Genomic DNA, 72,089 nt, shown 5'->3' on the forward strand with positions numbered 1-72,089 from the left:
ACAAGGGGTGCAGCCCCCTTTTCCTTCTCCCTCTCCCCCTCTTTCCTTCTCTCCTACTCCAACAAGGAAAGGAGGAGTCCTACTCCCGGTGGGAGTAGGACTCCCCCCTTGGCGCGCCCTCCTCCTTGGCCGGCCACCTCCCCCCTTGCTCCTTTATATATGGGGGCAGGGGGCACCCCAAGACAACAATTGATCCCTTCAATCTCTTTGTCGTGTGCGGTGCCCCCCTCCACCATAATCCACCTCGATAATATCGTAGCGGTGCTTAGGCGAAGCCCTGCGTCGGTAGAACATCATCATCATCACCATGCCGTCGTGCTGAAGGAACTCTTCCTCAAAGCTCGCCTGGATCGGAGTTAGAGGGACGTCATCGAGCTGAACGTGTGCTGAACTCGGAGGTGCCGTGCGTTTGGTACTTGATCGGTCGGATCATGAAGACTTACGACTACATCAACCGCGTTGTGCCAACGCTTCCGCTTTCAGTCTACGTGGGTACGTGGACAACACTCTCCCCTCTTGTTGCTATGCATCACCATGATCTTGCGTGTGCGTAGGATTTTTTTTGAAATTACTACATTCCCCAATAGGTGGAGGGGAGTACGAGGGCAACAACATGCAACTCAAGCTTACAAATGGTACAAAAAGCCCAAGGATTAATTGTTCATCAAATTTTTAGACAAAACCCAGATTGAACATGGCAGTAACATCTAACCCAACCACCCTTTTTTACAGTCACAAACAAATGGATCTTTCTGATCCATAAAATCAACATCCTGTGTAAAAAAAATTATTTCAGGATGACTACACCTTGTTGTAAATAGAAGCCGAGCACGTTTAGAAGCCCATTTATCCATCTGAAACTTCTTTTTTTTGCTGTTTGCTACGTCTTGAGCTTGCGTTGGTTTTCCTTGAAGAGGAAAGGATGATGCAGCAACGTAGCGTAAGTATTTCCCTCAGTTTTTGAGAACCAAGTTATCAATCCAGTAGGAGGCTCCTCAACAAGTCCCACGAACCTACACAAACAAACAAAGAACTCGCAACCAACACGATAAAGGGGTTGTCAATCCCTTCACGGCAACTTGCGAAAGTGAGATCTGATAGAGATAAAATGATAAGGTAAATATATTTTTGGTATTTTATAATATAGATGCAGAAAGTAAATATGCAAATAAAAGTAGATTGGAAGCAAATATGATAAGAGATAGACCCGGGGGCCATAGGTTTCACTAGAGGCTTCTCTCGAGATAGCATAAGTATTACAGTGGGTGAACAAATTACTGTCGAGCAATTGATAGAAAAGCGAATAATTATGAGATTATCTAGGCATGATCATGTATATAGGCATCACGTCCGCAACAAGTAGACCGACTCCTGCCTGCATCTACTACTATTACTCCACACATCGACCGCTATCCAGCATGCATCTAGAGTATTAAGTTCATAAGAACAGAGTAACGCATTAAGCAAGATGACATGATGTAGAGGCATAAACTCAAGCAATATGATATAAACCCCATCTTTTTATCCTCGATGGCAACAATACAATATGTGTCTTGCAACCCTTTCTGTCACTAGGTAAGAACACCGCAAGATTGAACCCAAAGCTAAGCACTTCTCCCATGGCAAGAAAGATCAATCTAGTAGGCCAAACCAAACTGATAATTCGAAGAGACTTGCAAAGATAACTCAATCATACATAAAAGAATTCAGAGAAGATTCAAATATTATTCATAGATAAACTTGATCATAAACCCACAATTCATCGGATCTCGACAAACACACCGCAAAAAGAGATTACATCAAATAGATCTCCACAAGAGAGGGGGAGAACATTGTATTGAGATCCAAAAAGAGAGAAGAAGCCATCTAGCTAATAACTATGGACCCGTAGGTCTATGGTAAACTACTCACAACTCATCGGAAGGGCTATAGTGTTGATGTAGAAGCGCTCCATGGTTGATTCCCCCTCCGACAGAGTGCCGGCGAAGGCTCCAAGATGGGATCTCGCGGATACAGAAGGTTACGGTGGTGGAAATTGTGTTTCGTCTGCTCCCTAGATGTTTTTGGAGTACGTAGGCTTATATAGGAGGAGGAAGTACATCGGTGGACGCCCGTGGGGCCCACGAGATAGGGGGCGTGCCCTATAGGGGGGGGCGCCCTCCTATCTCGTGGAAGCTTCGGCTGCTTCTTGACTTGCACTCCAAGTCCTCTCGATCATGTTCATTCCAAAAATCACGCTCCCGAAGGTTTCATTCCGTTTGGACTCCGTTTGATATTCCTTTTCTTTGAAATACTGAAATAGGCAAAAAAAAACAGCAATACGAGCTGGGCCTTCGGTTAGTAGGTTAGTCCCAAAAATGATATAAATGTGTAAAATAAAGCCCATAAACATCCAAAACAGGTAATATAATAGCATGGAACAATAAAAAATTATAGATATGTTGGAGATGTATCAAGCATCCCCAAGCTTAATTCCTGCTCGTCCTCGAGTAGGTAAATGATAAAAAAAGAAATTTTTGATGTGGAATGCTACCTAGCATAATTCTCAATGTAATTTTCTTTAACGTGGCATGAATGTTCAGATCCAAATGATTCAAGATAAAAGCTTACAAAACATAAAAATAATAATACTTCGAAGCATACTAACAAATAATCATGTCCTATCAAAATAGCATAGCCAAAGAAAGCTTATCCCTACAAAATCATATAGTGAGGCCATGCTTCATTTCCATTACACAAAATACTCCCATCATGTACAACCCCGATGACGAGCCGAGCAATTGGTTCATACTTTTTAACGCGCTTCCGCTTTTTTCAACTCTTACGCAATACATGAGCACAAGCCATGGACATAGCACTATGGTGGTCTATTGTGGTGGTTGTAAGGACAAAAGGAGGGAGAAGATATCCTCACATCAACTAGGCGTATCAACGGGCTATGGAGATGTCCATTAATAGATATCAATGTGAGTGAGTAGGGATTGCCATGCAACGGATGCACTAGAGCTATAAATGTATGAAAGCTCAACAAAAGAAACTAAGTGGGTGTGCATCCAACTTGCTTGCTCACGAAGACCTAGGGCACTTTGAGGAAGCCCATCATTGGAATATACAAGCCAAGTTCTCTAATGAAAATTTTCCACTAGTATATGAAAGTGACAACATAGGAGACTCTCTATCATGAAGATCATGGTGCTATTTTTTGAAGCACAAGTGTGGAAAAAGAGATAGTAGCAATTGTCCCTTCTCTCTTTTTCTCTCATTTTTTTCCTTTTCTCCTTTTTTTCTTTCTCTTTTTTTTCTTTTCCCTTTTTTCCTTTTTTTTTCCTTTTTTTTTCTTTCCCCGTTTTTTTTCTTTTTGGTGGGCTTCTTTGGCCTCTTTTATTTTTGTAAAGTCCGAAGTCCCATCCCGACTTGTGGGGGATAGTCTTCATCATCCTTTCCTCACTAGGACAATGCTCTAATAATGAAGATCATCACACTTTTATGGATTTACAACTCAAGAATTACAACTCAAAACTAGAACAAGATATGACTCTATATGAATGCCTCCGGCGGTGTACCGGGATATGCAATGAATCAAGAGCGACATGTATGAAAATTATAAAGGTGGCCTTGCCACAAATACGATGTCAACTACATGATCATGCAACGAGCAATATGACAATGATGAAACGTGTCTTAATAAACAGAACGGTGGAAAGTTGCATGGCAATATATCTTGGAATGGCTATGGAAATGCCATAATAGATAGGTATGGTGGCTGTTTTGAGGAAGGTAAATAATGGGTACATGATACCGGCAAAAGTTGCGCGGTAAAAAGAAAAGCTAACAAAGTGGAAGGATGAGTGTGCATATATCCATGGACTCACATTAGTCATAAAAAACTCATATACTTATTGTAAAAAGTACTTAGCCCTCGAAGCAAAGTACTACTATGCATGCCCCAAGAGGGATAGATTGGTAGGAAAAATCCATCGCTCGTCCCCAACTGGCACTCATAAGGAAGACAATCAAAAGAGCACCTCATGCAACAAATTTGTCACACAACTTTTACTATACGTGCATGCTACGGGACTTGCCAACTTCAACAAAAGTATTTCTCAATTTCATAATTATCCACTAGCATGACCCTAACATTACTACCTTTATATCTCAAAACAATTATCAAGCAATAAATTGATCATAGCACCCAATTCTCTTCTATGATAGTTTTTATTATACCCAACTTGGATGCTCGTCATTCTAGGACCAAATTTGTAACCATAGAAAATACCATGTTGTTCTAAAAGACTCTCAAAATAATATAAGTGAAGCATGAGAGACTAACAATTTCTTAAAAATTAATCCACCGCCATGCTCTAAAAGATATAAGTGAAGCACTAGAGCAAAAACTATCAAGCTCAAAAGATATAAGTGAAGCACATAGCATTCTAGCAAATTTCAATCAAGTAGGCTTCTTCCAAAAGGTGTGTACAGCAAGGATGATTGTGGTAAACTAAAAAGCAAAGACTAATATAATACACGACGCTCCAAGCAAAACACATATCATGTGGCGAATAAAAATATAGCTCCAAGTAAAGTTACCAATGAATGAAGACGAAAGAGGGGATGCCTTCCCGGGGCATCCCCAAGCTTAGGCTTTTGGCTATCCTTGAATATCTTGGGGTGCCTTGGGCATCCCCAAGATTAGGCATTTGCCTCTCCTTATTCGATAGTTCATAAAAGCTTTACCCAAAGCTTGAAAACTTCACAACACAAAACTCATCAGGAAATCTTATAAGCTCCGTTAGTGAAAGAAAACAAAACCACCACATAAGGTACTATAATGAACTCATTCTTTATTTATTTTGATGTTAAACCTACTATATTCCAACTTCTCTATGGTTTATAAACTATTTTACTAGCCATAGATGCATCAAAATAAGCAAACAACACACGAAAAATAGAATCTGTCAAAAACAGAACAGTCTGTAGCAATCTGTAACTAACGCAAACTTCTGAAACTCTAAAAATCCTACCAAAATAGGACGTACTGGAAAATTTGTTTATTGATCAGCAGAAAAAATAATCAATGCAAAATCTCGTTCCTGTGGTTTATTGATTTTTTTCTCGTGAGCGCAAAGTTTCTATTTTTTAGCAGAATCAAATCAACTATCATCATAGTTTATCCTATAGGTTCTACTTGGCACAAACACTAATTAAAAGATAAAAACACATCTAAACAGAAAGTAGAAGCAAAAAAATTATTACTAAACATGAACAAAAACAAAAAAAACACAAAGAAAATTGGGTTGCCTCCCAACTAGCACTATCGTTTAACGCCCCTAGCTAGGCATAAAAGCGAAGATAGATCTAAGTAGTGCCATCTTTGGCACTTGATTCATAAGTAGCCCGCATGATAGATTCATAAGGTAATTTGACTTTCTTTCTTGGAAAGTGCTCCATGCCTTTCTTTAATGGAAATTGGAATCTAATATTCCCTTCCTTCATATCAATAATCGCACCAATCGTTCTAAGGAAAGGTCTACCAAGAATAATAGGGCAAGAAAGATTGCAATCTATATCAAGAACGATAAAATCAACGGGCACCAAATTTCTATTTGCAACAATTAGAACATCATTGATCCTTCCCATTGCCTTTTTAATGGTGGAATCCGCAAGGTGCAAATTTAAAGAGCAATCATCAAGATCATGGAAACCTAGAATATCACATAAAGTTTTCGGAATCGTGGAAACACTAGCACCCAAATCACACAAAGCAAAACACTCATGATCTTTAATTCTAATCTTTATAGTAGGTTCCCACTCATCATTAAGTTTTCTAGGTATAGAAACCTCCAAATTAAGTTTTTCATCATAAGATTGCAACAAGACATCAACGATATGTTTGGTAAAAGCTTTATTTTGACTATAATCATGAGGAGAATTAACAACGGATTGCAACAAGGAAATACAACCTTCTAAAGAACAATTATCATAATCAAATTCCTTGAAATCCGAGATAGTGGGTTCAATACTAATTAAATTCATGACCTCTCCAATCCCACTTTTACCAAATTTAGCATCAAGATCTAAATACTCCGAATTCTTGGGACACCTTCTAGGTAAAGTTGATGTCGGATTTCAGGTTCCGGCAGACCCTTAAGGTTCGAACTCTGGGGTGCGCGCGGAGATCACTCCCTCTACCTACTCGCGTCTCGTCGCCTCGCAAAGGATCTAATCTACACGAAGGACAACACAAGGGACACAAGGTTTATACTAGTTTGGGCCACCATTGTGGTGTAATACCCTACTCTAGTTTGTGGTGTGGTGGATTGCCTCAGGGGCTGATGATGAACCATACAAAGGAAGAACAGCCTCGCGAGGGGTGTTCTTGTGTGGGTGGTTCTGGCTAAGGTTCAACTGTTCGATCCCCCTCTCTTGAGAGTGGCTAGTCCTATTTATAGAGCAAGGCCCTGGTCCTCTTCCCAAATATTGAGCGGGAAGGGCGCCAACAATTGGCCATTTTGAAGGGGAACATCTAGTACACTTATCCTTACTAAAGTTGGTCCTCGCCTGCCAAAGGCTCTGATGATGACACCGGCTTGGACTCCATGATGACCTCCATCCTGCCGTTCTGCTGGTCTTGGTCTCGTTGCACCGAAATGGTTGCCTTTGCTTGATACCCTTGCCTGCGCTTGCCCCCTTTGCACCAAAGAGGAAACACGGACTCTGCATAGGCCGGAGCCCTCCTGACTTCAGTCGTCATGGCTTGCGTCATGGGCAACTCGGGAGGTACCCCGCCTTGATCTCTTCGCCTCCTCGTGAGCCAACCTGACGAGGCCGTGCCTGAGGAAGCTTCCTGTCGTCCGCCCTGTGAGGCTTGGCCCCTCGCGAGGGTCTTGAGCATGTGTCGATGAAGATGGGCCATACTGGGCCACTCCTTGAGCCACGTCGCAGGCCGCAGGCAGGCTAGTCTGGGTACCCCCGTTCCCAGAACGCCGACACTAGCCCCCGGGCCCAAGGCGCACCCAGACTTGGCTTAGCAGAGAAGAGAAGGGGTAAGTGCGAAGTGCCGCAGGCCCCAACAGCCTGCGGCCTTGGGCGCCGCGTGACGGTTGATTGGACGTGGGCGTCCCCGCTTCCCCATGACGCCAGACAGCAACCCCCTCCTGCGCGAGCCCATCTCCGCGCATCGGGCGCCGAGTCTCCACAGCGCCATGCCATCGATCTCCGCCGCCATCCAATGTGTGAGATGAAACACCGCTCCACCATCCCTCCAGCCAGCACTTGCTCCAAGACGATGCCCCTAGAAGGGAAAGCGATAGAACACCATCATCATCCGATCCAGAAGACCCAGATCTGGGGTTTCCCCCTGAGCATCCCAAACCTGATGGCGCAGACTGCCGACGATGCCTCAACCATCGGCATTAGCTCCACCAGACGAGCGTCGCCTACGTCGCCGCAGCCTCCAAGATGAAACTGACCAGAATGCATATGTCGACACCGAACTGCCGCCACTTCCACCGCCGCTTGAGCAGCCCCCGAGCACCGCCTTCAGGAAGGAGCACGCCACCGTGGTGTCGTCGTCGCTTGGAACAGGGGGTCTGAGGTTTTCACCTGAGCTCCTGGGAGGGGTGGAAGGAAGGAGGTCCTCTCCGAAGCCTCCAACGAGGGAAGCAACACCCAAAGGCACTGCCATCGGAGTGGCCGCCACGCCGGCCAAGAGATTCCCCCGGAACCCTTCCAGCCACCGGATCTGCAAGGCCAGCATCCAAGAACGGTGACCGAAGCCACCAAGGGCCGGATCCGCTGCAGATCGGAGTAGATCGGGGTCGAGGACGAACATCACCATGGCCACCAACATCCAGCGAGGATCCGCCGCTGCAGCCGAAGCCCACCACTTCCCCTCCATCCACATGGCCAGGGAAGTGGCCCACCTGTCCACGCCGGCGCCGCCCGCCGCCAAGCTACGCCGCGTGCCACCAGACATGGCCGCCGCCATGGATCCGAGCCGCAGGCGGGCCGCCAGCCGCGGTGCCCCGCGGGAGAGGAGAGCCGCGCCACGGGAGGAAGGCCAACCCCAGCAGATCGGCTCTGGGGAAACCCCCCCGCGCGCCACCGCGTCGCTCGAAGCAGCCTCGCACCGTGCACGCGGGCCCCTGCACAGCCGCGTCCAGGGCGCGCCGGAACCCCAGATCGGGTCCAACCCGCGCGCCGCCCACCTCGCGCCTCGCCGCGCCTCCATCTGCCGCTGCCTCGGAGACCAGGACCTGGCGCCCCGCCGCCGCCTTCCTTGGGGCCGGCCCGAGCTTCATCGGGGGCGTCCTCTGGCGGCGGCAGGATGGCTGGGGGGAAGGAAAAGAGGGTGGCGGCGCTAGGGTTTTTTACCCCCGAGTCGCCAGACAAGGCGACGCGAGGGTCGAGGGTCCTGCGAAGCGCTCCTGCCTCTCCTCGATAGTAAAAAGTAGAAGATAGACCCTTCGCAGAGGGAGGCAGAGGTTGTCATGCTCTTTTTGGTTGGATACACGAAATCTTAATGCAAAAGAACGTCACTTTATATTGCCCCTTGTGATAAAGAACTTTATTATGCAGTCCATCGCTTTTATTTCTTCCATCTCATAAGTTTGTATAAAGTTTATTTTCCTCACACTAATAGATCATACATATTTAGAGAACAATTTTTATTGCTTGCACCAATGACAACTTACTTGAAGGATCTTACTCAATCCATAGGTAGGTATAGTGGACTCTCATGGCGAAACTGGGTTAAGGGTATTTGGATGCACAAGTAGTATCTCTACTTGGTGTGGAATTTTTGGCTAGTATGAGGTGGAAGCAAGCGCCACATGTTAGCAGATCCATGACAATATAACTTCTATTCGGAAATACGCAAAGATAACTCATTATGTTGTCTTTCTTGCCGAACATCGACTTCTTAGCATATAATATTTTAATGAATGCTCACAATCATAAAAGATGTAGTCCAAGATAATATATTTATATGTGAACCTCTCTTTCTTTATTACTTCCTTTTAATTGCAATAATGACCAAAATTATGTTTATCAACCCACAACAAGTTTCAATCCTCATACTTCTTATATGTGAAGTCATCACTCTCCATAAGATTATTATATAATCTTTTATTTCTTTTATTCTTTTCCTTATTTTCCAAGATTAAGGCAAGAAAGCAAAACCCTTACTCAAAACTACTCTTTATTATAACTCTCAAACTCGATTACATAAATAGATCACGAAGCAAAACTAAAGAACTAGATCATCTAAAACTTTTATTTTACTAGATCAAAATATAACCAAATGGATCGGACTAAGGTAAACTATAAAGGTAAAGATGTGATGGTGATACGATACTGGGGCACCTCCCCCAAGCTTGGCAAGAGCCAAGGGGAGTGCACATACCCGAGTACTCAAGTCTCCTTCTTCGGAGGTGGTGGTGTTGATGTTGATGATGTGTCTGTCAGTTTCAATAAGATGCCCTTAAGATTCTGCAGTTCTTGGAGCACATGTTGGAGTACCTTTGCATTCTTCTGAATTTCCTCCAAAAGATGCTTATTTTCGGGCCACCAAGAACTTTTCCCTGCATTGCTTTCACTTGGATGGAATATATCCCAATTGGAGGGTATATGTGTACGAGGGGTGTTCTCCACTCCATAGTTATGAAACATATTATGAAAGTTGTTCCGATGTAACCGGTGTAAGGGTCTCCTAGGGGGAAGTCCTTCTTGTATACCTTAGCCTTCATGGTTGCTTATAGTCCCTACTTCTTGATGGGGATTTGGAACAGCGGAGATGCCAGCCAAAGTGCCTCCCTCCAAAGCCGGAGGGTGGACTTCAAGTGAATCCCCTTATTCTTCCTCCATCGCGACTTCCTCGGCCTCCGCCCTCCTGAGTTCCATCTGCATCAACCAAGCATCATCGTAAAAATTGTTGGAGGAGGAGGAAGACATGATGCATGGCCTTGAAAACTCTGCCAGAAAACAGCTCAAAAATAAAACAGGGGATATTGCCATGATACGGTGGTTAAAACATTTGGGAGATTATATAATGAACTTTTACCAACCAAAAGAAGTATTCTGCAAGAAAACGGAGTTCGGAGGGCACACGAGGTGTCCACAAGCCTAGGAGGCGCGCCCAGGGGGTAGGGCGCGCCCCCATGGCTTGTCGCCTCCTCGTGCGCTATTCAGACTACTTCTTATTTTTCTAATTTTTTAAATATTCCAAAACGGAGTAAAATTGCCTGTAGAAGACTTTTGGAGTCGGTTTACTTACCGTATCACATACCTACTCCTTTTCAGGGTTCTAGCGTGTTCTGGTAGGTTTCCTTTATGTACTCCTCCGGTGTTATGGTAGTAATAATATTGGTTTCAACATTTATGAGAGTACCTGAGATATAATGTTTGATTCTTTGCATGTTTACCACCTTTGGATTATTGCCTTCAACATTGTTGATCTTGATGGCACCGTAATGATAGTTTTCTCAATAGTGTAATGCCCTTCCCATTTAGAGAGTTTCCTGCAAAATCCTTAAATGAGGGTTGTATAGCATCACCTACATTGAATTCTCGCTTTTGTATCCTTTTGCCATGCCATCTTTTAACTTTTTATTTAAACAATTTGGCATTTTCATAGGCTTGGGTTCTCCATTCATCGAGTGAGCTAATGTCGAACAACCTCTTTTCACCGGCAAGGTTGAAATCATAATTAAGTTCTTTAATTGCCCAATAAGCTTTATGTTCTAGTTCCAGAGGTAAGTGACATTTTTTTCCATAAACCATTTTATATGGAGACATACCCATAGGGTTTTTATAAGCAGTTCTATAAGCCCACGGTGCATCATCAAATTTCTTAGATCAATTCTTCCTGGATCCATTAACAGTCTTTTGCAGGATCAATTTTTTCCCTATTACTCAATTCTACTTGACCACTAGACTTAGGGTGATATGGAGATGCAATCTATGGTTAACGTCATACTTAGCAAGCAATTTCTGGAAAGTATCGTGAATAAAGTGTGAACCACCATCAGCCATTAAATATCTAGGGACTCCAAACATCGGGAAAATAACTTCTTTAAGCATCTTAATGGAAGTGTTGTGATCAGCATTACTAGTTGAAATAGCTTCTACCCACTTAGTAACGTAATCGACAACAACCAAAATATGAGTATACCCATTGGAGGAAGGAAAAGGTCCCATATAATCAAAATTCCACACATCAAATGGTTCAATAACAAGTGAATAATTCATAGGCGTTTCCTGACGTCTACTAATGTCACCAATCCTTTGACATTCATCGCAAGACAAGAAAAACTTACGAGCATCCTTAAAAAGAGTAGGCCAATAAAAACCAGATTGTAATACCTTGTGTGAAGTTCTATCACTAGCATGGTGTCCTCCATAGGCCTTAGAGTGACACTTGCCTAGGACATGTTCCTGTTCTTGCTCAGGTATACAACATCTAATAACACCATCTAGTCCTTCTTTATAAAGGTGTGGGTCATCCCAGAAGTAATGTCTTAAATCATGTAAAAACTTTTTATTTTGTTGGTATGTAAAACTAGGTGGTATAAATTTAGCAAGAAAATATAATTAGCATAGTCTGCATACCATGGAGTACTACGAGAAGCATTTATGACAGCTAATTGTTCATCAGGAAAACTATCATCAATAGGTAGTGGGTCACCAAGAATATTTTCTAACCTAGACAAGTTGTCTGCTACGGGATTCTCAGCTCCTTTTCTATCAATAATATGTAAATCAAATTCTTGTAGCAAGAGAACCCACCTAATGAGTCTAGGTTTAGCATCTTTCTTTTCCATAAGATATTTAATAGCAACATGATCAATGTGAACAGTTTTTAGAATGAACAATATAAGATCTGAACTTGTCACAAGCAAATACAACTGCTAAAAATTCTTTCTCAGTAGTAGCATAGTTTCTTTGAGCATTGTCCAGAGTTTTACTAGCATAATGGATAACATTTTATTTCTTATCAGCTCTTTGTCCCATAACAAGACCAACAACATAATCACTAGCATTACACATAATTTCAAAGGGTAGGTTCCAATCAGGTGGTTGAACAATAGGTGCAGAGATTAAGACTTTCTTAAGTATTTCAAATGCTTCTACACAATCTTCATAAAAAACAAATGGAACATCTTTTTGCAAGAGATTAGTAAGAGGCTTAGAAATTTTGGAGAAGTCTTTAATACATCTCCTACAGAAACCAGCATGACCAAGGAAACTTCTTATACCTTTGATATGTTTGGAACACGTCATTTTTTCAATAGCGTCAACTTTAGCTTTATCAACTTCAATACCTCTTTTGGAGATTTTATGCCCCAAGACAATACCTTCATTAACCATAAAGTGGCACTTCTTCCAATTCAAGACAAGATTAGTTTCTTCACATCTTTGCAAAACTCGATCAAGGTTGTTTAAGCAATCACCAAAAGAAGTTCCGTAGATGGAGAAATCATCCATAAAAATCTCAACAATCTTTGGACGGATAATAGTCATAAAACATGCAAAAATTATAGATACGTTGGAGTCGTTTCGGAGATACATGTTTTCTGCACCAATGATAAGTTCGGTAACGTAAATAAAACTTCACATGTGCCCTTTTCATAAGTTCAGACTTTTGGTTGCGCTGGCTAGTGCATGAAGGTTAATATGGCATTGGAGCCTAAGGTCTTGAGTTCAAGTCCTGGCTTTCGCAATTTATCCAAAAATTGATGTTGCCCCCTCTGTGTCGGCGTATATGCCTCTTGAGCCATACCTGTGAGTCTAGTCACGCATTCACTTCCGCGTCACATGTGAGAGGGGGTCTTGAAGTGTATATATGGATTGCCTATCCCTTTTCATCAGTTTGCATTTTTTATTGTGTTGGCTAGTGCATGAAGCTTGAGAATATCATCCACCCTCTAGGCTTGGAGTTTGTAAACAATAGATATGTGTTACCAATCTCTCTTTTTTGATCATATGAATTGCACCATGATTGTGATCTTGGGCATTGATTATGTGTTGAATTATATGATGTATCTCTGGTTATGAGTTTCTTTATGGATTAAATCTTGTTCATGTTATATTGAAGATTGGGAATTTACGAGATCATACGGTGTATGTCTATTATAATCTATGGAGACGACTGAAGGGACATTGAGGTGACTATGGATTTAGATTGATAAAGATCATATGTGCTTTCAAGGATTTGGATGTATTTTGAATTTTGTATAAGAGTTTTTTATAAGGTTTTGTGCTACTTAATATATGGCATTTGATATTTTCATAGAAAAAGTTAGTTTTTTTGCGGGATAAGAAAAAGTTAGTTAATAGGTACATTGTCTTTTACTCAAAGAAAAAAATTGATGCAATAAGTGAGGTGCATTGTACCAGTAAGTTTGGTAACAAGGTAGTATGTTGGTGACAATTTCTTAAATCGAATACTTGTTGTCACAAGTAGGAGTACAATATTTAAAGTACAGTTTGCTCTTTCTTCTTTTATAATCGGGCCTACGAAATATGACCTCCGCATAAGGAACATTCCTCGTGGTATGTCAACTGGGAATAAACGAAGTATGCAAAAAACGGTTGCTGCTGCTGACGGGCTTCCAAATCGATGGGCATTACTCTATTGCTCCTGGTGATTAGTCAATGTGTGATTCCTTAGACATGGGGGGCACCGGTTATGGTGTGGTGATGCTGGCGCTCAGGTCAAACGCGGGCTGTTGCCATCGACCTGTTCAACCTTGCCGACTCTGGATCTCATCTATGCCCATCTCGCCACGGACAAATTATGACACATAGGACCCCTCGTCAGCCGGCCAATTCAAAGAAGAGCAGCGCTCAACCTCTTGTGATCCGGATTCATTACTTCGCAGAACTGAGCAATCACATTTTAATACCGATAGGAAGAGCAACTGGGCAAACACATGGTTACATGTAAACCTGGGAATGGTTATTCAAAAACCGGATGAAATGGTTCGGTTTTTACTTTGGATTTGATTAGTTCAAGTTTTATTGGGCCGAGCCTTTTTTAGTTTGGTTTTGGTTTGGGTATGTGGAGAAACTAGTTTGGGTATAGTTGGTTATGGGTTTAAATAGTTTGGTTATGAGCGGCTATAAACTATGGGTTTAAACCAGTTTCTGGGCATTGGTTATGTGCAATAACAAAAGACGCACCAACAATGAGTAGTTTTGATCCGCGTGCACGCTGCAATGCACTTTGTAATTCTGTGTTTTGGGAAAACACCACATGCAAATCAGACATGTCTGCTTGTGCTTTGGCTAAGGAATTGGGTTTAATACACTTATTAGTGAGCTTTTCGGTCGTGGCCATTGCCTTTTGCCTCTTGCTGTCTGCCGACTGTATCTCAAGGATAACTTTGTTCCCAAACTGTTGTAGATGCACTTATGTCTGTTCTATCTCATTTACTTCTTAACATGTCAATTTGTGTAATCAGATGTACATTGAGTCAAACCCATAGTTATGTATTGGGTTTAAATCCATGGTTATGTATTGGGTTTAAATTGGTTTGGGTGGAAAAAATAATGGTTTTAGTTTTGGTTGGGCTGAAAATGATATTAAACGGTTATGGTTCAAGTATGGTTTTGAGAATATGTATACGGGTATGGTTCAAATATGGTTTAAGTATGAAACCATTCTCAGATTTACTTACATGCGATGCGTGAATGATAAAACAGACAGAGCTCTTTCTTTTCTAAGAACATGGTGGAGAGCTTGAAAAAATACTGAAAATAAGGGAAAAGTCCTGCTCCGAGAAAGTCGGCGGCCCGCGCCGTGGGGCCCAGGGCCGGTGGGGGGCCTGCCACGAGATGTGAGATGTGAGATGTTGCTGATTAGACTTCCAACCTCCCCTAGTTTATGTGTCACTCGGCATCATGTCCGCAGCTGTGGGTTTGGCTCCGTTTCTTTCATTTTCGACGTATATTTGGTTCCGTTTCATCGCTGTCTGCGGACGTACGACGTCGTGGTCGATCCGGGCGGAGGTGGGAAGCGTGGGGGTTCGTATTGTGTACTCCTCCACTTGCGTTGTGCGCACCTCTTCTCGACCTAAACTCGAGCAGCAGTACTACCCGGTACTAGTACCTAACACAAGTGGAGTTACCGTATATGCCATACACCTACGCCACAAAGCAAGCAACTCGTATAAAAAAAAAGGCCGAGATGGATCAGTAGATGGCCTTTTACAGCCACCGGTGGTGGTTCGGGCTCGAACATCACTCTCATCACCGCCCTCTCTCTCTCTTCTCTGTGCCGTGCGTGTGGATGTGGGTGGCATCACACACAGTGTCCTCATAGGTTCGGTTGGCTCGCCCCGGACGGCAGCAACTGGAGCCGCTGAATTACTCTACTCTAGCCTCTAGGATTGGATTAGATCAGATCGAGGGGAACAATAATACAGACAGTTAGGCTTGGCTAAACAAATGGCCACCGACCAGGCGCCCGAATAATGAAATAAAATGGTGCCCAGAGAATTGAATGAAAGGGATGCAACGACGGAGCAGGTAGGGCCGCACCAGGGCAACCGGCGAGGTCGTACCTGCGCTGATCGCCTTTACTCGGTGCTTCTTTGCCCTATGCCCCGTCGGCCGATGAGGCGATGACCATGACCTTGTCCTAGTACAATACCCTGGACAACGACGACCATGACTTCCTTAGTCCTGAAGCAATGACGACGACGACGATGGCGAGAGGCAAGGGCTCGATTTCCAAGGGCGATTTGAGTGCATCGCTAGCCAGCCGATCCGACCCGATCCGGCCCGGCGTTGTTAAATGCACGGCCGTAGGCACTCGAGTCCTGGCGTGGTCCGCCTCAAATGCAGCGGCAGCGCGGCCGAAGACGAGGAGAGGTCTGACTGACCGACCGACAGGGTTGCATGGTGACTGACCCGTCAGTGGACATGCAGATGCAGGCGTGCGTGCCAGGGGCAGGTGCAGCCGCGGAAGGAAGGAGGAGACACGAAGCAAAGCGATCCTTCCGACCTGGACGTGGTGTCAGGATCAGGATCTACCGAGATCGTGCCTACAGACAGGCAGACGCTGCCCCTTGCCAGAGCACGGGCAGGCGCGCCACGCGCGGCAGCGTGCGACGCTCGCTCCCTCGGGAACAGGCGAGCAGCAGCGGCGACGGTGAACCAGCCAGCGGCGGACCATCCCGGCCCTGCTGCCGCGGCAGCGTGCGCCCGGCCGGTCCAGCCCGAGCCCGTGCCAAAGTGCCAACTCGCGAGCGTGGGGTTGTCCGCGAGCAATCCGTGGTTTGGCCGCACACGATTGGCGGCACATGGAGACTTTAGGCAGCGGACGTGTCATCGACTAGGAGACACACAGCACCCGCACTGATGCACCGCGGATAAAATACCTTCCCTCCCTAAAGACACCGTCACGTCGTCACCTGTTCCTTTATCTGTCTACTGGAGAACCAGATAAGGACAGCGATGCCACAGAGGCACAGGCCAAAACTCGTTGTACACACATAGATAGATGGATCCTCGATTTTTCTGGCTCCGGACTGCGACGTTCTAATAGTATTAACCTTACAAACATGGCACGCCTGGGACTGTACCTTCCAGAGTATATAGACTGGAAGGAGCTCTCCACCTGGAGCTGGAGCCACGCACGCTTCCGCATCTCCAACTGTTTGTACTAGTCGGTGGTCCCGCGACAGAGATCTGGGCACCGTCGCCTCGCCGCTCTCAGGGGCAGCCGGGCCAGTCTAGCGAGAGAATACCGGGATCTCCCGTGTTCCCATGTGCGAACACTTTCGGCACTTTCACCTGCAGCAGCAGTAGTAAATTTGCTGGCCCGGGTTAGCGACAGATAATAAGAGCATAAATGCTTCGACCGGACACGGCATACGGCCGGGGGGAAAGAGCTGTCAGGCGAGACGATGAGTGTGTGCTGAGGAAGAGACTGATGGTAGCGTACCAGGGAAAGTGGTGGAAACCGGGGTTGAATTCTGGCTCTGGAGAATCCCTCCACGCCAAACAAGCACTCGTAGCCACTAACGTAGCGGTGCTCACTGTTCGATATGTCCAACAGAAAAGAGAGACAAAGCATCACGACGTGAGATTCTCATTAACCAATCCCATGTAAAAAGGGGGATACGTTTTTTTTTTCTTCTTTGGGTGATTTGTTGCCTCTTCTCGCATATTCGAAGTGCACCCCATGAGTTTCCAAGGACCACTTAGCAGTCGTTCATGCGATTCTTGGTTTCCATTTCGAACAAGAGAGGATGACAAAAAAAAACGAGCAGATTGAAGATACAAACTACTTGTACTCACTTCAGTAGATAGGTGAAATTTCTGTTCTGATATTCTTCAATGGAAATGTCCTCTTCCTTCGAGTATCTGACATTGAGCAAAATGGGCGTCCACGTCTAAGCGCAAGAATTCAGATGTAAAACAACGGAAGCTCGCTAACGGTGTAAGCAAAGTTAACAAAAATCAGAACAAAGGACAGTATCAACCTTTGTGCAATGTGAAAATAGAACTAATGTTAATCAACTGATGGGTTAATGATTCTACATTGTTCTCCGGTGGCACTTGGTCCATACAGAGAGGACGCTGGGACAGAAACACTAACAATTCTTGTGTTATGTGCAGGGATATGGGATTAGGTAACACTCAAATAGACATAGAGTATTATTCAAGTAGCAAGTGAGTTATTTAAGTAGGAAAGAGACAAGATTAGAGTTAGAGACCAGATTGGTATCGTTTAAGTTACTATTTAAAGGTATGTAACTTCTTGTCTGTGTACGGCACTTTATGTGCCACATAGTTAGAACATGGTTGTAAACTCTTCTCGATAGAAGAACATGATTATAACTGGAGTCCAGCTAGGATCCAGCCAGATGCCAAGAATGTACATAAAGGACTACTGGCACAAAGCATCAGAGCATACAAGGTAATATAGCACGTGATGTACTCCCTCTGTAAACTAATATAAGAGCGTTTAGATTACTAAAATAGTGATCTAAACACTCTTATATTAGTTTACGGAGGGAGTAGTATATATGGTGGCATTCATAAGTATACTTTTGCTAAAAGAAGTGAAAGAGTAGTTGGTAAAAGAGAAACATTTTTATGTCGACCAGGGAATAGCAAAGAGATATCATGATTCAACATTTCACAATAAATTTTGTGCTTCTGTAGGTAGTAACGTACCTCCAAGGGTATTCATTTTCGCAGAAACGAGAAACCCCACTCATCGCGGTTAAGACATCAATGTGGACCATTTTTTCCTTCATAGAAGAATCTGGCAGAAGAGGAACGCAAAGTTGAATAGAAACTGGTGTCAATGAAGGTCACCAATTGTCAAAGCACCAATGCTAAAATAGTAGCATACAATATTAGATAGCTGCTCATTTTGTCATTTGGTACTTCTGATTCAGAGTAAAGTACAGGTAACCTATGTTTGTAGTTTCTGCATATATAACAGAATGATGATGGAACATATATTAAAAAGAATTTGGTAGAGCTCACCTGCTTCATGTAGAGCCTTCAGAGCATGGCCACCAGGATAATTGCTGTAGGAGGCCATGAAACTCACAGCAGAGTATCCAAGACTAAAAGATTTATATGTTAGTTTTTAGTAATATATACTATGTTACTTCAAATATCAACATGTTACAATCATTAGTCTACCTGACAAGAAAGGCACCAAGCATGAGAACATAAAGGAAATTCCAACCACTTTTCTTTCTGTTATTATATCTGAAAAAAAATGAAAAAACGCATAAAATGTCCACAAAAACACAAAACCAAGAATATAAGACGGAACAACATAATATGGAAGGTGACAAAAGGCAGGTATACAAAGGAAGCCATTGTTGCTATCATGCATTTGTCACACTGTTAAAATGGTACGAAGTAGATAACGTAGGTCATGCTCACAATCTGTTTGCGGCCAGAGAAGCAGACACATTAAGCATGGGAACTGCGGCAATTATGAAACGAAGCTCCTGGAATATAAATAGAGGATATTATATGCAAGATTAGCTTAATGTTCTACAGACATAAAAATAAAAGTAGTATCCAGACATTAAGAATAACCTTATGTGGAAGTTTCGAATAGAGTACAACAAATAAGGTGACTGGAAGCACGTATGGCACTATCCTCCTATCAAGAAGAGCACCAACCTGATATTAAAAAGGAAGGCCTGATAAGATAACTTGCCTGTTTGTGAGCATCACTAAATAACCAACAATGCCTTAACTACTCACTCAAAACGTACATCACAATAAAACCATTAGCTGATTCAAAAAATGGTAATATCTTACACATAAAGTTCATGTAGAAGTGGCATGTTAATTAACATTTTAGAGGCAACACATTAACTAACTATGACTATATTTATCTAATTGTAATTTAATTGTTATACATACTACAAACATGATGAAATGGACACAAAATAAACCAGTGGATCACATGTATTTGTTATAGCCAAGCTATCTTACCAAGCAAAGAGGATAGGCTACAAGCATGGAGCGCGGAAGTGCTGAGGTGAAGTACCAATGGATCGAATGTGTCTGAATAATATAATAGTTATGGAGAACAGAGGTAGGTCCTTCACGAATCACAACTGTCATTTGGATATTACAGAGGTCCTCCTATACGAATCAAGAAACAAGAAGAGGATAACTCCTGAAATCCAACAAATATTTGTATGCTTCCTCCTTTTATGCACATGCATACATAGGTAAAATGGAAGGTTCTGTGCATATCAAAAGTTTCCACAAAGTTAATGAAAAAGGACAACAAGCTTGTATAACTGGGAGGGAAAGAAAGAAATTTCTGGTTCATAAGACAAAGAATGATACGTTCCAAAGTGCACTGCAGAGTATTAGAGAACATTTTCGCATAGAGGCATTCTCAACATGTTTTTTTTTATCAAAAGAGAATAAACTGCAATTTCACAAAAACAAAAAAAGCATAAAGGATACACCCCATTCTGAACTCCGGTTCAGAACTGAATTAAACCAGAAAACTTCAAATTCTGGCCACAGGATTCTCTGCCACATTATCGAGTCAACCAGTACCGTGAAACCTGAAAGAGATTATCCAAAGCAAATCAAGGTTTCATACACAACATTCACGTGAAAATTAGTTTCAAAACGCACGGCAGTATAGAGAAACATACCAATGCATAAAAGAGCAGTGCTTATGCAACACTTTATGGCTTCCATTAGAGAAAAAGATCTGCTCTGTCATGGCATTGTCAAATTTAAATCTTAGTGTACCTCAGTCTGCAGCTCTGACTTCACACAAATAATTATTACAACAACAATATGTACATTATCCAAATGCAAATAAGTAAATAAGAACATGATTATGAAAGGTTATTATAGCTTTCAAAGAGTATCATTTCATAATAGTCTAGTGCGCCACACCTTCAACCTCACATGTTATCACCCTTGACACAAGTTTAACTAATTCACTACAGAAACACAAAGTTGATGTAACAAAAAGATCAACTGAACTGAACCTTGCAGCAATATGTCTGCATGAGAAAAGCTACTTGGAACTCAAGTCAAACAAGCAACCAAGTAATACGTAAAAATTGGTACTGCACTAAACTAGTATAATAGAGAGAAATACAATTGGCATGCAAGTGTTCAAAGAAAATAGAGTCTGATAAGCTATACACTCACCAGCAAAAGTGCAACCCCTATTGTACCAAGAAGTAGAATCATATCACATCTAAAAACAACGGCTGCAACAATCTGCAAGCAAAACGGAAAATTACACACAGTTTGATAGAAATGCAACATATGCTGCTGCGAAGTGAGTAAGAAGAAATATTTTTATTGAGTAAAATTTTACTGAACCCAGAGTAAGAACTAAAAATTATATCATAATGTCCAGAACTCCACATTTGCCGTACTTAATATTTTCATGCACATTATGTAAATTTCGAGACGTAGTTCTATATGATTAATTGGTAATTGACATTTTCTTCCTGTAATCTGTAAATAAATGTTAAAACAGCACATAGATAACAACGAATGAAGCTAAGGTGATGGCACCAAAGAAGGCATACCAGTGCCTGTAATGTGCGTAGATAATTTCCCTTGAACCAGAACGAGTATGCCAAGTTAACTGCATGACAGAAAGCACATGAGTTATGAATACTACAATCTCTTAAGTAGATTAATGGTATTGCGATATTAGAAAGCAGCAACGGTAATTTGCCCACCTAAAGCCAATGCTAATATATTTGGAAGAGGCCGAGTTGAGTAAAATAAAACGTGAAACTGGATAGCAGTTAGTACCACAAAGAATGCTTCAACATGGCGACCAAACTTTCTTTTGACCTGCTTGTCAAAAACGATTCAAGCAAATCATGATTTTGCCAAGGACAGGGGCAACAGCGCATGCTCATTATTATACAAGAGAAATCCAATGAAGAGTTATTCAAGATGGACATAGAACAGTTGAGGAAAAGCAATACAGGCCAAACAGACATCGTGGATACAGTGATTCATGACGATAAGTAGCACTTCAAAGTTTCTGAAGAAGTCTCGGATGGCAACTAAGTTCTGTTTTGCATGGTTAGAAGAAACTTAGCCTGTGGAATTTGAGCTGGTTCATAAGTACAGTTTGAAAATATATCTGCTCAAACCAAGCAAGAAAAGGTAGGATTTCAATCAAGACCAGCATACATATGCTCGCTGTACAAAAAGAGAACCATTCACTTCAGGTATTCTTCCACTAAAAGCGAGTCTTTTAATTTGGACCATGGTATTAAGGATCTACTGCAATGACAAATCCAAATTTGACAAGTGTGTATATGGGGCCTGCCATTTAGCCGGCAGCTTAAGTCTCGCCATGCTTACGGAATAGAGCTAAATCCAATGCTAGCTGCAGAATACTGGGACTAAGAATATCTTGCCCACTATGTCACGGCTTAATAAGGAGTTAAAAGGTAAGTTTGGGAAGAAAAGTTTAATTACGGAAGGACAAAATGAATTAGATCGATTCAATCTTTAATTGTGTGAAGGGGAGCCTTGGCGCAGTGGTAAAGCTGCTGCCTTGTGACCATGAGGTCATGGGTTCAAGTCCTGGAAACAGCCTCTTACAGAAATGTAGGGAAAGGCTGCGTACTATAGACCCAAAGTGGTCGGACCCTTCCCTGGACCCTGCGCAAGCGGGAGCTACATGCACCAGGTTGCCCTTTTTTTTTCAATCTTTAATTGTAACCACTTTGGTTGCTCGATTATAACTGTAACCACTTTATAGTTTAAACAGCCAAAGAACCAGGATTCTCTTCCCCATTCATATCACATTATCATCTCCGTGCTTTCTCGCAACACCATAAGCAAGAATCATTTTCCAATTTTGGTTCCTTACCCATGAGTTGGCTTGAACATCGACCAAAAAAACTCAAATTGACAACATTCAGTGGGACAGAAGGAAAAATGAAAAGAGAACATACCTCAACTCGGAAAAGTCTCAAAGTCGTCAGGATAGCATAGCCCAATACTAATCGGACTAAAAAGCAAACAGAAAAAAACATCAATCTGTCAAATCTATGTTAACCAGGAAGTCATAGCCAAACAACATAATCTTGAATCATGTTTTAAGCTCATGATAAATTGATAATCACCTGCTAGAAGACTATAAATCTTTGGAACATGGAATACACGCATTATGAGAACCGCAGGCGACGAGAGAATAGCTATTATCAATGCTCCTGAAAAACAGACAGCAGATCATATTAATGTCTCGTGCTTCTTTGTTGACACAAGCATGCACGGTAAATCGTGTTTACTAGTTTACTTCTATCTAGGTTTGATCAATTACTTCTCTGTTCTCACGTGCTAGGCTTGAACCAGGCATCAGTTGGTTGTTTATAAGAATACTGCATCATGCTGTGCAAATCAAGGATTTCATGGCCGCTTGATTATTACCTATAAATGTCCGAGGAACAACGCCAGGAAACTCTAAATGGTCATACTGCAGCAAATTGGAGAAAAAAAATATTACATAAATCGACAAACAAACATCTAAATGTAATTAACTAACAACATCATTGAGAAAAGAGAAACTGGAGGGAAATTAGCAGCTAAAGTTACCTTCTCGATGTGATGATTGTGGTACAGAATATCATGCATGGCCTAGAGAATAAATGACTCAAACGTTAGCTGAAGCAGTTGGAACTACTGACAGTACGAGTGCAAGCATAAGAAATACAGTTAATTAAAACTTAACAAATTGAAGGGGAGAAATCCAAGACTTGACTAATACCAAAATTGATATTCAAAGGGAAGCTCGTTCGATTTCACTGTATGATGAAAATTACTGAATAAAACATATTCTTTTTTTCCCTAGAATACAGAGTGTGTGTATCATGCATTAATAGGGAGAAAAAGGGCGAAGACAGCCCGTCCACGAATTACAAGGTTTTACAACGCGCTAGCGGTCCCACATACATCCACAAGATACTACTCTAGGTACCGCTCACATCGGTGTGCCTGGCCACTGCCGCGAAGAATCGATCGTAGTTGCCTCTAAATAATCCAGCCATTCTCCATGCTCTTCCCTCCGCCTCTATCTTCCGTAATACTACTATTGCCGACGGAGCAGCCCCATCTAAGACAACGGCGTTCCTATGCTTCCACAGCGTCCAGAAGACAAGCAATAACAGGTTCTGAACAGCAAAATGCTTGCAAATGAACTACCACGCCTAAGGGGAAAGTTGTGATGTAAATCCGTAGGCATTCCTACATGATGGCACCCAAATTATCATGAGGAAACACCCTTCCCATCATGTAAATTGCACATGTGACACTACAAGCTGGGCAGTTTGAACTATTCAAGCAGGGAGGAAGCCCAAACACGAACCTGCACATTGAAGCTCTCCTCCACCTTGGTGTAAGGCACCATGACGGCGTAGAACGCAGCGATCGATCCGAGCATCAGGTCCCACCCTGCAAGCGAGCTCCCGACGCATCAGATCCCCAAAGTCCTCCACAGCAGCAGAACCCTAAGTTCTAGTAGAAGCTTCGCGAGCCAGAAAGCAAGCAAGGGACGGAGAGCGCCGAAGCGAAGCGACTCACCGTACTCCCTCAGTAGCCTCGCCGCCGGCGTAGGGGCGGGCGGCGGTGGAGCCATCTCGGTGGCCGGCGAGTTGGGTTCGTACCTTTGGTGTTCCGGTCGAGTCAAACCGCTTCGCCGGTCCGGGGCCTTGGGTTAATCTTTTTCTTAGAGTGGTTTCGGGCTAACTAGTGGCCGTGGCTATCCCTATTGCAGCCCAGTAAATGCGAACGGCCCAGCAATGTCTTGACACTGGGCTGATATCATCTATTCTTAATAGCTACAACCCATTATCTATTTTTTTCTAGCCATGCAAGCTTGTCACATAAGCAATTCATACGTGCAAATCATAAATTATTATTTTCTGCATTACTCTATGCATGTAGCGCTGCCACATCATCAATTCATATATGTTATTCATAAGTTATTTGTTTGATTAGATTTTATATCGATAGTATATGCTACCACCCATCCTAGCCATGCAAGCTTGTCACATAAGCAAGCCATACATACAAATTATAAATTAATTTTTTCCCGCATTACTCTATGCATGTTGCGCTGCCACATCATCAATTCAGGCGTGTAAGTTATAAGTTATTTGTTTGGTTACATTTTATATTAATATTATATGTGTAGGGCGACTGCAACATATATATGTATGTCATCTTTCACATTTTTGTTAGAAATGGTATTATTTTATTTGGATTTCATTTTTATCCTTTTACATACTTCATATTTTCATCCTTTTTAAGCTTTCATTTGCTTTTCATTAGTTTTAGATTTTTTAAGCAACTATGTATGTATTTTTTAATAAGATTTTCGCAGCAACGCGTGGGGCACCATCTAGCATGTACAAAGAGCTTCCTATTCAATGAGAACAACTAAATTGAGGGTTGTGACTAAAAAAACGAAGGGTTTTGCTAAAAAAAATAGAACTAACTGAGATATCCTTGGGGGGGGGGGGGGGGGCAAGTGTCACTTTTGGTGTGAGAGATAGAAGCTCCCTGGAGATTTTGTTTCTCCATATTTCTGTACGCATTTTCAGGTTTTAGATTGGGTTTTTTCGGTTTCTTTGGCTTTTTGTTTTTTCGGGTTTTCCTTAGGTTTTGGACAAGAAAGCGTGGAAAAATGCACTGTTGTTCCTTTCGAAAAGGAAAAAAATTGTTTTTTTCTCTTGTGAGAGACATAGATTAGCTTCTCCCGGAAGGCGCGGATCTCTAGGAAAAAGAACAAACATGTTTTTTTCTATCGCGAGAGGCACATGTTTGCTTCTTGTGGAGGCACACTCTTGCTTCCGTGAGAGGCACACAGTTGTGCCTCTAAGACCGCGAGAGGCACATATTTGCTTCTCTTGAAGGCACAGATTTGTTTTCGTGAGAGGCATAAATTTGCATCGCATGGAGGCATAAATTTGCTTCCGCGAGAGGCACACTTGTGTATCTTGGAAAGGAAAAAAAATGGGGAGTAACATGCTTCCAGCTCGGGGTTTTTTCTGCAAGTTTTTCTGGCTTTTTTTCATGAAAGAAAGTTCATCAAAATCTATCACCATGGGATCTAGTATTGAAGATCTTGATGCAAGAAATCCAACGGCGAAAATGGTTTGCGATTTTGACGCATGATTTAAGAGATAAAACATTTTTAAATAAACGAACCTATATAAAAAAAAAACTCACAGGTTGCAATGAATGACACACTTATCGCAACATATGAAGGTGGGCGTGACCTTTAAAAGGGGTAACCTTTAATTATGATTTCGCTATTCAATGCCTTAGCCAGAAAGTTAGAACAGAGAAGGAGCCCCTATTCAGCGACCTGTGCGGTGGAAAGTGAAGCGCCCCAGTACACGCTTTTGGGTCAGCCCATATGGGGGTAGGCCGCCCCTTTTTTCTTTTTTTATTTTTTTATTTTTGTTTCTACAAAATTGTTCTGAATTTTAAAAAAGTTCGTGAATTAAAAACATCTTGAATTCAAAAAAATATTCATGAGTTGAATGTTCACGAATTCAAAACTGTTTGTGGGTTTATTTATTTATTTGAAAATATTCATGCATTCAAGACATGTTCACAATTTCAAAAAATATTGGTGAATTTTTAAAAATGTCCATAAGCTCTAAAATGTTCATGTGTTTAAAAACATATTCGAGAATTAAAAAATATTTTTTTTCGAGAAAACGCAAAAGAGTTTGCGTTTCATTTCATTGAACAGGAAGAGAACAGCAGTACAGGTACAACCTCCCAGAGGAGGGACACACGCACACACACCATCGTCCTCACCAAACAAGCAGGTGAGGAGGTGCTACCAACTATAGACCGCAACAACGAAAGGTCTTGCCTTGTCCAGCCTCCAACCATGAATGGCAAGGTAGCTAGACACAGAGCCTCAAGGCCGCGTCACAGCCGTTGCCAGGCGCCTCCGAAGAAGACTGCATCTCCAGGGCTGACCGGGCCAACGTACCTTCCGCCCATATGTGCCTAGGAGACGGCAGGTGGATGGCAGGACCCAGCCAAAACTAGCGAAGCCATCGTCTTGGACGTGCCGGCGCCAGCGTACATTGCGCCCCGGACGCCCACGCTCCATGCTGTAGCCCTCATCACAGCATCGCATTACCAGCAAACCTCGCCGGAAAGACCGGGGAGGCCACCATCTCCAGCTGACGCATAGGGGACTCCAAGTGCGACCCAAGCAGCGCTTTCAAGAAAGGAACGGCGCTGAGACACCGCCGCTGCCTTGTCCAGGGAACTGGACCAAGGGTTTCCCCCGGTGCCCGAGGAGAGGGTCCAGTCCGGGCCATGACAGCGCCTCCATGGAGGTAACGGCACCCTCAGGTATCGATGTTGTCAGCGCAGGCCATCGCCGCGCAGGGATTTCGCCCGGCCCAAGACCAGAACCCCAAAACCGCCGAAGTAGAGCAAACAGGAGATGGGGAAGCAGATCGCCAGAGAGGACCACCAGCACCGAGAGGGAAACCACGTATTGTCACTGTCGATGTAGGGAAACACCGGCCAGCGCAGTGCAGCAGCTGCCGGATGGCTGCCAGACAAGGCCAGCCATCGCACGGGACGCGTCGAGCAGGGCTAGTGGTGCCGTCGCAGAGACCAGCCACCTGCACCTTGCCGCCGCCGACCATGGCCGCTGCCGCGCCGGCCCGCAGCCTCCGCCGCCCGGATCCGCCGGGGCACAGCCAAGCAGCCGCAGCCGCGCCCCCAAAGGGTTGCGCCGCGCTGCCCGCGTGCTCGCCACGCCAGTCCAGAGGCCCGCCCCTCTGGATCTGGGGCCGCCGTCGCGAAACCCTAGGTTCGGAGAAGCGCAGCTCCGTCAGCCTCGTCGAGCCCCACGCTCGAGGGGGGAGGCCGCCTGGGAGCGAAGTCCTGCCGCCGCCGGATCCACCAGGGCTTTGCCCGGCGGGGAGCACCGGCGGCGGCAGGGGGAGGGGGAGGAGGAGGGGAGGGAGCGCTCGAGGGCTGCGTCGCCTCCCGAGTCGCCCGTGGGGAGGGCGACGCGGGGGAGGGGAGGGGAGGGGAGGGGAACAAGTTCACGGTGACAAAATTTTCTAAAAAATATATTCAGAAAGTATAAAAGATGTTCACTTATTTCAAAAAAAATGCGGGTTTGAATTTTCTTTACAAATTTCAACAATCAGTTTACAAATTCATAAAATTTTCAGGAACATCACAAAAAACATTAGTTTGGAAAAATGTTCACAACTTTCAAAGAAATTGTTCGCAGGCGTGAAAAATGTTCATGAATTTTAAAAAATGTTCTCAGATTAAAAAACAATAAAATTGAAAAGTTGTTTGTGTTTTCGAAAAAGTTCACGAACTCAAAGATTGCTTGTGATTTTATAAGAAGTTTACGAATTATAAAAAAATGTGATATTGAAATAGTAAAATGTGATAGAAAAAATTGGAAACCGACTAACGGGCCGACCCTTTCCTGCGGGCTCGCTACCCCCCCCCCCCCCCCCCCCACCGCGCCAAGGCTATATGTCGCATGTATTGATTCCTACTAGGAATCTCTTATGGGCGGTAGTAGCGGGTCGGCCCACTTTGTGCGGTGCAGTGTGTGTAGGTTCGCTTAGTTATGGCTTGTAGTGATAAGAGTTGAGTTCGCTCACTCTTTTTCTTCTTCCTTTTTTTATTCATTTTTCTATGGTTTAAAAGACGGGAGGTGGCCAACTATGCCCCTTAACAGTCGGTGTTGCCACGGGTTCCCTACCCGCCATTCGTGGAAACCCCGCGTCTGTGTTTTTTTTGTCATGTAGGGTTCTCATGTTCTCTATCGTCGGTGAAGTTGGGGCAGCGGCGACGATGGGAATAATGGTTCCTCGTGTTTCCCCATGTCTATGGCCATCCACGCAGGGATGTTGATGAGTCAGTGATGGTGTCAATCGTCAACAATTCGTTCTGGTGTGATTAGTGTTTATCCATGGCTGCGGCCTAAAGAGGGAACGTCGTTGTGTTGTGTTTTTGTTTTCTAGATTCGTCTCCATCGAAACTTGTGAACTTGTAAGGTTTGTGTCATCTCCTAAGTCTGGTTAAAGTTGGAATTACTCTCTGATCTTTCTCGATGCCAGGTTCTTCGAGACGGCGATCTATCCAACTCGCAATCACCAACATCTTCTGGTCCACATCGATGACTTATCAACCGTTGCTTTTACAAGGTCCTTAGTTTCAATAAGGTTGCTCCGATAACACGAAGGCAGAGAGGCCATAAAGAGTGTTTCTCAGCCGCGCTATCAAGGGACGCAGAAGGAAGATGATGATGTTTTCTTTAAGGACTTGTTTATAATTTTTTTATCCTTGTAAGGAGTTTTTAAAATGGCTTACATTTGGCCTTGTGCCTTTTTCCACCAAAAGAAAAAAAGAGTTACCGCATCAATTTACAGCGACGGGTGTTGCGGCAATTTATGCGGATTGTAAGGTTCTAGTTATTGGTTATGCTTTGGTTTCTTTTGTTCATTGCCCTAGGGAGGCAAATTGTGTCTCTCATGAATTAGCTAGGTTTGCGGTCTCAATCTCACCTTGGATGCGGATTGAGGAGTCGCCGACATCAATTGTAAGGTGGATGGTGGACGATGTAACGGTTTTTTAATTTTATAAAGTTACTGAAGTTTTTTTTTTTTGAATGAAAGGGGTTTCACCCCACCCCATTTTTTTATTAATGAAGCGAACCGGAAAACAATCATCCACTGAGTTCAAACATATGAAGATCAGGTCCTCTCCCAAGCACTCTCAAACTCTCTTAATCATTACAGACCCAGAATGGAAGGGACAACTACGGAGTACACTAACACCATGGCATAATCCCAGCCATCTGGACATTTGCGCTCATCTCCAAGCAATCTGCATCAGTTCCCCCGCGCTTTTTCTCCAGCGGATGAATACATCTTTGTAGCAGCACTGCTTGAGTGTCGTCGTAGAGTACCTTCCATTGTTGTAGATGAGACCTTATTTCACAAGAACACATGCAACATTTCTCGAAGTGCTGCCTGAAAGCTGAATTCATTTATTAGTTTTCAAAGGCTCTATAAGGAGGCAGCCACTACCAAGTTCAGCACATGCTTCTTTTTACATTTTTGCCAAAAAGCAATAACATCACAAAATCTGGTAAAGAAAGGGCATTCAAAACAGACAGAAACAACTTCCCAAACTATTTTTGCAACAATACAATCAAACAACAAATGTTGCACCGTTTCATTCTCATTGCAGAAAAAGGCGAGTCATGTCATCAACCTGCCTCCTTTTGCCTAAATTATCACGAGTAAGAATCTTGTTGTAAACCCCCAACCAAAGAAAGACACGGATTTTTTGAGGGCATAGAACTTTCCACAGTTTGTCATATACAGCCGAAACTACCCCCCACAAATTGATCTGCTTATAAAGAGACTTGACCGAGTACATCCCGTTAGTCTCTAAAGACCAAATGGGGGGGGGGGGGTGTCATTCTCATCCCGTAACTGGGTTTTTCTAACCATTTCTACTAATTGGTTCCATCTCTCAAAACCTGTCATATCTACACATCTGCGAAATGTTAGCTTAAGTTAGACCCCATCCCAAACTTGTGCCACAGAGCACTCAATTTGATTATAGATGATGAAAAGGTCCCAAAATTGAGTTTTGAGGGAACAATCCCCTACCAAAGTGTCGTGCCAGAAGCTAATTCTCTCCCCATTTCCCATTTGCCACTTATAAAAGACTCTGGCAGCTGAAAAGGCCCAAGTGGCACTCCATCGGAATGTGGAACCAGTCCCACATTTGGACCAGAGGATGTTGGGAGATTCAATATCATATTTATATGTGATCAGTTTCTTCCAGTCACTATCATTGTTATCAAAAAACCTCTTGCTCCATGAAGCCAATAGAGCCATGTTGAAATCCCTTAAGTTAGGGATCCCTACACCTCCAAACTCCTTTTTTCTAGTAACCATGCCCCAGTTAACTAAATGATATTTATGCTGGTTATCCACATTCCCCCAGAAAAAATGAGCCAGTTGAGAGTTAATAGCATTTACAACCCATTTGGGAAACTTAATCATAGACATCAAATAAGCAGGAATACTCACAATACAAGCACACAGCCCATTTGTAAGTTTTTTTTAAGTTCATAGCAGAAAACCATGTTAACCACGCCACATGTGGCACAAAAAAAAAGGTGCAGTTCTAAACATTTGAGGTCTGCCAAACATTACAATACAGCAGATTAAGGGTCCGCTTGGTAGGGAATTCCAAAACCAGCTTCTGCATTGAAAAAACTGAATCTGAACCAAGGGCAAAAAAAATTACTGACAGTTGAACAGTAGTGTCTGTACAGGCCGCGGAGGGGTCGATCGAACCAGTTCTTCTGCTGGAGTTGTGTACGCAGTTCTGCCACCCGTCTGGAACCCGAGTGCAACTTCAGGGCCAGGAGCCCAGGATCCTTCACTTTCAAACCGGCTGTCGCTCTGAATTAATCACACGGGCCGGCGTTTTATCAGTCCATTTTCTTCTTGGAGCTAGCGAAGCCTTTCCAGTTTGTCGCTCTCCCTGATGGGGTCAGATCGACAGTAGCGTGTGAATGGGAGTTTGTCCGAGCCCGTTTAGAAGCTTACTGGCGACACACAGGTGGATGCATTCTCATCATCATTAGCAGCCCAGCATGCATGCATGCATGCATGATGAGCGAGTACACATGCAAGGACCCCGAGCTGCCTTCTGGATTTTAGCCGGCGTGCTTGCAGCGCTGCGAGCTGCAGATAGCTAATGGATTATGCGGATACATGGCCGACAGATAACAAGATCATGGCCTCTCTTTCGGTGCCAAGCTTGCATGCATTGCAGCCATGCCCAAGGCTTTAGGCTAGTAGCAGCAGCAGGCACATGTGCATGATCCATCAGCTAGCTAGGCACTACTGTACATCTGGTAGTGCATGCTGCGTAGAGCATAGTGGAGTAGTAGTACACTGGTACCCAATCTGATAAATATGTGCATAAGGAGGAAATAGGCAAGGGGATCTTCAACACTGCCCCGCAAATTCCCTCCCGTCCGCGAACAGTGGACTGGTCCGCCGACATGGATGAGGGAGCCGGCCATCCAAAGCTACCTGCATATATTCGGATAAATATGTGCATAAGGAGGAAATAGGTAAGATCATCCACGGGCACCCGAAACACATATCAAACGTCCGAGCGGGCGGATCGGTCACAAAAAATCGACCCATCCGGGCGCCTCAAACCAGCCTTAAATGCCCCGGCTGTCCGGTGCCCTCATGTCCGGACCAAATCTAGGATAGATATGGGGCACGCCCGGGCGCGTCCGCCTGATAGGCTCGGCCCACCATCGACCCCACAGTTGTCCCACAAAATCCCCAATCTGGCTTCCAGCTCCGAATCCTAGCTCACTCCACTCGCCTTTCTCGCTCCGTCCTGTCCTCTCCCCACCCGCATTCAGATCCAATCCGACGCAATGTCGAGCTCCGGCAGCCACTCCGGCTCCGACCTCGACTCCGACGATGAGTTGGCCCTCCGCATTGCCTTGGAGCAGTCCAAGGTGGAGACCGATGGCAGCTCCGGATCTGCAGCAGGCCCAACGCGAACGCGGGAGCTGGACCCTCCCAGCCCGCACTCAGCTCCGGCAGGACATCGCAGTCCGCACCGCCCTCACGCTGTCCCCTTCCCCCGCCGACTGCTCCTCCACGGGGCAGCGGTGGGTGCTAGTGCCCGCACCATGGGCCCACACGCGCACTCCAGAATTGGAGGCGCGCGTCGCCCACCGTGAGAGGCAGTGGACAAGGGAGAGGAAGGCAGCGGAGCGTTCCGTGCGCCGTCGCCGCAGGATGTCGGCGGAGCTCGACGAGGACGAGTGGCTCCTTGCATGGGTCTATCGACGGTCGCTCATGACGGCGGAGACGGACGCTCGCCGCCTCCGATGGAAGAACGCAAAGGCGCTCCGGCTAGTCATAGAGCAGTCGGAGCGGGAAGCGAAGGAGGCAGCGGCGGAGGCGGCTCGACTCGCCAAGCTGATGCAACGGTAGGACAAGGCCATCCGCCGGATGAAGGGGCTGATCGTCCTGTCCTCCTCTGATTCTGATGACGGTGACGACAACAGCTCCACCTCCTTCGATGACGACCAAGATTCTCCACCAGCCGCGGATGCCTACAGCTGCACCAGCAAGCGAAAGAGCAAAAGCCAAGCACGAAAGTGGTGGTCCCACTCCTCCTCCAATGTTTATATCGTTTTTAGTTGTTGATTTTTAAGAACTTGTACGACGACGGACTCAGATGATCTTTTGGATGATGTGAAGCTCGTTTATATCCGTTTGCAGCCGATTTTGTTGTCCGTTGTTTGATCACGTAGAGTAGCTCACGTTGCATGTATAGTATGGATATAGGATGCCGGATATGAGATACGCGGATGTGGAGAAAAAAATATGAGGCGTGCCTGATCAGTGCCTGCGGACGCGTTTGAGGGGGCGAATTGTTACATCGCGACTGTAGATGCTCTAAGACATACATACCGATGCACAACAGGATATTATAACTCGATATATATATTTATCCTCCACATTGCATGTTTGCATTAAGTAATAATAATGGTGACTACTCTATCTAAACCAAATTACCAAAAGCATGCATGCTTCTACCATACCCAGCTAATTTAAGTGTTTTGTGTGCGTTTCGGCAAATATCGGCCGATCGATCAGAAGGAGGTGAAGGCGCAGCTGCCCGTGTGGTCGCCGCCGACGTCGTCGTCGCTGCAGGGGGTGTGGGTGTGGCGGCCCTCGTAGGTGGTGATCACCATGCGGCAGTCCTCCGACAGCCGCTCCACGCGCTTCTTCACGCGGCAGTTGCTGTGGGTGCACCGGTAGTAGCTCCTGCACGCACCCACACGTACGCAAATAAGACACACATATACAGGTTCAGAGAAGCCAATTTTGCCAGAAAAAAAACAGGAATTAATTCACAATAGATCTTCGAGACACAGTATATCACATCACACGTATCATGAAAATCTAGAATTGAAGTACCAGCACAGTTAATATTCATGAACACTGTATGATACTCACTGTGGGAAAACATTACAGTATCACTATCAAATGTTCTTCAGTGTGAAAATACTAGGTTTGCCCTAAGCCAAACCTCTTTTAAGTTTGACCAAGTTTGTAGACAAATATAGCAACATCTATAACACTAAATTAGCTTTATTAGAGTCAAAATAACATGTATTTTCATACTATATATATTTGATGTTGTAGATATTAGCAAATTTTCTATAAAGTTGGTCAACCATAAAAGTTTGACTTAAAACTAACCTAGAACTTCAAGTTTTGGAAAAAGGGGGGTACAAGCTAAATGCAAGCATGGTCAGAACTTGACCAAAGCAGAAAAGAAATGGGGAAAGGGTCTTTATACAAAAAATAATAATTCAAAATCACCAAAATAGAAGGGAAAAATAGTATTACAGAGGCATGCCCGCTTCAACACAATAAGATTGGAGATTATAGGAATTGACACCGATGAATATTTGGTTACAATGCAGGAGAAACGTAGGAAGTCATAATCCATGGGAATTTTTCTAGGTTACACTGGATGGAGTTTTCATTTGCAGTTACGTACAAATACAAAAGTGTATCACAAGAAAGATTGGTAGGGGTTTTAATCCCACAAACCTAACCAACTCTCTGGCTAGTGTTCCGTCCCTGCGTGGCGAATGTTGTAAGGAATGATTGTAATAACCTTATTTTAATTAATTAATAAATGGGGTGTTTTTCCAAAAAAAAAAGAAACTCTCTCGCTAGAAGGTTTAGAAAACGAAGTGTTAGGGACAACACGTGTTTGCTGTATCATGTACTATCCAGATTCCTGAAAGAGCTTAAAACACTAGAATTTCCGAATCCATGTCTATAATAAATGATTCGCAACAAACAAACACATTATTATTTAGAGTAGGAAATGAGTGGAGATGATGGTGCATTGGACTTGAGGACTTCTTTGATTCACATGATTTTGAATGTGCCTGAATAGGGAAAACATACTATTACAATATCGTGCCACTCAAATAATAATGGATGAATTTGTAACAAAGTATATTTAATTGCATGTATCACAGGAAAAACAAATGAATTTTTATCAGAGGTTTAGGTGGATGCAAAAGTTCCTTTACAATGTAGTGCAAATTGCAAAGGAAGTCTTAGAAAAAATTCATGAGGGATTCAATCCTACAAATCATGCAAAAAAATCAATGAAGAGCGTTTTTATTACTTTTAACTCATAATATAGCATAAGGGGATACAAATACAATGAGCACACACTCGGCCTCTGATGACTATGAAGAACACAACCTGCACCAACACACACACACAAAGTCATACTTGACCAATGTTGTACCTAGGTGGATGCAACAAAAAACAATGATATGCCAAGCAATTGCACATCCATTGAAGATGATGCAGACATACATGATCTGAATATGGACAAAACCACGCGAGCTAAAAATTATGCAACGCACCAGGCAAGCAACCCAACAGCCAACAACCGTCTATAGGAACAATTTATAAGAAATCCAGTTGCAATGCTCCAAAATTCCTATAAAAATCCTTGCAATAAAATAGGATCTCAAATTATAATACTATGACGTTTGAGTTCATGTCAAAATTCCTATGAATTTGGATGGTAGAAATGAATTTCACATAATTTTGGCAACCCCAAAGCTATGGTTGGAAAGGTCATGGTATACTAATCAATGTAACGTTCTAATCTTTTCCATGGAATTCATACAATCAAAGTGTACGTAAATTCCAAAAGAATTTCATTTAATCAAGGTCAGTTGAGTGGTGCATATCAATTCGATATGTCTTGGAGATCGACAGTTCAACACAATGATACTTCAATGTTATGCTTATTGTGTATGCTAAATAATGAACAGGGCACCCATTTTGGGAAACATGCCATCGTGCATATCTATCATACTTCCGAGTCTTTCTCAAGGTTATGTGTGGAGTGAGCGGAGATGGCAATGATTCGATTTTTTTAGAAACACCGAGTACAATGTAGAGGCTCACATGCAAGCAAAGCACCACCACAGACGCACACTCACACAACGACTACCGAAGACATGAGTCGCCAAGCTTCAGATTGACGAATTCACCACATGGCCGACCTGAAGAATATATCACCTTAGTGGGACACAAAGAGCATCAAACCTACGGTTTGACCCCCGATGTGCTGGGAGTACAACCACCCTCGTAAGAATCCAAGCACATGTTGGTTCTCACAATGTTTGGATGTTGATCCAAAGGCTTGGAAAGTAGATATATGGGTACGGGTTTTCCAATCAACTTAGAGATAAATGATTCATTTTATTAAATGTGGGCAATGGATTAATTATTACATATTCTGATTAAGAAGGGTAAATTACTTGGCTTATGTAATCCAATAACATATTTGTAAAGGATTTTTTTATATAAAAAAAGAGGATTCGGTCCTTGAGAATCCTCCTATGTGGTTTTTACGATCGTAAACCATAGGGATTTTTCTAATGATTCATTTGCACTAGATTTAATAGAAATTTTTCATCAACTTCAACATCTTGAAAACAATTCTATGTCTTTCTGTGATGCAACCAAATAAACAAAAAAGCATGTAGGATTTGAATGGGCATGATATTGCTATCCCACTTTTGTCTATTTCCACGTTTTTAGAATCTGCAAATTAGAGTGGCCATGAATGGGGACGGTCGGCGGAATCTAAGGCCCTTCACAGTTCGCGCGCATCCTCGAATTGGATTTGGGTATGTCATGCATATGTAGTACTAGTAGAAAACGAATTAGGGTAAACGCATGTGCGTGCATACCTGGGATGAAGGCTGTTCTTGACAACCTTCTGGCCGTACTTCCTCCACTTGTATCCGTCGTCCAGCACGTCCACTTCGCTCCTGGTCTGGAAGCAGAACCGCGGCTCCCTCATCTTCCTCCTTACCTTCATCTTCCCCTTCTCTGCCCCCTTCCACCTGCACGCCCACCACCATCCATCCCCATACCCATCAGTCCCCTAGCTAGCTCGTGAAACCCTAGTTGTTAGCACTATCACACGCCCAATCGTCGATACTTTATAGCAGGTATATAGCAATACACATCTTACCATGAGCTCGGGCCATGGCAGCTGGCTGTGGTGGTAGTAGTAGCACTAGCAATCTCGTTGCCTTGTCTGGCCGCCAATGTGCCAGCCTGAGAAAAATTCCAAGATTCCTAAGGAATCAAGCAAGAAACGCCATGCGACAACAAAGGCGGTCAAGCATGCACGTCAGTGCTAGTTACCTCGCCGGTGCTGCCCAAGGGCGCGAACCCGGTGTGCTTCTCGCAGGCGGCGGCGGAGTGGCAGAAGGGGATCCCCGGAAGCAGCGGGTACAGGCCCCCGCCATGGTCCGAGGAGAACATCACGCCGTGGACCCCGGGCTGTTCTTGGAGCACCGGCGGCAGCTGGTGAAGCTTGTGCTGGTTCGGCGATGGAGCGAGGAGGGGAGGGGATGCGTACGGATCGAGCGCGTAGAGGCTGGGAAGGCACGCCCCCAGCTGGCTACCCCCTTCCATGCAGGATCATGCACGCGATGGATCAGCGCGGCCTAGCTTGGCTTGGGGGCATGAGATGCCAAGGAAGGATAGAGAGAGGCTGACGGAGAGAGAGAGGGGTAGGTGATTTCTTGCCTAGGTTTGAGAGAGAAAGGGGAACAAGAGCGGTGGGCAAGCTATAGCTGGGAAGGGGACTGGACAGAGACCCGCCCTTTAAAGAGCCTTTTGCTCAAATTGTGGTACTGCTCGTTGCTGTAGCTGCTGATCCTGCAGATTCATCTATGCTGCTTTTGTAGCTTGTGTGCTGATGCTTACCTGTTATAAACTAGCTAGCGTAGTCTACATATGCTTTGTCAGTTATGCAACAAGTTCCCAAGTTCTTTATATACCAAAGCACATGGAGCTACATTTCACATTATTTTTCTAGAAGGGATTTCCGATTGTTAGAGTCATGCATTTTGATTCAGGAACCGACCTACCGGATGGAACTCTAGTTTTTCCTACTTTGGGGGGTTCTTAGTAGACTTAGGCGGCGGCGCTTCGTTGATGGCGATGACGGTGCCGATCTGGGGAATATATTTTTCTCGAGCCTCTTCATCTCGACGGTGTCGACTGTGGCAATTCGATGGCGTGAATTCCTGCCGGTCTATCCGTTAGCAAGGTTAGGGTTTGTTAATGTGACGGTGACGACGACTTCCCTTTGCAGTTTGGTCCTCTACCTCCTCTCCGTCACATTGATATGACCACCGGTGCAGCGTGCGCTCTGTGAGCTTTGTTGGAGGTTGGGATCTTGGATATGTGGATCTTCCTGTGACGACTTCAACAATTTTTCCTCTAGGGTGCTGGTTGGGTAGGACCGTGGCTATGAGGACTTCCCATCCATGATCAACAACGACTTGCTTCGACGATGAAGAGGCAGCAACGGTGGTCCATCACAATCCATTGAGGGAGTTTTGAGGTTGTGCATGTGCTGCAATTCAAAATGTGTTCATTGTCTATGTGGATCCAACGGTGAAGAGGCAGCAACGGTGGTCCATCATAAAAGGTTCGAAGCATGGATCGGCAATGCCGCATCCATGGGGGGCAGGCTTACTCTGCTCGATTCGGTGCTTACTCAGCTTTCTATCTTTCACATGTCTATGTGGCTTATGAATAAAACATTCATTTAAAAGCTGGATAAACATAGGCGTAGATTTTTCTGGCAAGGCTGCAATAAGAAGAGAAGATACCACCTTGTCAGGTGGGACAGGATTTGCAGATCCAGAGACAAGGGAGGTCTGGGGGTTAAAGACCTCAGAAAACAAAATATCAGTTTGATGGTTAAGTGGTGGTGAAAACTGGAGACCCAAAGCGGGTTGTGGCAGGATATTGTACGTGCTAGATACCTTAGAAACAAAACTGTCACTGAGGTTTGTGCTAGGTTTTCTGATTCACCATGCTGGAAAGCTCTTTTGAAGGTAAAAGAGATGTACTTGGTGGGAAGGAAGATTAATATAGAATCTGGGAATATTGCCTGGGTTTGGATGGATCCCATCAATGGGTTGATTCCTTTTCGTGTCCAATTCCCACAACTATTCTCTATTTGCACTAACCCTGAATGCACGGTGGATAAAGTGAAACTTGTAGAACCCAGTAGCTTCTTCAGACGGGGGCTTAATGCTGAATTAGCTGATCAATGGAGGGCGATCCGAGACACGGTCGATAGCCTGACTCTATCCAGCACTAGTGATCGGGTGTCTTAGAGGCTCAATCAGAATGGCAAGTTTTCGACTAAATCTGTTTATAAATGGCTAGAGAGATCTATTAGTGGATGCCACTATAGATGGATCTGGAGGGCCAAACTACCTCTCAAAATCAAAATTTTCCTTTGGCAAATGTCACAGGATGCTGTGCTTACTAGGCAAGTCATGCGTAGTAGAAAATGGCCTGGTAATCCTTGTTGTTCTTTCTGCAAGGAGGTGGAGAGCTCTCAACACCTGTTTTTCACCTGCCCTGTTGCGAAATGTGTGTGGAGGTCTGTTGGGGTCGTGCTGGGTACTGATAAATGTCCCAGCAGCTATTGGCAATACTATGCGTGGTGTCACTCTTATCTTCCTGGGGGAGAAAATTTTTATACTGTGGGCCTTGCAGCTGCCTGCTGGGCTATATGGTTGGCTCGAAATCGTGCCACTTTTGAGAAGAAAATGATCAAAACCCCTTTTGAGATTGTTTTTTCCATGTGTTCTTTCTTGCTGTATTGGACAGGTCTGCAACAGGGAGATGATGCTACTAAACTACGGGCAGGCGCAGAGCAACTCAGGGCGGGTACCATGCAGATGATGAAGCTCTGCGAGGCTGCCAGGCAACCAATTACCGGCGAATGAAGGAAGCAAGTCTCGAAGATTGGAAAACCTCCCTGTTCCTGCCGCTTCGTTTTGCTTGCAGTCTTTGATCTAGTGATGATAGTTTGGCCCTGTTGGTCGGGTCTGTAATAGTTAGTTGAACTTACAGATATTGGTGCTATCCAGGTTTTCGTCCCATGGCACTTGTCACGATGTCGGGCAAGTGTGGTGGGTTTCCTGGTAGTGCTTGAACTCGCTTTTTCCCCTTTCCTTTCTTCCTGAACATATTTCTGGAACTGATGTATTTCCGTTCTATGCAATGGAAAGGGGTTAAAGCCCGGTTCAAAAAAAATGTAAATCATTGCCTAAGAAAAACACATTTTGGTCTCTCAACAAGTGGCAACTTAGGCCACTAGATCAATTCTACACCTGATATCTTGGTCACAAAATTATTGAAAATGTACAGAATTTGCCCACTAAAAATGGGTCTAACGATGACATGTCGACAATAGTTTGACATGTGGTATCCTATTTTAGCATACACAAATGAAAATGAATCAGGAAAACATGAGAAATAAAAAAAACATGATATGTGAAAATTTTGGATGACAAATTTCAAGGGAAAAACAAAATTGTACTATAAGAATTCATATATTCTGAAAGATACATATTAAAGTTTTTATCCTTTTTCTAGAACAAAATATATAGTAATTTTACTAATACTATATAATTGGCCATGGTTCCAACGACATATAAATATTATAGTAAATTAGCCCGTGATTTACGTTCCATATTAGTGTGATTGTGCAAATAGATGTTTATAAATCCTGCCCATGATTTACCTACCTAAATAAAAATCACTTGTTTGGTAAGTACTTATGAAAACGTAATTTTGTTTGTTATAAAGTCCATAGAAGGTGAAACAGTTAAAGAACAAATTTCAAGGAAAATCGTTAAAAAACAGAGATAGAAAGGATAAAATAAAAATGGATAGATGGCGGCTGGGGGGGGGGGGGGGGGGGTAACATAATGTTGAACGAAGCACTCAGCCTGGTACAGAAAAAAACACTGTTGTTTTATTAAGTAGTAGACAAAACTGAAATAAAGAAAACATGGCAACAACAAAAATAGCGTGAAAGCTAGAGAACTAAAAAAGGAAAATATAGTAAAATACATGCAAATGTAGAAAATAAAACCTTTGAATTTTGGATGGATGACATTTGTAGCTATAAAATTGCATTTTCAAAATTCAAGTATGCATTTTTTCTAGAAAAATTCTATTTTATAATATATCGTGTTTTCTTGTTTTAAAATCATATAATACTCTCTCCGTCTCAAAATAAGTGTCTCAACTTTTGTACAAAATTGAGACACTTATTTTGAGACAGAGGTAGTACTATTTTGTGTCGACAGGGCTGCCATATGCATGAAACCTTAACTACTTTATTGTCAAAATTGCCTACCATGTGAAACAGTTTTGACACTCGAGGTACAAAAATATTCCACGTGAAGTTGATGGAGCAAAGTTAGACTCTGACAAGATTGAAGAACCAAATATGTATTTTTTTCCTTAATTACCTAAATGCATGTGAACTATTTTCCCACATTAGATTTCACTGACTGGGTACAAATAAAGCGGTACATCAGATAGCTAGCGGAAGCACCCTGATGTATCCTTTTCAATCCCAGGCACCAGTCAAACTTGTGATTCGGAGGAGAATATGAAACATGGATACCTGTAATGAAAATCATTTCACAGATTTCGTTTTGTTTTCAAGTTTCAACAGAGTTCCTCCCCTACTCCGAGCAAGAAAATTCAGGAGGGGCATGCATATCATTACCGGGCGCTTCTTGGGGGTGCAAGATTTTCAGTGATTGTACCTTTTGCTCCCGGCAATTGCTCAATAATTGTGGGGTAGTTTACACCAGAAACCTCGCACACATTTCACTGTACACGCTCCCTCTTTTCTTGAAAAATCATCACGACCCATCTGCCATGATGCTTCATGGACACACAGCTCATCGACACCAGCCATCGGCAGATGTACATACAGATTTTACAGATGGACGATAGATGCATGTCCATGCAAATGCTTACTCGAGGATGACAACAGCCGTATGCCCCAGCCAGTATACCAGACGTAACAGTCTTCCCATTTGTATTTGGAATCTTGCTAGGCTAGCTCCTCGCCGGAAAATCAATCCATGTGTACAGTTCTTTTTCCATGTACGTAGTACGAGGGACCGAGGGAGGAAGCAAGCGTAGGTAGAATTCATGCCCAATCATGCGTATCGATCTGCGGTGGCCAGCCAGTGCTTGTGGTCATCCTGCATCTCTGCTCGTGCATATGGACACACGCATGATACACCGATTGAAAACTTGATCAGGTTCAGCTGCGCCTCAATGGCCGGGCAAGCTAGTGGTGGGGCTAGCCGCGGCAGAAGACAGCAACAATGGCCAACCAAACGCATTGCTGCAGCAGCACTCGCACTGATGTTTTCTTTCCAGATTACTAACCTACAGCTACAGCGGAGCTGCCGCCAGAGGGAATTTTTATCATTGCAGATGCTGCGAAAAGCCTCTTCTTCAGGGCCATCCACCCTCCCCAACCCAGAGAGCCACTTGCTTAATTTGCCCTACCTTCATGCGGTAGCATCTCTCTTTGTCGCAGGAACCCAGTGCACATTTCTGCAGGATTGTATCCGGATCAGGGGAAGATCCATGGGCGGTGTGCAATTGCCAATTGGTCACGAGCCATGGGAGGGAGGGAGAGAGACAGGAAGCATGTGCGGAGCAGCGGCGTTGCACAGTTCCGTTGCCAAGTCTTTCTGCATGGTTTGGTTTCCCTGGAAAGGGAGGACCGCAGAGAGACGAACAGACAGTAATACATGCATACTGGGAGTCTACTACCACAGTCCACAGTGTACAGTCTACAGATGCAGCAACAAAAGAATAGAAACCCAAAGTAGTACTCCAGTACTGTACAAATAGCGGGCAGCGAGCACCTAGGTATAGCTCGTAGCCTCGTAGGCTGAGTGTTCTTGCGTGTGCAAGTGTGCAACCATTTTCTTTGTCTGATCCTTTGGTCTCTCACTTTTTCATCCCTGTCTAGTCGTTGTTTTCATGGTCTACTCATCTTGCCAAAAGAAAATGGACATCATTGCTCGGATAGACAGCCCCATTGTCCGTTTGCTGCAGGGGGGCACCTCGTCTTTTTCCTCTCAATTGTTTTTAAGTGAGATGTTATTTATTTAGATGATGAGTATAGCTCATATTGGTGCTACAGTTTGAGTTAATAAAAGGGCTCTTTGTCGAAAAAAAAATATAATTCATCTTGAGCAATACACACATTGCTTTGATTACAATACATTGAACCAAATGAAAAAGAGAAATAACTCAAAATGTGTGCAATGAAAAGGTGAAAACAAGAACAACATATCCTATGTTGAAGGTGTAGCCCAAACAAAGACACGAGTCTTTGATAACCAGCTCCAACTTCGTACATCATCAGCTTCTTGTCCTGCAATTGTTGTAGTGGAGTTTTAGGATTGCGGACAGCTCATGCATAGCCATAACTTGCGGTAGACTCCAATTTTGTTCTCAATTTCTTTTGTCAAATATAATGTCGTGTTTGCATAACCAAATTTGCAAACACATGATATGTTGCAGAACTTCACTCACAATCAGAATTCAACAAAATAACGACTAATTCTACATATGGAGTAAATAAAAACGGAGGGAGTATCTAAGTAGGTGATCCTATTTTGAACATCATCAAGGGCATTCAAAACATCCATAATTCATTTTTTCAGCACAAGCAAGCCCTCCGCAGTCCACAGCATCAATCACATGCAATGAGATATATTTTACATCCCATAGGAGCTATAATTGTAGGTACTAATTACCTAATTCGAAGTAACCAATTAGGTTTACGATGAAACCTAGAAATCGATCACTGGTCCAATTTGACTACCTCTATAGGATAGACGTCAGCAAAAAAAGTCTTGATTAACGACAACAAGTGAGTGAGTTCAGTAATTCCTAATAGAAAATTATTGACTCTAGCACATGATTATTTTTTCAGCAACTGAAGTAGAAGGTCATGAGGCACTGTAACGTGCGATAACCCTCTACTTACTTCTATACCGGATACGTTCACATGGCGAGAATATGGAACGGCATAGATTTCAATATATATATATTCTAATTTTGTTCTCAATAGTTTATTGTCGTAAATTTCTGTCGGTGTGCTGGGTGTTATCTATTTTAAATTAGCTTCGTGACCAATTTCTAAAAAGATGAATAATCCCACGAGCTGGTGCTATATTTAAAGCAATGTAAGTTGAGCGGCTTGTTTGCAATTAAAGGTAAGGTGTCATTCCTTATGGGATAACAATATGGTTTCATGCATGCATGAATCAATCTAATATATTGTTAAAACAATACAAAAAAGACCGTCAAGGTTAATCGGTTTAAAAATGGTTAAGATTAAATTTTGTATTTGATTGTTTTCCTTGCTCTCTATGACAAATCAAAAGAAATATAAACACTAAAGAATGAGGAGTAAAAGAGAGAAGCATGAGAGGTTAGCTAAGGTAGCTCTTAACCTAGGAAGCACTATTGTAGAACGAATAATTTGAGCTACTAGTTTAGTAGCTTTGGGTGTGGGATGGCCTGTCAATGCGTAGGCGGGAGCTGTGGGGAACGCTCGTGCCAGGAAACACTATGTACATCATTGACAGACAATCATTGATATGTACTCATGTATAATCTACATAAGAGTAGAGTCATAGAGCATCAATACTAATAAAGTTGTAACTACCGTCTCGCTATGAACGGTGTCGTAGCCTACCACCGAGGGATGATCCGGTTTGGTGATTCACGTAAGACATCAAACCCGGAATTTGATTTCCGTTTAGCCAAGTGTACAACAAGCTAAACCTGCTCACTTGATTCATAAATATTAAAAAACGTGACTTTTTCCTTATTAAACCGTGTGACTGATTTTAGCCTCGTCACCTTACATCAACTTTACTAAACATATTTGTGTGATGCAGATGCCGGGGATTTCAACCTCTTTCTAAAAAAAAAGGTGTGACTGATGGTGATGGCTAGGCAGCATTGGTCTTAACCAGGGCTAGCTATTAAATAGAGGGCGGCGTGAAGATACGAACGCTCTTTTACTTCCAGATTCACAAGAGTCAAAAACATAGTGTATGTCATTGCTTCCCTTTATCGGTTAATTACCGGTATCACCGGGTTGAGGCTGGTCATAGTGAGGAGTAGGGGTGCAGGGCGGCGCCCGATCCGCCCCGCTTCATATGCAAAATATGTTTCGGTTAGTTATAAATACCCCTCTTAGATTTAGTTCAATTTGAACTAATCCTCTATTTATGTGGGACTATGTGGGACGCCCGCTTGCATCCCTAGTGGGGAGTAACATATGTTAGTATCATGCATATGATACTAGTATCTCTACTCTTATAAAAAACAGAGTTGGTGATGATGGTGTGCGTGCCATCCTGCAATATAGGCCGTCAGATTTATATCTGACGGATAGGAAGGAAATAATGACAATTTTACAAAAAAGATACTCACACCCCTCTTCACATTTGTAAATAAGGCCTTCCATCATTTATCTTTTCTGCCACAAGATAAACTACTCATACAAATGCATCTTGATGTTCCGTGCAACGCATGGGCATCTTGCTAGTAGATACTATATCCACAGTGCATAGTATCATAAAGTAGTATCATAGATGGTCTCATTTATTGCCATGCATGATACATAGTAGCATAACATTTATTATGATGTGGTATCTACCTATGTTACTATAACCCTCTCTTTCTTTCTTAATTGTCTGCCACATAAGCATGTTTACGAGTTCCAAGTACATGATACGAGTTATGTTACCCCCACTATGGCCAGTGTGAATGGAAATGTATTTGGTGCACCGGGCTTTGGGGTGCACCTCGTGCGCCCTATACAACTTGAATGTCATAAATGTTCCTAGTTCTTTTTATATATGTTTTATATGTATGTACACTAGTGCAGAATCGGGCTATTGTCCCGGTTCATAAGGCCCTTTGGTGTCGGTTCTGCAACCGGCACTAAAGGATGGAGACTAAAGGTTTCCCCCGTTAGTGCCGGTTCGTCACGAACCGGCACTAAAGGCCCACCACGTGGCATGAGCCCGCGCCGGGATGCAGGGAGCCTCCAACCAGGACTAAAGGGTTTAGGGGGTTATGTGTTTATGATTTGTTTTTCCTTTTAATTTAGTGTTTTTCATTTTTTTCATTTCAAACATATTTTACGCTATTACATATTGTACATGTTATGCATATATATAAATAGAATTTCTCATAGAACCGATCATATATATATCATCGAATTTCTCGTACGACCATTCACATACACACACACATACAACTAGCTAGAGACTTAAATTACATAAAGAAATCACTTACAGACAATAGCAACCGACGAGAGATTTGTCGAGTGCTTCTTGATTGAGTAACTGGTACATTTCTCCAAACTCAACCCACAACTCTTTTTCATGGTAGTAATACTCTGCCCCGACTTTCACCATGAGGGACTCTCGATTTGTAGTATTTTCTTCTCTCAAGTACCATTCATGCAATTCATACATTCTCGTTGAGAGCTTCGGGATCTGCTCAGGCTTGACCATAGGTTTGTCGTAGACATATTTCCATTTTAGTTGCTCCTCTGTAAACGTTTCACAGTCCTCGATGCCTAGGAGTTGTTCCAAAGTGATACCGGCCTCTTTAGCCTGCCTTCTATGATCGTCGGTTATTACCAGCTGTTGATTGGCGGTACTCACATGTGTTTGTAGCGGGGGGATCGATTGCATTGCTTGTTCTCCTAGATGGGAACAGTTTTCCCGCATTTTTTGCCAGCTGCTTGGCTCGAGCTCAAGCTCGACTCCTTTTTTTTGCTTAATATGACTTCCTAATAGAGCGCTCATAATTCGAGTCCCTATGCTTGACAGCTGGTTTAGCATTATCAATAAATTGTTGTATGACATGCTCAGGTATGATCTCCTTTGATGGTGGGGCGGTTTCGGTCCAAAATGGGCGTCTAATTGGGCTCGCACTTCGGCTTCTTTTTCCTCATCAGTCAGGTCGTAAGGCAACCCTGGAAGCAGCTTGAGGCTTGGACCATATCTGAATTTCTTGCCTCCTGTTGTACCGCTAGCCGACGTAGCTGCGGCGCCTCTCTTCCATTGTTGCTGAGGCGGCGTAGACCGCTGACGATGTGCCTGACTTGGGGGAGGAGGAGTCTGCTGAGGCGGCGGCGGAGTTGGAGGAGCAGGGGTCTGCTGAGGCGGTGGCAGACTTGGAGGAGGAGGAGTCTGCTGAGGTGGCGGCAGACTTGGAGGAGGAGTCGGCCGATGCTGTGTCAGTAGCCTTGGAAAGACGATGCAATCTGCTCTCCATAGAATGATACGATGTACGACCTCTTCCAGTGTGTGCCCGTAGTCACCTCCAGGAATGTCAAGCTCTAGCCCCGAATATCATGCCACCACTTCATCAACCTCGACACGAGCATAGCCAGCTGGAATCGGATTGCAATGGAAGGTTGCTTCAGGGGGATTTGTATAAGCAAAGCCGTCCTCCACCTTCATGGATATGTTCTTCACTTTAATGTGTAGCTCAAAAGTTGTCGTATCTATGATATCATCCATAGGGTATCTATCTAGCTGTGCATCATCGCCCTGGGCGGAACCATGTTGTTTCTCGGCATGGATGGGACGGTGCTATCCAATGCTGGATCCGCTTGCTGCCGCCGCTGCTGAGACCCCCTTTCCTGGCTAAGTGAGTCGATCTGCTACTGGTGCCGCTAGAGAGCGAGTGCCAACTCCGCGTGCTTTGATTCTACGATGTGAAGGCGGTCTGCTTCCTGCTTCCTCTCCTCCTCCTCCAGCTTCCTCTTCTACTCCTCCTGCTGCTTCTTTCTCGCACGACTTCTGTAGTCGGTGTTCTAGCCCGCAAAACCCTCAAACCACGGAACAACGCCTTTGCCTCGTGTTCTTCCCGGGTGTTCAGGATTCTTCAGGGCACGCGTAAGCTCGTCGTTCTCTCTGTTGGGCGTGAACACCCCCGTTCATACCTCTTCTATTGCAATAAGTAAACTATCGGTGGCTCCTTTTAAGACTTGCCGGCTCCAAAACCTCGCCTGTCTTTGGGTCTAACATCCCCCCATGCACATAGAACCAAGTCCTGACCCTGGGGGCCAGCTCAATGTAACTGGATTGACCCCTGCATCGAGCATCTGTTGCTCAGCAAGGCCCCACTTAGGTCGGGCCACCTCGTAGCCACCTGGCCCCATCTTATGTGCCACTACTTTTTCGCGGCATTAATCTTGTTTTCTCTCGACTATTCCTGAGCTATTTTTGATTCCTTGAATTTCACGAAAGCGTCCCAGTGATCTCTTGCCTTCTCCAGTGTTCCCTTGAATTCTGGAGTCTTCTTTCCTGCTTTGACGTACGCGGACCATATACTTTTCTTGTGGTTGTTGAATGCTATCGCCATCTTCCTAAGAGCGGCGTTCTTGACTTTCTCCACATCTGCATCTGTGAAATGATCTGGTAGGGCGAAATGTGACATGAGAGATTGCCAAAGCTGATCTTTTGCTCTTTGATCGACAAAAGTAACATCTAGATGTTCCTTTGCTGGCTTTTTCCATTCTTGAATGGAGATCGGGATTTGGTCCTTGACAATAACTCTGCATTGACGAATGAACTTGTCCGCATTCTTCTTAGGTTCGCGTGGTTCGCCATTAGGTTTGATGGCATCTGTGTTATACTATAGCCATCCTTCAACTTTTTGGCCACGTCTCGAACTGTCTTGCTGCTTGCAGAAGATTTCTCGATCCGGAAGGCTAAAAGAAGAAAGATCGATTCATTAATATATATACAAATCAATTAAAACATGTGATGATCATCGGATGCCTACATATATAAATATACCTCGCCGGTCTTTGCTATTTCAAGAACAACATTTCCTTCATCATTGAAGTTCTGGACTTCATCTTTTCGTTCGTCTTCATCAAATATCATACCCTCACCGGTAGGGTTCAGATATTGCGAGCCGTCATCTTCTTCATTCTCATCTAGGCTCGGGGAGCATATGATGTCGAACAGGGTCTCTTCTCCTTCTCTGCCGGTATTGTCCATAGCTTATATTTAACTAATCCAGAAGAAAGATAAAACAATTTTGTATTCAAATTAGAATGCATGCATGCAATCAGTAAGGAAAAACTAAATCATAGTAGATAATATGCATCTTGAATAATCCAGACAATTGATATGCATCATCGAATATAATCTCGAATACATCGTCTCAAATATTACCGAATAATATAATCTCGAATATTATCTCGAATACATCACTAGCTAATACTGATCAAATACTATTGAATAATCTAGTTCAGTCGCGGTGAACACCCAAAGAGAAGGAACCATCACATGATCATAGCTCGTGTGAGATCCTGAAGAACCTGCCAGGTATTGGAGAACCTGACGTCCAACGCAACCATGTAGCGACAGTGACGTACCACCTCCGTGGGAGACACCAGCCTCCGCACCGAATGTGGCCCACGCGCCCGCCACCAAAGAAGCTCCGGGTCGACGATGGGACCCAAGTTCCTCACCAAGATGTGCGCCCCTGAGGTTAGCACCTCCCAGTGCTAGCCTGGCAGAGCCCAGTCCCGGACATGGCGCCTCTGAAGCAAGACGTCATCGCGAACAGGTCGATGACGAGGATGTGGGCTGGGCATCGTTGACGTCAAGAACAAATTCTATGCAAATGTAACATTTTTTAAATGTTTGGATTGTGATTTCTTAATATACGAGGAACCTTCAGTCCCTGTCTAGGAACATGATTCAGAATCATAACAGATTTTCTTAACCTGTAAGGGGTTTAACAAAATGGCGCCAATCTGGATGTGCAGAAAATGATCCATATTTTTCCTGATCTCATCTACCCTTCTATATGTCATGTTGTCTAGTGTCAAAGGATTCAAGAAAACCATGGCTTCATCATTAGCCTGAAGTAACAGGCGCATAATGGTACGAAGCTCTCCAAATTGTTTTGGAACGGAGTCCCGGATAGGATAATTAGATCTTTGGTACGAAGTTCAGCAAGAGCCTTCCGAATATCGCTATTGGAAGGCCTTTGCTGAAATTCGTACCAAAAAGTGAATTATTCTATCAGGAACTCCGTTCCAAAAATAACTTTGCAGAGCTTCGTACCATCATGCGCTTGTTACTTCTGGCTAATGATGAAGCCATAGATTTGTTCAATACTTTGACATGCAACGTGACATATAGAAGAATATATATAGATGAGATCAGAAAAAAATTGAATCAACTTGTGCACATCCATAATGGGGGCTTTCTTGATAAATCCCTTATTAAAGGACTAAGAGAATCTATTGTACGATACATACATATATACTAATTAATTGCAAATACAATATTAAAATATGCAACTTTTGCAAATACTAATTGCTATACAATGTCAAAATTCAAACTTTGACATATGATCAAATGTTGCATATGTCAAAATTCAAACTTTGACATATGTCAAAATTCAAACTTTGACATATGTCAAAATTCTTGCATCTAGTTACATTCGATCAAATGTTGCATCGTGAAATATGCAACATTCAAACTTTTTTCAATATACATCTAATCATCTAGTGAAAAATTCATCTAACATTTAAATTTTTTTCAATATACATCTACTCATCTAGTGAAAATGTCAAAATTCATCTAATTAACATTTATATCTAAAATTCATCTAACATTTTGATAACTAAAAGTACATCTAAAATTCATCTAACATTTCTAATTAACATGTGTGTGTGTGTGTGCGGGCTCGATCTATGGGAGGGCGGCCATGGCGGCAGGGGCTCATAGCGGGGCGATGGCAAGCGAGGCGAGGCGAGTCGTCGGCGACAGCGACGGCGCGCGAGCTCGAGGAGGAGGCAACACGCAACAGGGGCGGCGACGGGGGGGGGGGTGTCGGGGGCGGCAACGGCGTCGGGGCAAGCGGTGCGTCCGGGGCGGCGACTGTGTGGGCGGCGACGGCGTCGGGGCAGGCGGTGCGTCCGGGGCGGCAACGGCGTTGGGGTAGGCGGTGCGTCAGGGGCGGCGACGGCGTGGGCGGCAATGGCGTCAGGGCAGGCGGTATGTCGGGGGCGGCGGCGATCCATTGTTCGTAGTGGTCGAAGAGACGAAGAAGCAGAGGGAAAATGAAAAAAAAATCAAGTGCTGCTTATATAGGAGTGGCCATTAGTCCTGGTTGGAGCCCCCAACCGGGACTAAAGGTCTATTTTGGCCAGGCCAAGTGGTGGGAAGCGCAGGCCTTTAGTCCCGGTTGGGGGCTCCAACCGCGACTAAAGGGGGGGGGGTCTTTAGTCGCGGTTGGAGCCACCAACCGGGACTAAAGACCTGTTCCTGGCACGGCGCACTGCGATGGATGTTTAGTCCCACCTTGCTAGTTGAGGGGCGCCTCGACCTGTTTATAAGCCCCGGCGAGGGCACTGCATTGAGCTCCTCTCTAATCCAAACCTTCTGGGCCTACCTCTGTCGCGATGCCCTTATGGGCCTACTGGGCCTTGCGGGCCTGAATCCTGGCCCAACTATAGGTTGGGTTTCTAGTCGTATGCAGGCCGTTGTTTTCTGCTTTATTTATTTTCTTTTATTTCTGAGTTGTTTTTTTTGCTTTATTTAGAGTTTCTTTGTGAATCTTTTTTTAGGTAAAAAAGGTTACAAACTTTCTATTAGTGCCAGTAGTTTTCAAATTTGAATAGTTTAAATTTGAATCATTTGAAATTTGTGTGAATCACTAGTTTGTGAATAACTTCACTTTAAAAATAGATTTTTCAGTGATTATTTTTTCTTCTATTTAATATTATTGTGCTTTATCATTACATTTAATTTGGTAATACTTAGGTTATTTTAAAAAATGAAATTTCTTTTTAACAGATGAGTTTTTGTCCGAAACCCTGATACTTTGAAAGAGATTGTCCATTTTATACACTGATACGTCTCCAACGTATCTACTTTTCCAAACACTTTTGCCCTTGTTTTGGACTCTAACTTACATGATTTGAATGAAACTAACCCGGACTGACGTTGTTTTCAACAGAATTACCATGATGTTGTTTCATGTGTAGAAAACAAAAGTTCTCGGAATGACATGAAAATCCTCGGAGACAAGCTTCAGAAAATATAAAAAATACTGGTGAAAGAATCAAGACCAAGGGGCCCACACCCTGTCCATGAGGGTGGGGGGCGCGCCCACCCCCTCTGGGCGCGCCCCCCTGTCTCGTGGGCCCCCTGCAGGTCCGCCGACCTCAACTCCAACTCCATATATTTCGTCTCGCGGAGAAAATAATCAGAGAGGAAGTTTCATCGCGTTTTACGATACAGAGCCGCCACCAAGCCCTAATCTCTCTTGGGAGGGCTGATCTGGAGTCCATTCGGGGCCCCGGAGAGGGGGATTTGTCGTCGTCATCATCATCAACCATCCTCCATCACCAATTTCATGATCCTCACCGTCGTGCGTGAGTAATTCCGTCATAGGCTTGCTGGACGGTGATGGGTTGGATGAGATTTATCATGTAATCAAGTTAGTTTTGTTAGGGTTTGATCCCTAGTATCCACTATGTTCTGAGATTGATGTTGCTATGACTTTGCTCTGCTTAATGCTTGTCACTAGGGCCCGAGTGCCATGATTTCAGATCTGAACCTATTATGTTTTCATGAATATATGTGTGTTCTTGATCCTATCTTGCAAGTCTATAGTCACATATATTGTGTTATGATCCAACAACCCCGAAGTGACAATAATCTGGATACTTCTCGGTGATGACCGTAGTTTAAGGAGTTCATGTATTCACTATGTGTTAATGCTTTGGTCCGGTTCTCTATTAAAAGGAGGCCTTAATATCCCTTAGTTTCCGTAAGGAACCCGCTGCCACGGGAGGATAGGACAAAAGATGTCATGCAAGTTCTTTTCCATAAGCACGTATGACTATATTCGGAATACATGCCTACATTACATTGATGAATTGGAGCTAGTTCTGTGTCACCCTATGTTATAGCTATTACATGAGGAATCGCATCCGACATAATTATCCATCACTGATCCATTGCCTACGAGTTTTTCACATCTTGTGCTTCGCCTATTTACTTTTCCGTTGCTATTGTTACAATCACTACAAAACCCAAAAATATTACTTTTGCTATCATTACCATTACTATCATACTACTTTGCTACTAAATACCTTACTGCAGATACTAAGTTATCCAGGTGTGGTTGAATTGACAACTCAACTGCTAATACTCAAGAATATTCTTTGGCTCCCCTTGTGTCGAATCAATAAATTTGGGTTGAATACTCTACCCTCAAAAGCTGTTGCGATCCCCTACACTTGTGGGTCATCAAGACTAATTTCTGGCGCTGTTGCCGGGGAGCATAGCTCTATTCTCTGAGTCACTTGGGATTTAAATCTGTTGATCCTAAGATTATTACTTTAGTTGAATCCGATCCTTTTATGGGACTGAATCTGAAACTGTTGTGGCACATCTCACCAAGTTAAATGATATAGCTACCCTGTTTACTAATGATGAGAAGTCTCGCTATTATTACATACTTAAGATATTTCCGTTCTCATTAAAGGGTGATGCTAAGACTTGGTTTAATTCTCTTGATCCTGGTTGTGTGCGTAGTCCCCAGGATATGATTTATTACTTCTCTGCTAAGTATTTTCCTGCTCATAAGAAACAAGTTGCCTTGCGGGCAATATATAATTTTGTGCAAATCAAAGAAGAGAGTCTCCCACAAGCTTGGGGGAGGCTTCTCCGATTACTTAATGCTTTGCCTGATCATCCACTTAAGAAAAATGAAATACTTGATATCTTCTATAATGGACTAACTGATGCTTCCAAGGACCACTTGGATAGTTCTGTTGGTTGTGTTTTCAGGGAAAGAACTATCGACGAAGCTGAATTATTATTGAACAATATGTTGACCAATGAGAATAATTGGACTCTTCCTGAGTCAATTCCTGAGGCAATTCCTGAACTAATTGAGCCAACTCCTGAGCCTATACCTAAACCCACTCCGAAGAAGAGAGGTGTTCTATTTCTCAGTCCTGAAGATATGCAAGAGGCAAAGAAATCAATGAAAGAGAAAGGTATTAAAGCTGAAGACGTTAAGAATTTACCTCCTATTGAAGAAATACATGGTCTTAATATACCGCCTGTTGAAGAATCACATCGTCTTGATAACCCCACACAGGTAGTAAAGGTAAATTCTCTCTATAGATATGATAAAGATGAAATCCCATCTACTAAATTTCAAAGTCCATGCTTAGATGAATATGATGAGTTCATGAATAGACAAACAAATTTCAATGATTATGTTGGTAGACAATTGAAGAATAATGCTTATATGATAGGACACTTGAATGATTATATAGCTAGAGTTAAAGGTGAACTTAAACTCACTAGTAAACATGCTTCTATGGTTGCTACTCAAGCTGAACAAGTACTTAAAGCTCAGAATGAATTGCTAGTTGAACTAAATAATAAACATGACTTTGCTGTTAGAGTGGCTACTAGAACTGGTAAAATGACTCAGGAACCTTTGTATCCTGAAGGCCACCCTAAGAGAATTGAACGAGATTCTCAGAATAATAATCTAGATGCTCCTAGTTCTTCTAAGAAGAATAAAAAGAAGAAGGATAGGACTTTGCATGCTTCTAGTGAACCTAATGTAGAAACACCCGAGAATCCTAATAATACTTCTATCTCTGATGCTGAAACACAATTCGGAGATGAACATGAACCTGATGATAATGATAATAATGATGTCCATGTAGATGCTCAACCTAGTAATAACAATGATATAGAAACTGAACCTGCTGTTGGTCTTGATAACCCACAATCAATAAACCAACTTTATGATAAGAGAGATTTTGTTGCTAGGAAGCATGGTAGAGAAAGAGAACCATGGGTTCAGAAACCCATTTTGTTGCTAGGAAGCATGGTAGAGAAAGAGAACCATGGGTTCAGAAACCCATGCCCTTTCCACCTCAACCATCCAAGACAAAGGATGATGAGGACTTTGAGCATTTTGCTGAAATGATTAGACCTATTTTCTTACGCATGCGCTTAACTGATATGCTTAAAACAAACCCTTATTCTAAATATATGAAAGATATCATCACTAATAAGAGGAAAATACCTGAAGCTGAGATTTCCACCATGCTTGCCAACTATACCTTTAAGGGTGGAATACCTAAGAAACTTGGTCCTGGAGTACCCACTATACCTTGCTCCATAAAGAGAAATTATGTTAAAACTGCTTTATGTGATTTAGGAGCCGGTGTTAGTGTTATGCCTCTTTTCTTGTACCGTAGAATTGAATTAAGTAAGTTGACACCCACTGAGATATCCTTGCAAATGGCTGATAAATCAACCGCTATACCTGTCGGCATTTGTGAGGACGTGCCTGTTGCTGTTGCGAACGTTACTATCTTAACAAACTTTGTCATTCTTGATATTCCTGAGGACGACAGTATGTCGATTATCCTTGGTAGACCCTTTTTAAATACTGCAGGTGCTGTTATTGATTGCAACAAAGGAAATGTCACCTTTCATGTTAATGGAAATGAGCATACGGTACATTTTCCGAGGAAACAACCTCAAGTTCATAGCATAAATTCTATTGAGAAAATTCCATCAATCATTATTGGAGGTTTCGAATTTCCTCTCCCTACTGTCAAGAAAAAGTATGATATTATTATTATTGGGGATGTTCATATCCCCGTTGAGGTAACCTAGTGTCACTTCGAAATTTCTCCGGTTCCGTGTTATTCAGAATGAGTTTGTTAACAAGACTTGATCAACCTTGTTAGTGGATTCATTTTGATGATCATGAGATGGATGAAACTAGAAGGCACAACCTTCTGTACTTTCTTTTTTACTTTCTGTTATTTAAAATAAATAAAGAAAAAATAGTATTATTTGTCTGTTTTCTGAATAATTCGTGCAATAAAAATTATCCCGAAAATAAAAGTGCTCCAAATGCCCTGCAAATTTAGTATTATTTTTTATGGAATATTTGAGGATTTTAGGCACTAAAATCACTGCAGGAGGGGCTAGCACCAGGCCACGAGAGTGGAGGGCGCGCCCACCATCCCTGGGCGCGCCCCCTATCTTGTGGGCCCCTGGTGCCCCCCTCCACTTATGCCAGCACCCACACACTCCATCTTCTTCCCAAAAAATCCCCATCCAGCTCAAGCACGAGTTCTAGCTCATTTTGCTGTGATTTTCGATCTCCTTGCTCAAAGCTCCATTCACAAAACTGCTATGGGTGATTGTTGCTTGGTATGTGACTCCTCCATTGGTCCAAATAGTTTTTGTTCTAGTGCTTTATTCATTGCAAATCCTTCATGCCTTGGTGACCCTGTTCTTGAGCTTGCATGTTAAATTTATGAGGTTCCAAGTAATTATAATGCATGATATAGGCTCTAGGCACTTGTAGGAGTAGTTGCCACCAATCTTGTTTAGTCTTATTCACTTTTATTTTGAAGTTACTAAAATTTCAGAAATTTTCAGAAAATGTTAAAGAGATTTTGAGGGGCTCTTCTAGCCAAGGCTCCCAGGAAAAACAAGCTAAAGAGAAGGAAAATGCCAAATATAATCTTCCTCGCATAGCGGAAATACGGCCATGTGAATGGCCATGCGATGATTTCTTGAGAGAAGCTGGAATTTATGAAGATTTTTATTCTTTGATCGAGAATGCAGGCCTCACCGATTTCCTCCACGACCGAATCGATCAGTATCTCTTACTCACCAATACCTTCGTGCAAAACTTTTATTATTATCCTAAGAAGTCACCGCCTTCAGTATCATTTCATTTATATGATGAATTTAGGGAAATGTCTTTACGTGATTTCTACGTGGTATGTAGGATACCCTTTGAGGGAGAATTAGAGGAACCACATCTTAGGGATGTGGATGGCTTTGTTAACACTATCACTGTAGGGGATCCAAAGAAGGGTTCCGATGCGAGAATTTCTAGCATACACTTTCCTGTTTTACGCTACTTTGCCATATTTGCTAGTAGATGCTTGATTGGTCATGGAAATAGTGGAAACTTCAGTGTCCCAAATATTATTATTCTATTCCATGCCTTGTTTTGTGATAATAGTTTTAGTATGGGTGCCGTTATTGCTAAACGTCTAAACCTGAATCGTACAAAAGGCCCCATCCTTGGAGGTATCTATGCTGCACGTCTTGCTAGACACTTTGAGATACCTATTAGGCACCATGAGAAAGAGGAGACAATATTGCCTCCTTATATTTTAGATTACAGGAGCATGGTAGCACATGGGTTTATTGTTCATAATGATGATAAGATGCTCCTGTATAACTTGAGATTTAACAAGAAACACAATGAGACTATTATTCTGCATGCACCTCTATTGTTTGATTTGACTGCAGATAATTATCTTGTCACGCCGGAAGCGGTGTACGCTCATTGAGGCCAAGCATCCACTCCAGAGCCTAAGCCCGAGCCGGAACCTGCACTGGACCCTTATCGAGCATCATCTTACCAGTGGGATCCGGAGGAGACGGCCAACCAGTGGTATCCTGATTACACCTCCCAGTTACAACTACGGATATCAGCCAGGCTATCCATGGCCATAGACCAACTTAGGCCAAAACCCTAAGCTTGGGGGAGTACATATTTCTCACCGACTTTACATTCATGTTCACACACTATCCTAGTCGTCGGTGCTCATACTCTTTCATTGTATTATCCATGCTAGTTTAATATTCTTTTTCAAGTTTTCTTCTTGTGTGTTTGATAAACCTTAAGAAAAACCAAAAAAATTAGTTAGTTTAATTTCCATGCTTGTCGTAGAAATTAAAATGAAAAACCAAAAAGATTTCTCATTCTTCTTTTACTTGTTGGGAGCTTTCCCGTGTAAATAGTTTTATTTTCTTTTCTTTCCTTTGAGGGGTTGAGAGTATAAGACCATATTGAAAATGTTTAGTGGCTCTCCTATGCATGATTGTTTATTTAACCAAGAGCCCATATTAATTTGCCTTCTCTCTTGAGTTGAATGCTTGCAGATTCTAGTTTAGTCCAATGCACGTGCAGTATTATTATTATACACATCGTTCGGTCGTGCAAGTGAAAGGCAATAATGACGATATATGATGAACTGATTGAGATGAGAGAAGCTGGTATGAACTCGACCTCTCTTGTTTTTGTAAATATGATGAGTTCATCGTTCCTGATTCAGCTTATTGTGAAGTAAACATATTTGCAATAACATTTAGAGATTATAGTTGCTTGTGCCATGCTTGATTAGCTATGAGTTATAATGGTTTACCTTGCGTGCCAACATGCTATTAGAATGATTATGATGTGGTATGATGGGATGGTATCCTCCTTTGAATGAATTGAGTGACTCGACTTGGCACATGTTCACGCATGTAGTTGAAACAAAATCAACATAGCCTTCATGATATTTATGTTCATGGTGGATTATATCCTACTCATGTTTGTATTTGGTGTGAATTAGTTTTAATGCATGTTTATGACTGTTGTCGCTCTCTCAGTTGGTCGCTTCCCAGTCTTTTGCTAGCCTTCACTTGTACTAAGCGGGAATACTGCTTGTGCATCCAAACTCCTTAAACCCCAAAGTTATTCCATATGAGTCCACCATACCTTCCCATATGCGGTATTTACCTGTCGTTCCAAGTAAATTTGTATGTGCCAAACTCCAAACCTTCAAATGAAATTCTGTTTTGTATGCTCGAGCAGCTCATGATTCCACTAGGGCTGCCTATATCTTCCATGCTAGGTGGGTTATTCTCAAGAGGAGTGGACTCCGCTCCTCATTCACGAGAAAGGGCCGGTAACCGGGATGCCCAGTCCCATTATCCAAAAAGATCAAAGCAAATCAATATAATTAAACAAAACTCCCCCAGGGCTGTTGTTAGTTGGAGGCACTCGTTGTTTCGAGCAAGCCATGGATTGATGCTTGTTGGTGGTGGGGGAGTATAAACTTTTACCATTCTGCGTGGGAACTGCCTATAATGCATGTAGTATGGAAGATACATCCATCTCACAGTTGTTGCATTGACAGTGAAAGTATGCCGCCCGAAATGTTATTCAATCTCTATTTTAAAATCGAGCTCTGGCACCTCTACAAATCCCTGCTTCCCTCTGCGAAGGGCCTATCTATTTACTTTTATGTTGAGTCATCGTCCCTCTTATTAAAAAGCACCCGCTGGAGAGCACACTGTCATTTGCATTCATTACTATTGGTTTATATTGGGTATGACTTGACTGGATCTCTTTTACCATGAATTACAATGTCTAGTCAGTCCTTGATCTTTAAAGGTGCTCTGCATTTATGTTTTGCGGTCTCAGAAAGGGCTAGCGAGATACCATTTTGTTATGTCATGTTATGATTGTTTTGAGAAAGTGTTGTCATCCGAGTTTTATTATTATCGCTCGCTAGCTGATTATGCTATTGATATGAGTAATTGTGAGACTGAGGTGTTATTGTGAGTATGGTTAGTTTATAATATTTGTTGAAACCTGAATGCTGGCTTTACATGTTTACAACAACAAGAGCAAACAGAGTTTGTAAAAGTTTTTCTTTATCACTTTCAGTTTATCAACTGAATTGCTTGAGGACAAGCAAAGGTTTAAGCTTGGGGGAGTTGATACGTCTCCAACGTATCTACTTTTCCAAACACTATTGCCCTTGTTTTGGACTCTAACTTGCATGATTTGAATGAAACTAACTCGGACTGATGCTGTTTTCAGCAGAATTACCATGATGTTGTTTCATGTGTAGAAAACAAAAGTTCTCGGAATGACCTAAAAATCCTCGGAGACAAGTTTCAGAAAATATAAAAAATACAGGCGAAAGAATCAAGACCAAGGGGCCCACACCCTGTCCACGAGGGTGGGGGCGCGCCCACCCCCGCTGGGCGCCCCCTGTCTCTTGGCCCCCTACAGCTTCGCCGACCTCAACTCCAACTCCATATATTCCGTCTCACGGAGAAAAAAATCAGAGAGGAAGTTTCATCATGTTTTACGATACGGAGCCGCCGCCAAGCCCTAATCTCGCTCGGGAGGGCTGATCTGGAGTCCGTTCGGGGCTCCAGAGAGGGGGATTCGTCACCGTCATCATCATCAACCATCCTCCATCACCAATTTCATGATGCTCACCGCCGTGCATGAGTAATTCCATCGTAGGCTTGCTGGACGGTGATGGGTTGGATGAGATTTATCATGTAATCAAGTTAGTTTTGTTAGGGTTTGATCCCTAGTATCCACTATGTTCTGAGATTGATGTTGCTATGCCTTTGCTATGCTTAATGCTTGTCACTAGGGCCCGAGTGCCATGATTTCAGATCTGAACCTATTATGTTTTCATGAATATATGTGTGTTCTTGATCCTATCTTGCAAGTCTATAGTCACCTATTATGTGTTATGATCCGACAACCCCGAAGTGACAATAATCGGGATACTTCTCGGTGATGACTGTAGTTTGAGGAGTTCATGTATTCACTATGTGTTAATGCTTTGGTCCGGTTCTCTATTAAAAGGAGGCCTTAATATCCCTTAGTTTCCGTAAGGACCCCGCTGCCACAGGAGGGTAGGACAAAAGATGTCATGCAAGTTCTTTTCCATAAGCACGTATGACTATATTCGGAATACATGCCTACATTACATTGATGAATTGGAGCTAGTTCTGTGTCACCCTATGTTATAGCTATTACATGAGGAATCGCATCCGACATAATTATCCATCACTGATCCATTGCCTACGAGCTTTTCACATCTTGTGCTTTGCCTATTTACTTTTCCGTTGCTATTCTTACAATCGCTACAAAACCCAAAAATATTACTTTTGCTATCATTACCATTACTATCATACTACTTTGCTACTAAATACCTTGCTACAGATACTAAGTTATCCAGGTGTGGTTGAATTGACAACTCAACTGCTAATACTCAAGAATATTCTTTGGCTCCCCTTGTGTCGAATCAATAAATTTGGGTTGAATACTCTACTCTCGAAAGCTGTTGCGATCCCCTACACTTGTGGGTCGTCATACACGAAGTGCATATTATTGTTGCTGTAACCCACTCAATTTTTTTGCACATGCTATGTGGGTGAAATGATGATACCATACCAACTTTCATCCTTTTCAAAGTTCATCTGTAGTGCTTTTCAATTTCAGGGTCATTTAGCTCAAAAAATTAGTAAATGCATGAAAAATAGCAAATGAAGTCAGAAATGGTTGAAAATTTATGACGTGGCTTCTAATGCTGCAAACTGAACACACAAAAAGTCTGGAGTTGAAATAAGTTTTAAAAAAGAAAATGCCTTTGTAACAGATGAGTTTTTGCCCGAAACCCTGATACTTCGAAAGAGATTGTCTATTTTGTACATGAATTGCGTCTAGTTTTTGCCGTAACCCTCACAAATTTTTTGCACATGCTATGTGGGTGAAATGATGATACCATGCCAACTTTCAACCTTTTGAGAGTTCATTTGTAGTGCTTTTCAATTTCAGGGTCATTTAGCTCAAAAAATCAGTAAATGCATGAAAAATAGCAAATGAAGTCAGAAATGGTTGAAAATTGATGATGTGGCTTCGAATGGTGCATACTGAACGCACAAAAAGTTTGGAGTTGAAATAAGTTTAAAAAATGAAATGCCTTTGTAACAGATGAGTTTTAGCCCAAAACCCTGATACTTCGAAAGAGATTGTCCATTTTGTACACGAAGTGCATCCTTTTTTTGTCGTAACCCTCTCAACCTTTTAGCACATGCTATGTGGGTCAAATGATGATACCATGCCAACTTTCAACCTTTCCAGAGTTCATTTGTAGTGCTTTTCAATATCAGGGTCATTTAGCTAAAAAAATCAGTAAATGCATGAAAAGTAGCAAATGAAGTGAGAAAGGGTCGAAAATTGATGACGTTTGTCCGAAGCACATAGGTACATGTTTCAAATGCCAAAACACATAAGCACCCTAACTATTACAAAGATTCCCTCCGGTTTGTCCAAAGTGGGACTTTCCAGATATATAAGTCCGGAGACTCACTAGAGAAGAAAGTGATGACAATGAAGCCGGTCACATCCCAGAGTGGGATCTTTGGGTGTAAAACCTTTTCTTCTCGTGTGTCCCTTTGCGCCATAACCATGGACAATCTCATCATTTAACTGAATGCTTGGGTCAATATTCACTGTGAAGGGAGCAATTTCAACTTTTCATAATCTTCTGACATGTCTGTCTTGTCATCCACTCCCACGATGTTTCTTTTCCCTGAAAGAACTATGTTGCGCTTTGGCTCATCATATGATGTATTTGCTTCCTTATCTTATCTTTTTCTCGGCTTGGTAGACATGTCCTTCACATAGAAAACCCGCGCCACATCATTGGCTAGGACGAATGGTTCGTCTGCGTACGCAAGATTGTTGAGATCCACTGCTATCATTCCGTACTGCGGGTCTTCCGTTACCCCGCCTCGTGTTAGATTGACCCATTTGCATCAAAACAAAGGGACCCTCAAATCTTTTCCATAGTCAAGTTCCCATATCTTCTCTATGTAACCATAATATGTGTCCTTTGGCCTATTGGTGTTTGCTGCATCAAAGCGGATTGGTTGATGCTCTTTTTATCTTGGGCGATCATGTAAAATGTATTCCCATTTATCTCTTATCCTTTGAAAGTCATTATATTCGAAGATGGTAACTAGGACAACAAGTATAGGTCATCTTCAACATCGTCGTCATGCATGGCACGTGTCTGCAACCAACCGGCGAAAGTCCCCGTTTGTTGACGTGTAATCCAGTCACCAGACTGCTCCGGGTGTTTGGAGTGTAGAATATTCTTGTGTTCCTCGATATACAGAGCGACCAAGGCGGAATCTTGTAGAACTGTGTAGTGTGCTTGAGTGAGAGAATGCCCATCCATACATATTATTTGTTTCGGTCCTAGCATGCCATTTCCTTCCAGTCTACCCTTATGTCGCGATTCAGGAACACCAATCGGCTTAAGGTCAGGAATAAAGGCAACACAAAACTCAATAACCTCCTCATTTTCATGGCCCTTGGAGATGCTTCCTTCTGGCCTAGCACGGTTATGAACATATTTCTTTAAGACTCCCATGAACCTCTCAAAGGGGAACATATTGTATAGAAATACAGGACCCAGAACGGCAATCTCTTTGCATAGGTGAACTAGGACGTGCGTCATGATATTTAAGAAGGATGGTGGGAACACCAACTCGAAACTGACAAGACATTGCACCAAATCATTCTCTAACCTTGGTATGATTTCTGGATCGATTACCTTCTGAGAGATTGCATTGAGGAATGCACATAGCTTCACACTCACTACTAGGGAAAACGCTATACACAGAGGTATAGCAGTAGTGTTGGTCAAAACTCGGCGCTAGCGCTACTTAGTAGTAGCGCTTGTTGCAAAACCACGCTACAATCATTATTTTAGCAGTAGCGCGTCTCCACAGAAAAGCGCTACTACTAAAATTCTCTCACTGGTGCCGGTAGGCTAGGAATAGTAGCAGCGCTTCTCCCAGAAGCACGCTACTACTAAAAACATTGTAGCAGTGCGTTTATTCTTTACAACGCTACTGCTATGTAAAAGAAAATAAATAGAAAAATAAGTAGAAAAGTAAATGAAAATGAAAGAAATAGAAAAAGGAGAAATGAAAAAAAGAAAATGTAAAGAAAACAAAAGAAAAAGAGAAAGAAAACAGAAAGGGTTAGCTGCAGCGCGTTTCTCTGGAACACGCTATAGCTATCTTAGCTATAGCGCGTTTCATCAAAACGCGCTGCTGCTAGTTTGACTCAAATCCCGGCGGCCTTGGCTCAAAATTCGCTAAGTCCTTTTCCCCCCTCTCTACTCCCCCTGTCCCCCCAACTGCTCCATCGCCGCCGTTGCCCTGCCGCGCGCCTTCGACCACACCGCCACCGCCCGAGGCCGCCTTCGACCACACCGCCGCCGCCCGCCGCCTTCGACCACACCGCCGCCGCCCGAGGCCGCCCCCTCGACCTCACAGCCGCCGCCCGAGGTCGTCGTCGACCTTACTGTCGCCTCCCTCGAGCTCGCCGCCGCCGCCCTTGACCTCTCCGCCGCTGCCCGAGCCAGAGCCTGCCCTTGCCGCCGACCATAAGGCTATGCCTCTCCTGTCCCTACCCTCCTATTTCTCTCTGCTAGGGCAATTATATATATGTGTTGATACTGTGTTGATGTTCATATGAACCCTAGGTGTTCATATGAACCCTAGATTTTTTAGGGCATTAGGCATTTTATAGCATTTAGGAAAAATGATTTGCAATTTTTTAGGAAATTAGCTAGGGAAATTTTTATGAAAATTCCTAAATAGTAATTCCATTTAGCTTTAAACTAATAGAGGGTATATAAATAATAGTAGCATTTAGATTTAAATTAATAGAGGGTATAAACAAAAAACACTTAGCTATAAAAAATATTTTGACTACGGACCTGAATTTGTTCCAAATTTCATTCAAATGAAATTTGAATTATATGGACTATGGACCTGAATATTTTTGAAGAAATTGGGTGTAGGTACTAAGGTCTTGTTGTGGAAATTCTGGTGAGGTCAAAAGGGTTAGAGAAAATGTAGTTCCTAGACTTTTAGCTTTAGACAAAAAACAAAAGTATTTAGCTATAAATAAAAAACAGTAGCTATGGCATTTAGCTATAAACAAAAAACAGAATTGTTTTTCTTTTCAAAAACTTGGTCAAACAGAACAGTAGCTATATGTCATTGATGTTCATTTGCATATTCCATTATTGTTGATTATATCTTTTCATTGAAGTGGCCATGTTATATGCAAATTCCTCAATAGTGTTTGCTCATGTTATATCTTTTCATTGAAGTTGTTCGATTGTGCCCAAGTGGCTTTGTTGTTTCCAGGGAATGATGCTGAGTGGCCTATGTTTTGCCGGAATGTTGATTCATTTCTGTTCCGGCAAATTTCAGGTTCTCGATTTGTCCACTTTTTAGCAAAGGTCATGCCGAAATTTTCCGTGAATTTCGGCATGACTTGTGCTACAAACTAGGACATATCGAGTGCCCGGGATTTGCCGCACCAGGAAGGAGTCAACATTCCTGCAAAACAATAGTCCTTTTTATGTCATTATTCATTTTATTAGGTCTAGAATTAATTGACTAGATTTAATCATAGGAAACATGGCTAGCAACGATGAAGGACAGGGTTCTGGTGATTGCGACGACGTCTACCTGGCGGCAGACGAATATTTTAGCCTTACCGACGATCAACCGATGTTGTTGCTGGGCCCACCGGTGGCATCGGGGACTGAGACCGACACGCAGACCGGTGCTGAGACTGAGACCGGCGCTGAGATTCAGACCGGCATCGAGACCGGCGCTGAGACCGGTGCTGCCTCGGGGAGCGGAGCCGGTGTAGAACCGAAAGCAAAGAGGCAACGGGTTCCTAACAAACTCAGGACTACTAGACTGGTGGTCACGGAGGTGGACGACGGCAATTTTGAGCCAAAGGCGCCCGAGGAAGCGCGCGCGTGCTACGGCAATCAAATAGGCTGCATCGTACGGACAACCGCCACCATCAATGATGAGAAACTACAGAAGATAGAAAATATGAGGAGCTCCCTCCTAAAGAAGTTTCACCAGATATTCTTGTTCCCGGGCCGGAATGAGAAGGATTATGAAGATCCAGACGAGGACCCGACAATGAAGAAGATAAACAAACACGCCATGACCAAGTTTAGCGACGCGTTGGCCGCCTGGAAAAATCGAGTGAAAGCAAAGATCAACGACGGGGAACCCTACTCCGAGATTGTAAAGGATAATCCGACAATCACGGAAGAGCAGTTTCAAATATTCAAGGAGGCTTGCGAGGCCGAAGCTGCCAAAAAAAGTCTAAGTACATGAAGGGGCTTCAAAAGAGGAACATTGGGAGCCACCACCTCGGAAGCCGTGGTTACGGCGGAAAGAGGTCCAAATGGGCCAAGGAGGACGCGGAAGCCGCGAGTCTGGGCATCCCAGACCCCTTGGCGGATTTCACCGTCCCGCAGGAGCGTGACGTCCTGAGGGCCCGGCACCGTTGGGACCCAGTGAAGAAGGTTTACGAGACAACACCGGTCATTACGGAGTTCATGAGACTGCTGGTAATTTTAGTTTCTGATCAATTCGACTGCACACGTTAGTCATATTTGTAGACGATCCTTGTGCCTTTTGCAGAGAGAGCAGCACCGGATTGCGGCCGAAAGCGACTCGCCGTCTGAGGCATTGGCGAGGCCCAAGTGGGACACTCCATTCAACCGGGCGTTGAACATATTGAAACGACAACCGGTGGATACTCGACCGTCGTATGGACGCGTGCATGGTGTCGGAGACGGCGCCACGCGGAAGAAGTACTACCGTGAGACCACGGAGGAGAGAAAGGAAAGACGGAGGTTAACTGAAGAAAACATCGACAAGAAGGTTGAGATTGCGGTTGAGAAGAAATCATCTCAGACAGTCGCAACAGTGGTAGCTGCCGCAAAACAGGCGGTTGCAGATTTGTCTACTTCCTTGGTGATGGGCGTTATCACTTGGACAAGGAAAAATCCAGAAAAAAATGCAGAGGACTTTCCCCTTGCTGACTTCTTGGGAGCACCATCTCCTGCACCGGCTCCCGCACCTGCTCCCACACCTGCTCCCGCACCGGCTACCGCACCTGCTCCTGCACCGGCTCCCGCACCGGACGTGCTCGGCGGTGCTTCGTCTTTGGCTGAGCTCGACGCCCTCACGGTATCTGTCACACCGGCCCCCTTCAATATAAATGTATAATCTCCCGTTTTCGTTGCCTTTCGGATGTCTCATGTCGCAGACTTTTCTTTGCAGGCCGACGAAACCCCGTGCACCATATTATACACCATCGGCGACCAGAAGGTGGCCGTGGGGAAGGCGACGATAATGAAGCCGAAGGAACCATTGTTCCACAGCCGGCCGATCCCCCCGAACGTCTTCAAGGTTTCCATGGCCAGTGTCGAACCGGGCCACGAGAATTTGCCTCCTCCAACACTACTGGTGGATGACGAGGAGACACCGCGGCGGCTTGGTGATTGTTGCAATGGGTGGGTCCTGTTGTGGCCAAAGAGTCTGCTTCGTCTGGAGGCGGCCGGGAGCACACCCACGAGCACGCAGCCTCAGCAAGGTATGAACATCAACACCCCACCTACCCAATTAGCGTCGGGTGTCGGGTTGGGTGATAGCGGACGGGGTAAGGAGGAGGCTCCATTAGTCGCTGATGACGTCGCCATGGATGAGGATGAGGATGACGATGGCGCTGAACAGTATGTCTATACTGGCGCCTCCTCAGGGTTTGAGCGTCATGAGTCGGTGCCTGAATTACCGTCTCAACGTATTATTGACGACCTTCCGGTAGTAAAGAAGTCTAGGAAGAGAGCGAGGAAAGGCAAAAAAGCTGATTCTATGATCCAGCCGCCTCAGCAGCCTCGGCTTCAGGACCGTATAGATATCCCCGATGCGGATAAATGGCATATCCCCGGTCAACCAATCCTACCTGCAACAGCGCTACGGGCCAGATTCGGCGATCTAAGGAGACTTCATGACGATGTGCTGCGGGTAGAGAAATGCCTCATCGCCTCGAAAGATCCAGGATACCCACTCTACGTGGTTAACGTTCCGCGGCAAATGTCGTACGTCGACAGCTTCCCTGCGGATAAGTTCTTCCTCCGATTCGATTACATATTCGACATGTTTCACGTGAAGAAGCTGGATTTTACGTTTGTCCGCCTTTATGCCTTGCACATGAACTACATCATTGGGGTTGAGCAGATACGTCATATCTGTGTCGCTGACCCGTACTACATGCACGAGAGCTTCTTGGGAGTCTGTGCAGAGCAGCGTGAATACGCGAGGGATTACATCGTCAGTTTCATGCTCGCCAATAAGGACAAGGAGGCGATTCTCGTGCCTTATCATCCCGTGTAAGTCATCCGCGCTGCTATCCTTCCTTCGATTTCAATAATTCATTTGCACGGTGGAGGCTAATTAATTTGAGGTGTACTTATTTTGCGCAGCGGCGGGCGCGCCGTCCTCATCATCCTCTACCCCCGATTCTCCCACGCTCTTTACTTGGACTCGTCGAAGAACATTCACAAAAAGGATTACACCCACATCAAAGATGTTCTCGACAGTGCTATGTTTTACTACCAAGCAAGGGGTGGAGAGGTTAGGGACAAGAAGAGAAGGGGCGGCAGGGCCGCCTTCAGCCATAAGACCGACTTCTGCTGCATCCAGCAACCGAACGATTCTCTTAATGATGGATTCTATGTCCTACACCACATGCTGGAGTACAGACGGGATCACCAGAACCTTCACATGTCACCTAGATCTGGCGATGCCCATATTCTGCAATGGGCAAAGGACATAGGAGATATCGAGGATCATCGACTTCGAGCTGAGTTCTATAACATCCAGCGCGAACTTGCCCAAATCATCATGAAAGAGGTCGTCGGAAAAACAGGGATGTTCTACGGAGAAGGACAAATGTCGCGGGAAGACGTCCGAACATGGATAGCCTCTCAGCGTCTCGACATGAAGCCTTTCACTAAGCTCGGGGACTATCTCCCTGACCTCGATGGATGGCACGGCATGTTGGAGTGATTGTCGATATATGACAATGTGTCTGTTTAGTCCATACTTTCTGTATGACAAAACTTTGAGTTATGCGCAGTGAAACTTTATTTGTGATGTAATTAAACCGTCCTCCTCCTCGACTAGCGAAGATCACTCTAGTTAGGGCATTTTGGGTACGATGAACTTTGTTATTTATGCTTATGATATGTTGTTTCTATTTTTGTCAAGTCTGCCTCTTTCTGTTGCTCAACTATATATGTTGCATATCATCGACTCATGTGACGATGCAGGTGCATAGATCATCGATGGCGAAGAAGTGCCACGCCAGGAGTATATATACGATGAGTGGCCGGAGTGTCAGGCCCAGGTGTTGCTGGTTTCCGGTTTCCGAGTGACAGGCAGTAGTTAGTTTAGGTTCACGCTAATGCGAGAGAGGGATACGAACTCATGTACTCAATGTGATAGCTCTTCTCGCGTATACCATTGTTTAGATGGATGATGATGTATTTGCAAGTAATCAAGGACTTGTATCGCTATTTTCGAGATGATGACGAGAGACCACTTTGTGTTGGATGATGATTATGATGAGACTATTTGTATGTATATGCTATGATTATATTCGTGGTCTCGCAGGCATTTGTATGTGTATCATGATGACATTTCTATGTGCTAAAGATTCTTCTATAAAGCCTGTTCAAATACAAAACAAATATGCCAAAAAAAACAAAAAAACTGTTAAATTAGCAGTAGCGAGTGTATAGAAGTTACCAGCAGCGCCTCTATAGCAGTAGCGCGTTGCTGCAAAGGGCGCTAGAGCTACTAGCAGTAGCATGCTCCCAGTAACCACGCTGCTGCTACACTTGTGTAGCAGTAGCGCCGGTGACCATGCGCTACTGCTATATGTTAGCTGTAGCGCCTTATTAGTAGCGCCCCACCCCGCGCCACTGATACACCTAAAACCCGCGCTGCTGCTAGCCTTTTCCCTAGTAGTGGCTAATCGAATGTTTTCCGGTAGAAGCCCCCTCAATGCAACCGGAAGCACTTGCATCATAATCACGTGTTAGTATGAGACTTTAGGTTCTGGAAATTTTTCTCTGCCATACTTATTATTACCTTTATCTTTGATGAGAAGCCAGACGGGACCTTCATATTGAGCAAGCATTCAAAGAAGATTTCCTTCTCTTCTTTGGTAAGAGCATAGCTGGCATGACCCTGATGTATACCGTATTTTCCGTGCATACGTTCCTGGTCCTCCCATGCCTCCGGTGTATCTTTTGTCTTCCCATACATGCCCAAGAAGCCAAGTAGGGTCACGCAAAGATTCTTCGTCACATGCATCACGTTGATTGCAGAGCAGACCTCTAGGTCTTTCCAATAGGATAGGTCCCAAAATATAGATTTTTTCTTCCACATGAGTGCGCGTCCGTCAGCGTCATTAGGAACAGATTGTCCGCCAGGACCCTTTCCAAAGATTACCTTTAAATCCTTGACCATATCACGTACATCATCACCAGTATGGTGGCGAGGCTTTGTCCGATGATCTACCTCTCCTTTGAAATGCTTGCCTATCTTTCTTACAAGATGCCTGCTCGGAAGAAATCGAAGATGTTCCAGGTACACATTCTTTTTAGAATTATCCAAATATATATACTGTCGGTATCATCCAAACAGTGCGTGCATGCGCTGTCGGATTGCGGGTTCCGGCAGACCCTTGAGGTTCGAACTCTGGGGTGCGCGCGAAGATCTCTCCCCTACCAACTCACGTCTTGTTGCTTCGCAAAGGATCTAGGCAAGCAAAGATGAACAACACAAGAGACACGAGGTTTATACTGGTTCAGGCCACCATTGTGGTGTAATACCCTACTCCAGCGTGTGGTGTGTTGGATTGCCTCTGGGGCTGATGATGAATAGTACAAAGGAAGAACAGCCTCGCGAGGGATGTTCTTGTGGTGGTGTTGTCCCTTTGGAGGGGTCGATTTCAGATGCCTCTATACTTTGGTGGCTAGCCCTATATATAGAGTAATAGGCCCTGGTCCTCTTCTCAGATATTGAGCGGGGAAACAAGGACATTGCGCAGGCCGGCGCCCGCCTGGTGCCCGCCTGGCCTCGATTGTCATGGCTTGCATCACGGGCACCTCACGAGGTACCCCTGCCTTGATCTCTCCGCCATCTCGCGAGCCAACCTGACGAGGCTAGCCCTGAGGATGCTTCCTGTCATACGCCCCGCAAAGCTTGGCCCCTCGCGAGGGTCTTGAGCTTGAGTTGATGAAGATGGGCCGCACTGGGCCATTGCTTGAGCCATGCTGCAGGCCGCAGGCAGGCAAGTCTGGGACCCCCATTCCCAGAACACCGACAGTAGCCCCCGGGCCCAAGGCGCGCCCGGACTTGGCTTAGCAGAGAAGCGAAGGGGCAAGTGCGAAGCGCCGCGGGCCCCCAACAGCCTGCGACCTTGGGCGCCGCGTGGCGGCTGATTGGACGTGGGCGTCTCCGCTTCCCCACGCCCCTCATTACGCACCCGGCTAGGCGGACCCGCGGTTGCACACATTCATCCCCTTTTCGCCATCCGCGCGCTCCCCGTCCTTCCTTTCTCCCCGAGCTCCAACCTCCGCCTCCAATCCAACTCGAACTTCCCCCTCCTCCTCTCCGTCGCCATGGCGCCAATGAAGAAGGGAAAGGGGAAGAATCCCGCGCCTTCGCCCTGCCTGCCTCCGGCAGCGGCTCCTGCCGTCGATCGGTCAATCATACTCAACCCTGAAGCCTTGGACAAGGTCAGCTCTGCCCTTGCTTCCATCTTCAACGAGTGCGGGAGGACGACGGTCTGGCCCGCATCTCACTCCTCCTTTGATAGGGTCGTCATCGAGGTCCTATTCTTCGCTGATGCCCTGTGGGCGGGTCTGGTTCCCCCCTTTTCTGCCTTCTTCAATGCGGTGCTCTCTCATTATCAGATCCACATGATGCACTTGGGTCATGAATCTATTACTCTCCTTGCCGTTTTCACTTTTGTTTGCGAGGCCATGGTGGGCATTCCTCCTTCCGTTGCCCTCCTGCGCCACTTCTTCTCTTTGCGCCTGAGTGACCCCACTCAATGCTTGGGGTGCGTGAGCTTCCTCGCCGTGCCAGAGACGGCTGCCTCGGGGATCGATTTCAGCCCTCCTCCTATGGCTGGGTTCCGAGAGCGGTGGCTGTATGTGGACGTCGGAGTGCCCAGCCCCCTGCTCTCGCACCCAACCTCGCCCGCTGTCCCCAACTCAGGCTGGGGTCATGAGGTGCTCACGAGCCCCGGCTCGCCTTCGTCTGGCGTCTCTTATGAAGTCTGAGGGCGCTCGACGTGATGACGCCCAAGGTGGTGAAGGAGTTCCTTCAATGGCGCATTGCTCCTCTCCAGCGCCATTCCTGCCGGATGTGGGCCTTCGCGGGGCATGAAGACCGCATGAGGCTCCAAGAAGAAGATCTAGCGCCCGAAGCGCTGAGGACAGTGCTCCTGGTTCTGGTTGGTGATCCTTCCCCAGGAAGCCTTCGGCACGGGGCTGCCCTCTTGTATATTTGCTCAGGTAAGGCCGACATTGTGAAGCAGATGCCCAGCTTCGACGAATGGGGGCTGCGCCCAGTCGGTCTCAGAGGGACCCGCGAGAACCCAGTTGCCGTGGTTGCTCTTCCGGTTGCCCAAGGCAGTCCTACCTCTGGTGACGGAGCTGGGGGACAAGGATCGTCAGGAGATGAGGGAGCTGCTGTCGAGATGCTGACGCCGCGCGAAGCCTCGAGGGTGGCATCCTCCGAAGCCCGTTTTGGAGCGATGGCAGGCGGGGAATTGCGGGCTGCAGCTCCTGAGGCTGGGGCTCCCGAGGCCCCGGCCGCTCCTCATGAGGCGGCGCTCGGCGGCATGTCCCAGGCCGACGCC

The 72,089-nt window shown here is 44.1% G+C and overlaps 2 protein-coding genes and 1 pseudogene across 3 annotated transcripts; 1 reads left to right on the forward strand and 2 right to left on the reverse strand.

Annotated features, from left to right (window-relative positions):
* Positions 1–16,363: 16,363 nt before the first annotated feature.
* On the reverse strand, positions 16,364–24,222 carry LOC123046208 (dol-P-Man:Man(7)GlcNAc(2)-PP-Dol alpha-1,6-mannosyltransferase). 2 transcript variants are annotated; one of them, XR_006422024.1, is made up of 20 exons: positions 24,082–24,222; positions 23,867–23,952; positions 23,098–23,139; positions 22,933–22,978; positions 22,629–22,715; positions 22,458–22,513; positions 21,219–21,336; positions 21,063–21,121; positions 20,674–20,745; positions 20,163–20,226; positions 19,966–20,069; positions 19,480–19,551; positions 19,075–19,161; positions 18,916–18,983; positions 18,667–18,735; positions 18,505–18,587; positions 18,187–18,277; positions 17,305–17,399; positions 16,949–17,042; positions 16,364–16,797 (listed from the first exon to the last, which is right to left on the reverse strand). XR_006422024.1 is itself a non-coding variant. In XM_044469513.1 (20 exons), the coding sequence occupies exons 1-20, from the start codon at positions 24,134–24,136 to the stop codon at positions 16,717–16,719; spliced, it is 1,500 nt and encodes a 499-aa protein (XP_044325448.1). In that variant the 5' UTR covers positions 24,137–24,222; the 3' UTR covers positions 16,364–16,716. The 2 variants fall into 2 exon arrangements, 1 of the variants encoding a protein (XP_044325448.1); XM_044469513.1 differs by having other exon boundaries at positions 17,305–17,370.
* Positions 24,223–26,861: 2,639 nt separating this feature from the next.
* LOC123039317 (translation initiation factor IF-2-like) lies at positions 26,862–27,612 on the forward strand (annotated as a pseudogene).
* Positions 27,613–33,047: 5,435 nt separating this feature from the next.
* Positions 33,048–37,310, reverse strand: LOC123046209 (probable WRKY transcription factor 12). Its single transcript, XM_044469514.1, has 4 exons — positions 36,849–37,310; positions 36,673–36,758; positions 36,386–36,541; positions 33,048–33,407 (listed from the first exon to the last, which is right to left on the reverse strand). The coding sequence occupies exons 1-4, from the start codon at positions 37,119–37,121 to the stop codon at positions 33,233–33,235; spliced, it is 690 nt and encodes a 229-aa protein (XP_044325449.1). The 5' UTR covers positions 37,122–37,310; the 3' UTR covers positions 33,048–33,232.
* Between the last annotated feature and the right edge of the window lie 34,779 nt (positions 37,311–72,089).

Source organism: Triticum aestivum, chromosome 2B, assembly GCF_018294505.1.
Source record: "Triticum aestivum cultivar Chinese Spring chromosome 2B, IWGSC CS RefSeq v2.1, whole genome shotgun sequence".
NCBI classification, from domain to species: Eukaryota; Viridiplantae; Streptophyta; class Magnoliopsida; order Poales; family Poaceae; genus Triticum; species Triticum aestivum.

Excerpts from the sequence above, each read along its gene's own strand:
- LOC123046209 (XM_044469514.1), bottom strand. The coding sequence starts at position 37,121 with ATGGAAGGGGGTAGCCAGCTGGGGGCGTGCCTTCCCAGCCTCTACGCG. Across the intron at positions 36,759-36,848 it reads CCTTGGGCAGCACCGGCGAG|GCTGGCACATTGGCGGCCAG; the intron begins GTAACTAGCACT and ends AATTTTTCTCAG. Across the intron at positions 36,542-36,672 it reads TGCCATGGCCCGAGCTCATG|GTGGAAGGGGGCAGAGAAGG; the intron begins GTAAGATGTGTA and ends GTGGGCGTGCAG.
- LOC123046208 (XM_044469513.1), bottom strand. The coding sequence starts at position 24,136 with ATGGCTCCACCGCCGCCCGCCCCTACGCCGGCGGCGAGGCTACTGAGG. Across the intron at positions 23,140-23,866 it reads AGGAGAGCTTCAATGTGCAG|GCCATGCATGATATTCTGTA; the intron begins GTTCGTGTTTGG and ends TTTATTCTCTAG. Across the intron at positions 22,514-22,628 it reads GATTTATAGTCTTCTAGCAG|TCCGATTAGTATTGGGCTAT; the intron begins GTGATTATCAAT and ends TTTGCTTTTTAG.